This window comes from Rana temporaria, chromosome 9, assembly GCF_905171775.1.
Source record: "Rana temporaria chromosome 9, aRanTem1.1, whole genome shotgun sequence".
Taxonomy (NCBI): domain Eukaryota; kingdom Metazoa; phylum Chordata; class Amphibia; order Anura; family Ranidae; genus Rana; species Rana temporaria.
Genome location: NC_053497.1, coordinates 60,869,712 through 60,941,800, shown reverse-complemented (window position 1 = coordinate 60,941,800; position 72,089 = coordinate 60,869,712). Strand labels below are relative to the sequence as shown.

General features: G+C 44.1%; 1 protein-coding gene across 4 annotated transcripts; it reads left to right on the top strand.

The window, feature by feature from the left end:
* Window positions 1-17,977: 17,977 nt before the first annotated feature.
* Window positions 17,978-68,662, top strand: LPAR4 (lysophosphatidic acid receptor 4). 4 transcript variants are annotated; one of them, XM_040323655.1, is made up of 3 exons: window positions 17,978-18,239; window positions 55,335-55,434; window positions 66,467-68,662. In XM_040323655.1, the coding sequence occupies exon 3, from the start codon at window positions 66,560-66,562 to the stop codon at window positions 67,661-67,663; it is 1,104 nt and encodes a 367-aa protein (XP_040179589.1). In that variant the 5' UTR covers window positions 17,978-18,239; window positions 55,335-55,434; window positions 66,467-66,559; the 3' UTR covers window positions 67,664-68,662. The 4 variants fall into 4 exon arrangements, with proteins under 4 accessions (XP_040179589.1, XP_040179591.1, XP_040179588.1 ...); XM_040323654.1 differs by lacking the exon at window positions 17,978-18,239 and adding an exon at window positions 29,657-29,919; XM_040323657.1 differs by lacking the exon at window positions 55,335-55,434.
* The last annotated feature ends 3,427 nt before the right edge of the window (window positions 68,663-72,089 follow it).

The following is a 72,089-nucleotide window of genomic DNA, read 5'->3' as shown; positions in this document are numbered from 1 at the left end:
ATGATGTTGGGGGGGGTCAGGGCCCCCTCTGCCCCCCCCCTAGGGACGCCTCTGTACAGGAGGGTGTAAAGGGGTGAGCAAGGGTAAGGGTTTACCCTTGCATGCTGTGGCGGTTGTTGGTCTTTGGAGGATGTAAAATTCAGAGCTAATAGAATGGTTTGGACCCATTAGTGGTGTGGTTTTCTCTGGAACATTTCTGTTAACGGTGGGTTCATTTGGAATATGGAAATTGTTGGTTGCTGTGGTTTGTTAGGATTGTCTCTGAGCCAGTGTGTTGCAGCTGAGTGCCTATTATAATTAAGTGTTTCTGCAGAAGATAATAGGAAGTGTTGGCTGCCTTCAAAAATCTGCAAGCTTTGTCTGTTTCTGATTTAGGCTAGGTTTACACTGATGTGAATCTGATACGATCCAAAAGGCATAGATTTGCATGTAATCTGAAAATACTTTGGGCCAGATTCACAAAGAGATACGACGGTGTATCTCCTGATACACCGTCGTATCTCTGACTTACACTGATCGTATCTATGCGCCTGATTCATAGAATCAGTTACGCATAGATATGGCTAAGATCCGACAGTGTTACACTGTGTTACACCGTCGGATCTTATTTTCAATTTGAAAATGCCCCGGGGGGCTTTCCCGCTGATTTACGCTGAATAATATGTAAATCAGCGAGATACGCAAATTCACAAACGTACGCGGACGCGACGCAGTGTTGTTACAACGTTTCTGTAGGGGTTTTCCCGGCGTATACTTACCCCTGCTTCTATGAGGCGCAGCCAATGTTAAGTATAGCCGTCGTTCCCGCGTCGAGTTTGAATTTTTTTACGTTGTTTGCGTACGCCGATTCAGAAACCCGCGCGTCGCAAGTTACGCTCACGTCGAAACCACTGACGTCCTAGTGACGTCAGTGGGAGCAATGCACGCCGGGAAATTTTGCGGACGGCGCATGCTCATTTAAATCGGCGCGGGAACGCGCCTGATTTAAATAGTACACTCCCCCTAGCCGCGGAATTTGAATTCCGCCGGGGGTTTTACGATCCGCCGCCGCAAGTTTGGAGGTAAGTGGTTTGTGAATTACCCACTTGCCTCTCAAACTTGCTGCATCGTATCTTAAAACAGATAGATCGAGCGGATCTAAAGATCCGCTGATCTATGTGAATCTAGCCCATTGTTTTCTATGAAGGCGGTTCACATCAAAGCAGTGCGATTTTGATCTGGTCTGTGCGAGTTTAGTGTCGATGTGGTGCAAATTTTATCTCCAGCTGTCATGAGATTCCGATATTTTAGTTCAAGTGAATGTTCTGAGAACTTTTATACAAATTTTCCTAAGATTTTCAGTTTGAAATACTATCCATCTATGACCAGCTAAACTGTAGCATTCAAAGTGTGCCATGTCACATTGATTGACAGACATGAGGAATGGTGGGTGTTCCTTAGCAATGATTTATTGCAACTTGCCAACACTCACAATTTGTGATACCAAATTGGACAAATAAACATGCAATAAGTGTAGCGCTATACCCTGACAATAAACGCCGAAATCAATATGAATTAATATTATAACATTAAAAATTAATATTTCAATTTTTAAGAAACCATTCAATTGTCCATAAAAAGGCCATATACACAATCAAAAAAAAAAAGTCAAGCTCCCGTGGATTAAGGTACCTATAAATTATCACAGTGAAAATTATAATAAGCAAAAGTGGACTGTGATCAAATGAAGAAAAGAAGCAGCTTAAAGACTACTAGCCAGATTCACAAATAGTTACACCGGCGTATCAGTAGATACACCGACGTAACTCGGAATCTGCGCCGTCGTAAGTTTAAGTGTATTCTCAAACTGAGATACACTTAAACCTAGCTAAGATACGACAGCCTGCGCCGTCGTATCTTAGGGTGCAATATTTAGGCTGGCCGCTAGGTGGCGCTTCCGTTGAGTTTGGCGTAGAATATGTAAATGCCTAGATAAGCCGATTCACGAACGTACGTGCGCCCGTCGCAGTAAAGATACGCCGTTTACGTAAGGCGTTTTCCGGCGTAAAGTTATTCCATCAAATAGCTGGCCTAGTCAATGTTAAGTATGGCCGTCGTTTCCGCGTCGAAATTTGAAAATTTTACGCTGTTTGCGTAAGTCGTCCGTGAATAGGGCTGGACGTAATTTACGTTCACGTCGAAACCAATACGTCCTTGCGGCGTACACGTAAATACGATACGCTACGCCGCCTTAAAGATACGCGCCCCTACCTGAATCTGGCTACTCATCTGTGCGAGCACGCTGACTAACCCCCAAGCAGAACGGCTCAGATGATGGGGACAAGCTTACTGAGGAGAAACAGGAAGTGAGAAATTCAGACAAAGAAAAAAAACATTTTGAAGGAAAATCGAAGGAAAAGGTAAGTGGACCAACAATGTACTAGCCTAAAGGAGCCTATTTAGAAAATAAAAAACAAACCTTTAAAATCCCTTTAATATGATATTTTCTCGGAAATGAGTGTAAAATTGCCACTTTCATGTGTGTTCCTCCAATGTGCACTCCAACACCTCCACACACATGCAATAAAGCTATGAAAGCCTCTTACCAGAATGTTTTGACCATTAAATGGTCAATGTCACTTTAAATAAGCTGTATATCCACTGGCATCCACACCACAACTACACTCTCCATTAACGGATATTACTAGTAAACCAAAAGGGAATGAAGAAGGTTCAAACCACAGTGAAGTATATAAAAAAAATGATTTTATTAAAAAATATAGTATGCACTCACAAAATAAGACCAGATAATTGCTTTGTATTGTCTCACAAACAAACAGAACAGGCAGCTCTTCCAATTCATCAGTGTTGTGTGTGATGACGTCACGTTGTTGCGTGGGACCATACACACAGCTACATCTACAAACAACAACATGTAGTCATGTACTAGGTTCAGTGGCACAGAAAAAGTAGGACGAAACTGCATCCAGAGCTGTATACTGTATTTTTACAGATTGTATGCAAGTAAATGCATGTAAGCGCATGTGCATAGAGTCATTAGAAGAATTGTACAGGCCCAAATGCTGCATGCCTTTAAACGCAAATATTTTAGGCGTGTATATTACGCTTCTGCTAGCTCTACCACCAAGAACCTGCATTCTGTGCAGAAAATATGTATATGTCCATGTGACTGAACCTTTAAAAACACATAGTGGTATGCATTTTATGCATTTAGTAGAAAAGTCAATACACTTTTAAATAAGAAGCCAAGTCAGTGAAGTGCGATATACAATACTACAACATTAAAACAAATTATATATTCCTCCTTTCAAGTCTCTACATTTGTTAATAAATTATGGACTACCAAGAGACATGTAATCAATATAACAACACAGTGTCCAGTAATCTCCTTTTATGTATGCTGAAAGCCACTGTGACCTTACGTTGACAAATTCAACACATTTACCAGTCAGTAGTTCATATGGCTTGCACCATCATTCTTCAAATTCAATCATACTTCTTAGGCCGCGTACACACGGTCGGTCCATCCGATGAGAACTGTCCCATAGGTTAAATAACCGATCGGGTCAGAACGCGGTGACGTAAAACACAACGACGTGCTGAAAAAAAAACGAAGTTCAATGCTTCCAAGCATGCGTCGACTTGATTCTGAGCATGCGTGGATTTTTAACCGATGCTTTTGCATACTAACCGTCAGTTTTGACCTATCGGTTAGGCGTCCATCGGTTCAATTTTAAAGCAAGTTCTAAATTTTTTGACCGAAGGATAACTGACCGATGGGGCCCACACACGGTCGGTTTGGTCCAATGAAAAGGTCCTTTAGTCCGTTTTCATCGGTTTTGACCGGCCGTGTGTACGCGGCCTTAGCGATATTACATTTCTTTCAAAGGGAAACAAGAATAAAGATACACCAGAACTCCAGGAGTAAGGTTGGGTTCACACTGGTATGATATGACGGTCGTATGACTGTGGATCTGGCTTTGCCTTGTGACTTGAAGTCCGACATCCATCCGACTTCAATGACCCGACTTTGATCCCAACAATACCAGGCACTTTGTGTCTGGTATGAAATTCCCCCTCCTTGACCATACAAGGCCCTTCAGGCTGGTATGGATTTTAACCACTTGCCGACCAGCGCACGCTGATACTGTATACGTCAACAAAATGGCATGGACAGGCAAAAGGGCGTACAGGTACGTCCACTTTAAATTGCCACCGTAAGCTCCGTGACCGCGCCCGTGGGACTTGATTGCCGCCCGTGTCCCGCGATCGGGTCACAGAGCTCAAGAACGGGGAGATGCTGTGTGTAAACATGAGGGGGCAGATTCACAGAGACGGGTGCATCTTTAGTTAGGCGTAGCGCATCTCATATGCGCTATGCCAACATAACATTGAGAGGCAAGTACTGTATTCACAAAGCACTTGCTCCCATATGTACGCCGGCGTAACGTAAATGGGCCGGCGTAAGCCCGCGTAATTCAAAGTAGCAAGGCAGTGGGCGTGTTGTATTCAAATGAATCGTGACCCCATGTGAATACATGGCCGAACGAACGGCGCATTCGTGCGCATGCTCAGAATCACGTCGCAAATACTCCCTACGATACAACGTCACAATGCGTATGACGTAAAACCTCACTTACGCCCAGCCCCATTCGCGTACGACTTACGTAAACGACATAAAAGCCGACTGCAGTTCCAACATCCATACCTTGCATGGGCTGCGCCACCTATAGAGGTGTTTTATCTTTACGCCGGCGTATGTCTTATGTAAACGGCGTAGCTTACTGCGACGGGCGTACGTACGTACGTACGTACGTACGTACGTACGTACGTACGTACGTTCGTGAATCGGCGTATCTAGCTCATTTACATATTCAACGCGTAAATCAACGGAAGCGCCCCTTGCGGCCAGCGTAAATATGCACCCAAGATACGACGGCGTAGGAGACTAAATGCTAAATGCAGCCCACCAAATGCAGCCCACCAGTGCAATGAGACAGAGAGATTATTATACAGATTACAATTTGCAGGGGCAGCAAGCAAAGGTGACAGAGGGGGGGGGGCACCATCCATGCAATGGTGAGAGAGATTATTATTATACAGATTACAATTAAATTGCAGGGGCAGTAAAGGTGACAGAGAGAGGAGGGGGGGGGGGTGCACCGTGCAATGGTGAGATAGAGAGATTCATTATACAGCTTGCAATATGTTCACCTTAATTTTTCTGCTCCAAGGGCGGCTGACGCCGTTCAATCCTCCTATGTTCTCACTCGTTATTCTGCAGACTGAGACTAGTAGGCAGTGCTGGCGCCACACAGGCCGATGGAAGGGGAAATAAAAAAAAGCAGGTGCCGGATCAGATTAGAAGGCAAGGCATTGCATAGCTGGAAAGTGCAGCGGCAATGACAGCCGCGGCTGCAGCCCCCCGCTGCTCTTTTAACTGACAGCTAGGCAAAGGCGACCCCAGGGCACTGAGTGCAGACGGCCTACCGGGAATTTTCCGGGTATCCCGGTAGGCCAGTCCAGCCCTGATCAGTGCATTTTTATAGCACTGATCGCTGTAAAAATGACAATGGTGTCAAAAGTGTCCGATGTGTTCGCCATAATGTCACAGTCACGATACAAATCGCTGATCGCCGCCATTACTAGTAAAAAAAATATATATATTAATAAAAATGCCATAAAACTATGCCCTATTTTGTAGACGCTATAACTTTTGCGCAAAACGATTAATGAATGCTTATTGCTATTTTTTTACCAAAAATATGTAGCAGAATACATATCGACCTAAACTGAGGAAAACAAATGTTTTTTTTTATATATATATATATATTTTGGGGATATTTATTATAGCAAAAAGTATTGCTTTTTTTTCAAAATTGATGCTTTATTTTTGTTTATAGCGCAAAAAATAAAAACCGCAGAGGTGATCAAATACCACCAAAAGAAAGCTCTATTTGTGGGAAAAAAAGGACGTAAATTTTGTTTGGAAGCCACGTCGTACGATTAGGCAATTGTCAGTTAAAGCCATGCAGTGCCGAATCGCAAAAAGTGGCCTGGCTGAAGTAGAACCCCTATGCCAAAACAGTGTGGGGTCCCCCCCCCCCCCCAAAAATCCATACCAGACCCTTATCCAAGCCTAAATGTGAAATTCACCAAACATTCTCTACAGTTTAATCCCTGAAATTTAAAACACATGCACCAGGAAGGTACAACAGCAGCAAATGTTTGGTAAATGTCACATATACAGCTTTATAATAGGTGTACAAACTTAGGAGAAAATAGGCAAAACATTGATCTTGCCTAAAAAAAATAACTTTAAATAGCATTATTCATTGGTAAAGTGAATGTGACTACCTTCACACCAAGGCTCCAAAAATTGTGCTGGTGCTACACTGAGTGACCTGTAGGGGGCAGGTGTTGATACAGGCTTGGATAGACCTTGGCATGCTTCATTTTTTCGGCTCCATTCACACTTGTATGACTCCAAAGTTGCGCTGACTTTGGAGTGCAACTTTGGATGGGTGCAACTTGAATACGACTTTGGCTTTGACCAGGGATAATGGACAACTGTTGCACACAAGTTGCATTGTATAATATTCAGGTACAACTTTCATGCAACTTCTGAGGGTTAACATTGAAATCTATGGCCCTCAAATTGCATGAAAGTCAGACCAAAGTAGTGCATGAACTTCTTTGAAGTTGTTGCAACTTTAAGTCTCGCCTATATGAATGGTTATCATTGGAAAACGTGGGGAACAACTTGTCATGCAGCTTTGATGTCCAAAGTTGCATTTCAAGTCACATAAGTGTGAATGGAGCCTAATCTCCTGTGAGCCACTAACACGCAAACATCAGAGATAAAGGAGTGCTTTTCATTTCAGTAACAGAAAGGAGAAATACCCAGTCTGAGTTTAGAAATAGAACATGTTTTATTTTTTTTTCAATGGAAATTCCAATCGTCTGTGTGGAGCTCCGGCGGAGAAAAAAACATGCATGCTCACAATCAAGTCGACGCATGATTGGAAACATTGAACTCGGCTCATCGTAGTGTTTTACGTCACTGCGTTTTGGACGGTCGGAATTTGGTCTGACAGTGTGTATGCAAGACAGCTTGAACGGAATTTCGACGGAAAATTCCATCGGATTTTATCCCATTGAAAATTCCGATAGTGTGTACAGGGCATAAAACCCCTTTCACACTGGAGGTGTTTTTCGGGCATTTTAGCACTTAGAAATAGCGCCTGTAAAGCGCCTGAAAAACGCCTCTCATGCCACCCCAATGTGAAAGCCTGAGTGCTTTCATACTGGGCTGGTGCGCTTGCAGGACGTTAGAAAAAGTCCTGCAAGCAGCGTCTTTGGGGTGGTGGAGGAGCGATACCGCTCCTCCACCGCCCCTTTCCATTGAAATTAATGGGCAGCGGCACTTTTCGGGCACTTTTAACCCTTTCTTCGGACGCTAGCGGTAACGTTGCCACCTTTTCTTCAAACCAAACCCGGACACTTTAGCAGCACAGGGCATATTTTTTTCATAGTATACACCATAGGATTATAAAAGACCTGGGACATCTTTGGGTGCCCCAAGGAGAGTGGTAATGCAGCGCGCTGCGGCAAACAGTGGATGTGGCCAAACTGCTCTTGCTGATATCATCGCCCCCCCCCCCAGTGCCCCATTGATGCCAAACCTGCCCCCAGACAGCAGCCCATAGCTCTCGGATGGCAACAGATTTTTGTGCAACTATCTCAGTTACTTGGGGAGCCACAGCCCAGTCTGAATAATGTGTCAGGGTTTCAGGCAGACTGAAACCCGGACACATAATTCCAAACCCAGACTGCCCAGGTGCATCCTGGACAGGTGGCAACCCTAGCTAGCGGGGGTTAAAAGTGCCCCGCTAGCGGCCAAAAAGCACTGCTAAAATGACAGTAAAGTGCTGCTAAAACTAGCGTTACTTTACCGCTGACGCGGCCTGCTATCTGTGTGAAAGGGCTCACTGATTGGTTGCTAGAGGTTACAGCACATCATCTCTTCACTGCAGAGGGGCATGATATACATATCAATTTACATATGAATGCTGCCGGCCTTGGCTATTTACATATCAATGCTGCTGCTATTTACATATGAATGATCCTGTTATTTACATATGAATGACGATTATTTACATATAAACACAGGGTCTGCAGGTGAGTCATCTGTACATAACAATAGGGCAGAGCTGGGCAGCATTAGTAGCAGCACTTCACACTGAGATATCAGGACACAGCAAAGGACTAAAGCTTCAAGGGACAAGGGAATAGTTGGCAAGTATGAGGCAGCTCCTTTGGGCCCCACAACAATTACAGGGCCCAGGGCAGCTTCCCCTTTTGCCCTGCCTTAAAGACGGCCCTGGCCTGCCACACTATCACAGTCCCACTATAAGTCACTGAACAAAAAGAAGTAGCCACTCCAGGTAAGAAGCCTTGATGATGATCCACCTTACAGAAACCACAGGTGCCTGCGATGCTTTCAGCAAGACAGGAATACATTTTTTTTTATTTCTGGACATCCGTACTCTGAACAAACGTTGCCTTTATTCAAATAGGATAAATATATATATACACACACACTATAGTTTAGTAGGCGCTAAACTTTCACGCAAACCAAATAATATACCGTATTTATCGGGGTATTGCGCGCTCCAGCGTATATCGCACACCCCTAAAGTGAACCCGCATTACTGTAAAAAAAAAACATTTTAGTACTTACAGTTTTGGTGTCTTGTGCGGCGGCCTCGTCGGGTCCGGCGTCCGTCTGCGGCTTCGGTGGTGTCCTCCTCGTCGGGTCCGGCGTCCTGCTGCGGTGTCCTCCCCGCTCGATCCCCGCTTCCCGCACTGAGTTTGAACTACTGCGCCGGCATATACCGAGCGCAGTACACTTGTGTATAGTCAGGCAGGCTCGTCTCCTCTCGCGGTCACGTCCTGTGCGTCCTGTACGTCCAGGACGTGACTGCGAGAGGAGCTGAGCCTGCCCGTCTATACATGAGTGTACTGCGCTCGGTATATGCCGGCGCAGTAGTTCAAACTCGGCGCGGGAAGCGGGTATCAGCGTATATCGCACACCCACGATTTTGCCCTGAATTTCAGGGCAAAAAAGTGCGCGGTATACGCCGATAAATACGGTACATGTATTGGTATTTTTTATTACCAAAGACATGTAGTAGAATAAATGTTGGCCTAAATTCATGAAGATTTTTTTTTTTTTTTCCTTGGATATGTTTTAAAGCAGAAAGTAAAAAATATTGTTTTTGGGTGCAGTGCTGCATGGCCACGCAATTACCAGTTAAAGTAGCACTGTGCTGAATAGCAAAAAATTGCCTGATCATGAATGGGGCAAAATCTTCCAGAGCCAAGTGGTTAAAGAGTCATATCTCATTACAGAGCTGCCCCCTAATATCTTGTCGTAGAGGCACAACAAGAACTAAAAACAACAACAACAACAACAAAAACTCTCTAAAGTGAAGTGGGAGGAATCCCCTGAAAAGGTCTCCCCATTGAAATTCCCTGCTATTCCTGTTCTGGTGACAACTGTAAAATGTTCTCTTTTCCATCAGTTGCTATCCTAGATAATGGTCACAATGACAAATAAGGAGAGTAATCTTATCAGAGGGGTCATAGGCAGCAATATAAAATAAATAAAAACTTGGAAGGGATTCTAACTGTTCTGTAGGCTCCAAAACTACAAAAGAATATTTTGGCTAGTGGTACACTTTAAACCATTTTAAAGATTTGAGCAAATCTTTTAGGAAAATACTTATGAAATGTTTTTCACTTTGTGACTTCTGTTCTGTAAGTCTATCTATTAGCAAGCGTTAATTGCCAAGTCTGGGTAATTTGTAACTGTCATGCAGTAGTTACTCCGTCATTAAGGGTTAGGTTTAAATTGGCAACCAAACTGACTTTGGCTTTGATCAGTTTGATGCATGTCAGGCAAAAACCCAATTCCCAACATGTGAGATTTCCATTAGCCGTAGTTAAAATAGCACGTTACAGCAGAGTACATCAACCTCAGGCCATGCCTTGGCTATGTGCAATCCATATGCTACAGTCTGTGTGTCTTTTACAGGAACTCTGCAGAAAGAGCCAATTATAATCTACTAGGTGCAGTACCTTATAATCAATTTGTCTTTACCTTTCAAACTTTAACTAGTTAAAGCGGAGTTCCGGCCACAATTTCACTTTTTAAATATAAATACCCCTGTAATACACAAGCTTAATGTATTCTAGTAAAGTTAGTCTGTAAACTAAGGTCCGTTTTGTTAGGTTGTTACAGCATTTAGACACTTTATAAAATAGAAATAGACTGGGGCCATCTTAAGTGTGGGCATCATGAAGCCAGACTGTATGACTTCCTGGATTTCAGCCTTGCAAATCTCGCACATGCTCAGTGCTGCACAAGCAGTGTCAGATCAGGTTTCAGCACCTGTGCTGTCCAAGTCACATGATTCTGTGAGACTGGGGAGTGCACATACTCCTGGAAAGTTACACCCACTACATTCCCAGGAGTCTGTGCGGTGTAGGTTAGGAAGCATTAAGCACCTAGGTGCAGGAAGTGGGAAGATTAACTATTCTGCCTAGCAACAACACTTTGAAGGCATCTAAAAAAAAAAAAAAAAATCGTAAAGGACTAATGACATTTTTTTAAAACTACTGATGTAATGTTATATTTAAGGACCAAAAGGATTTGACCCCTTAATAATCAGGCCATTTTTTTTTCGATACGGCACTGCACCACTTTAACTGACAATTGCGCAGTTGTGCGACGCTGTACCGAAAAAAATATATATCCTTTTTTCCCCACAAATAGAGCTTTCTTTTGGTGGTATTTGATCACCTCTGTGGTTTTTTTTTCTGCTTCTTTGCCAATGCTGTATCCTGGCCTAGGCCAACAAGGCCCATGCCTAGGGCAGCACTTTGCAGGGGGGCAGCACAAAATGAGTCCCTGCGCTACACTGTTGGTATAACGCAAGCTGATTCTATTTTTGACTGTCCCATCATCCTGGACCACAAACCTTCCTCACTGTGATATATGTTTTCTGCTGCACCATTGGCATGGTTATATCTTCTTAGTCCTCTCCATAAAATTATGAGAAATTTGTGCTTAAAGTAGAACTATAGGCAACACTTTCTTTTTTTTTCATTTTGGATAGAGTTAGGGAGGGTTATAGCCCCGGTCAGTTTATTTTTTACCATCCCTGTCCCATTGCAGAGATTTCACTTCACTTCCTGCCCCATAGCCAAACGTGAAGTGAGAGAAAATATGTGCAAATTAAGGGAATCCATTGCCCCCCCAGGCCCTAAGAACTAGTGTCCCCACTCAAAAAATAAACTGAAAGGGGTGTGGCATTTACATGAAGGGGTGGGTCATATTTAAATTAGGGGGTGCACAAGTTTAGTCAGGCCTAGGACAGCACAAAACCTAAATACACTACTTTTCTTTGCGCTATAAACAAAAAAAGACTGTCAATTTAAAAAAAATATATATATGCTATATATATTTGCTATAGTAAATATCCCCCAAAAAATGTAAAAAAAAAAAAGAATTTCTTCATCAGTTTAGGCAAGTTTTGGTAATAAAACCCATAGGGTACATCAGCATCCAGACTCCAAACACTGGGTTTAAACTGCTACCAAATATCTATGGAATAGGAATCAAGGAGAAAAAAGCCCCCTATAGTGTAATAAGTTCAAATAAAGGGGTATTTATTACAAATAAGTAGGCTCTTACATCAAAATCAGCTTTAAAAATCACATAAGGATAAAAACATGGCGTTTGAGTGCCTTCTCACTTCACTTCCGGTCTGCATCTGCGTCTGTCTACCAGTTACGTCACAGCTCAGGACTTTATGAATATATCTTTTTAAGTTAACAAGCAGGTAATAATTGGCTGCTAGGATACAGGGTGGTGTGATATGAAGGGGGGCTGGGGACACTACTGTGAGAGGGGAGCACTGGCGTGAAGGGGGCTGTGATATAAAGGGAGGTAGGCGACTGTGATGTAAAGGGGGAGTGTAATGTAAAGGGGATTTTGATGTGAAGGGGGCGGACTGTGATGTAATGGGAGGTCTGTGATGTAAATGGAGGGGGACTGTGATGTAAAGAGGGCAGATGTGATTCGAGGGAGGATCTTGATGTAAAAGGAGGACTTTGATGTGAAGGGGGCTGTGATGCAAAGTGGGGGGATCTTGATGTGAAAGGGAGGTTTTGATGTGCAGGGAGGACTGTGATGTGAAGGGGAGCTCTGATGTGAAGGGAGGCTGTCATGTGAAGGGAGGCTGTGATGTGAAGGGAGGCTGTGATGTGAAGGGAGGCTGTGATGTGAAGGGCAGGAAACTGTGATATGAATGGGAGGCTCTAATGTGAAGGGGAGGTTGTGATGTGAAGGGCAGGGATGTAAAGGTCATGGAACTGTGATGTAAAGGACGGGGGGCTCTGATGTGAAGGGCAGGTAACTGTGAATTAAAGGGCAGGGAACTGTGATGTGAAGGAGGGGAGGCTCAGATGTGAAGGGGGGCTGTGATGCGAATGGCATGGAACTGTAATGTTGAAGGAGGGGCTCTGGTGTGAAGGGGGGTTGTGAGGTGAAGGGCAGGGAACTCTGATGTGCAGGGAGGCTCTGATGTGAAGGGGGCTCTAATGTGAAGGGGGGTTGTGATGTGAAGGGGGGTTGTGATGTGAATGGCAGGGAACTCTGATGTGCAGGGAGGACTGTGATGTGAAGGGGGCTCTGATGTGAAGGGGGCTGTGATGTGAAGGGCAGGGAACTGTTATGTGAAGGGGGGCCCTGATGTAAGCGGGAGGCTGTGATATGAAGTGCAGGGAACTGTGATGTGAAGGGGGTGGGCTCTGATGTGCAGGGGGGCTGTGATGTGAAGAGGCGCTGTGATGTGAAGGGGTGGGTGCTGTGATGTGAAGGGTAGGCTCTGATGTGCAGTGGGGGCTGTAATGTGGAGGGGGGGCTTTGATGTGAAGAAGGGCTGTGATGCTAAGGGGGGGGCTGTAATGTGGAGGGGGGCTGTGATGTGAAGGGGTGCTGTGATGTGAAGGGGTGGGGTGCTGTCATGTGGAGGGGGGCTCTGGTGTGAAGGGGGGTTGTGATGTGAAGGGCAGGGAACTGTAATGCGAAGGGTAGGCTCTGATGTGCAGGGGGGCTGTAATGTGGAGGGGGGCTTTAATGTGAAGAAGGGCTGTGATGCTAAGGGGGGGCTGTAATGTGGAGGGGTGCTGTAATGTGGAGGGGGGACTGTAATATGTAGTAAATAGGCTGCCCTTTGTGCGACAGTGAACTTGCGTGCAAATCGCTCAGCCAAAATCACAAGCCGGAATTTTTTTTTCTGCTACATGAAAGTGTGAATGCAACCGAAGATAAACACTGCATATAAAATATGTGTTCACCAAAAAGACGCTTTACTTTCTCTTCATGTAAATATTTATTGAAAATCTGTGATTAGTGGGGGAAACTGTTTTTAAAAATAAATGTTCTGGAAATGATGTAGTGAATGTAGAGGCCAGGGGTGTGTGATAATCATCAGCTCAGCAATGGGCCTGATTTACTAAAGTGGTGAGGTGAACGTGAATGTGTACAGAGAACTCTCCCTCCTTATTGGCTGAGGCACAAAGCGCCATTGGCTCCCGCTGCTGTCAATGAAATTTAATAGCGCAACTACATTTTTTCTATTGACTGTTTGGTGTGTATATCACTTTTTAGTTGCAGCTTCATATTAGTGTTTCACTTAGCGCGGTAATTTCTTTTCTATAAATGAAATTTAATAAGCCAATGAGGAGAGAGAGGGGGCTGAACCGCAGCTTCGCATTTGAATGGACACACAGAGCAGCGGCTCTGCTGCACTGCTTTCAATCAACCAATGAATGAGCCGAGAACCCCGGCCGAGAAGCCAGCGCATTCACGGCGCGGGACTTTCGGGGGGTCAGGTAAGTAAACTAACGGCGCTAATCATCGGATGTCTTTTCACCTTAATGCATTAAGGTGAAAAAAAGTGTACCTTTCCAACCCCTTTAAAGTGGAGTTCCACCCATTTAATAGTCAGCAGCTACAAAAAGTGTAGCTGCTGACTTTTAATAAACAGACACTTACCTGTTCCACGGTCCAGCGATGTGGGCGCACAAAGCCTCGCTCCTCTCCCCCTCCTTTCCTCCGGCATTGTAACTGTGGGCGCCTGGCTGTGGCTTCACAGCCGGGCGTGCATTGCGAATGACCGGGCAATCTTCTGGGATCTGTGACGTGTCCCAGAAGATTGCAAGGAGGGAGTGGTGAACTTCCTTCCGGTGCCCTGGTGCCAGGGAAGAAAGTGAGAGCTGGGTGCCTGTCAAAACTGGGTATCCGCTCCCCTCCCCCCAAAAAAATTCATGCCAAATGTAAGAGGGTCACCAGTACCAGCAGAAGTTCCATTTTTGGGTGGAACTCCGCTTTAAAGTGATTCTAATAAAAAAAAACTCCCCACTACCTATCCTACCCACTCCCATCCATAAACACTTACCTGACTCTTGTCACACAGCTTCAGTGTGGGGGGCATATGGAAGGTTTTCTTTACCTTCATGCATAGAATTCATGAGGTTGGGTTTACACTATAACAGCAGGAGTCGTGTTATAGTGTGAAGGAGTGTCTCCATTCACAGTTTCAGGTCTGATTTCAGCCCACATTTTTGGCTGAATTCGGACCTGAAATGGACCAAAAGACGCACAGGGCTCCTGAGCAAATCGCACTGGATCCGCTGCGGAGAAATGTGAATCGGCTCCATAGAAAGCCGGTCACAATCTCCTCCTATGCGAATTGGATGCATTTTTGGGACAATTGTCATTTTCACAGCAAAAAATGCATTTAAATTGCATTCTTTATTGTGAAAATGACAGTTGCAGTTTGGGAGTTAACCACAGGGGGCACTGTAGGATTTAGTGTTCACCTAGTGTGTGTTTACAACTGTAGGGGGGTGTGGCTGTCGGAATGACGTCATTGATCGAGTCTCCCTATATAAGGGATCACTCGATCGATGCAGCGCCATAGTGAAGCACGGGGAAGCCGTGTTTACATACGGCTCTCCCCGTTCTTCAGCTCCGGGGAGCGATCGCGACGGAGCGGCTATAAACAAATAGCCGCGCGTCGTCCCGGATCGCTCCCCGCGGGAACCCGACCGCCGCATGTAGCGGGGGGGGTCTCGATCGGACCCCCCACCCGCTAGAAGGTTCGCCAATGTGCCTGTACGTGCCATTCTGCCGACGTATATATACATGCGGCGGTCGGGAAGTGGTTAAGTAAAGATAAAAAAAAATCTTGTGCCAATGTTATGTTACATTACTCAATATTAGCATAACGATTGCTATGCCAAAAACATACGTGTTATAGCTGAGTGAATTGTGGCAATTGGCTGTTACTGGTTTTTAGACATGTGTATTCATTTTCGTCCGAATGCATTTTCGTCCGAATTTCGTGTATTTTCGTTATCGTTTTAACAAACGAAAATGAACGCGCAAAATCCGAAATCTGAAAGATCGGACATAAAAAAATGCTTTATTTTCGTTGCTACAACAGTTCGATTGAGATAGGAGATTCGACATGACGCTGACAATAGCAATCTGTGTCTATCAAATCTGCGGTAGAATGTGCCTAACCTAACTCTATTAGTCCAAGATTATTCTACATAGAGAGGAAAGATTCAACATAGAGAGAAAAGATTAGACATTATAGAGACAGTGTTGGGGTAGACCATTCGACATGAACGACGAAGATTCGACGAAGCAGCGAAAAACATACAAACGTCGAATCAGTCATTGAAGGCTTATGGTGTCTGTCCAAAGTTCTAAGAAGATCGACAAGCAGCTAAACTCTACGACGCCGCAATTGTACATTTCCAGTAAAATGCTCGGTCCATAGGCTATAGAAGAATTTGAATGTTGGTTGACTAGTAGTAATAATTTATAAATATAATTATTACCAGTGTCAAAAACATTAGAATTCTTCTATAGCGGAACATTCGACCGGAAATGTACGATTGCTGCGTCATACAGAATCTTCTTAGAAATTTCGACAGACACCATAAGCCTTCAATGACTAATTCGCCCTTAACCACTTCCCGCCGGTCAATAGGCAATTGACGTGGTTGTGAAATCCTGACTGGACGTCTATTGACGTCCTGCAGGATTTCATGCCGGCACGCGCCCGTGGGGGCGCGCAGTGCGGCGATCGGTGATGCGGGGTGTCAGTGATGCAGGGTGTCATCTCCGATGTCGGTAAAGAGTCTCCGGCGGAGGCTCTTTACCACGTGATCAGCCGTGTCCAACCACGGCTGATCACGATGTAAACAGGAAGGCCGGGTACTAACGAGCAAACATGTACGATGAAACCGGTCCGTCGGACCGTTTTCACCGTACATGCCTGCCAGAGGGCTTCTGTACGATGGCTGTACTAACCATCGTACAGAAGTCTGCGCGTAAACAATACGCGGGGCGTGTCCGCGTCGTCGCCGCGACGATGACGCGGCGACGTGGGCGGGCCTGCCATTTAAAGGCTTCCACGCATGCGAGGGACGGCGGGCGCTCGGACATGTACGGTAGGTCTGTACTGACGACCGTACATGTCCGAGCGGGCAGGATTCCAGCGGACGGTTTTAAAACACGTCCAGGAATATTTGTCTGCTGGGAAAAGGCCCGGCGGGCAAATGTTTGCTGAAATTCTGCCCGCTCGCGCCTACACACGACCGAACATGTATGCTGAAACTGGTCCGCGGACCAGTTTCAGCATACATGTTTGGTCGTGTGTACGGGGCCGAAGAGCCGTTGATCGGATCTTTCTCACTCGTGTCTGACAGACGCAAGTAGAGGAGAGACGATCGGCGGCTCTCCTGACAGGGGGGGTTCGCGCTGATTGTTTATCAGCGCAGCCCCCCTCGGATGCCAACACTTGACCACCAGGGAGTGCCCCCCCAGTGCTCAATAGAGCAAAAAACTAAGGAAAAAAAACGCCAATAAAAAAAAATAATTAACACAATCAATGCCAATCAGTGCCCACAAATGGGCACTGACTGGCAAAATGGGCATTGGCTAAAATGATGCACAGCAATGCCATCAGTGCCACCCCTCAGTGTCCATCAGTGGCACCCAGTGTTCATCAGTGCCACCTCTTAGTGCCCATCTATGCCCAGTGCCCACCTATCAGTGCCACCCATAAGTACCCATCAGTGCCACCCATAAGTGCCACCCATGAGTGCCCATCAGTGCCGCCTATGAGTGCCCATCAGTGCCGCCTATGAATGCCCATCAGTGCAGCATACCAGCGCCGCCTATCAATGCCCATCAGTGCCGCCTATCGGCGCCCATCAGTGCCGCATATCGGTGCCCATCAGTGCCACCTCATCGGTGCCCATCAGTGCCGCCATATCAGTGCCCATAATTGAAGAAGAAAACTTACTTATTTACAAAAAAATTTACAGAAAAAAATAAAAACTTAATTTTTTTTTAAAAATGTCGTTTTGTTTAGTTGTTGCGCAAAAAATCAAATGCCACCAAAAGAAAGCTCTATTTGTGGGAACAAAATGATAAAAATTTCATTTGGGTACAGTGTAGCATGACCGCACAATTGTCATTCAAATTGTGACAGTGCGGAAAACTGAAAATCGGCTTGGGCAGGAAGGTGCGTAAGTGCCTGGTATGGAAGCGGTTAATTAAGTCGGATTTTCGGACGAATGCATTTTTTTACGAAACAAAATAAATAAAAAACGAATTTCGGGAGTAACTAAATAAATGTATTTTTCGGACGAAAAAAAATTCCGAAACAAAATATTTCAGTGTGCACGTGTCTACTGGTTATTTGACTTGCTTTCTTGAATAATGCTGTATTTCTATCTTCGTCCATGATCTATAGCCGCAGAGACTCTTGTGTCTCCCTGGCACAAGTAAGGTTAATGGAAAGTCTTGAAGTTCTCCACACATGATGTGGATGAAGAGGCGGGTCTGTGTTTGCCTTCGTCCCACAGTCTATGACCATGAGTTAGGAAACTATCCTATGTTTTTTCTATGGCTGTGTATTCTTCTGAGAAGAGAAAATAAGCAGAAAGAAGAATCACATTGTTCCTCTGCCTCCACTCCTGAAGGATTTTCTGCCCTACATTCAGCCTTTCAGTGGTTTGGGCTAGCACTGAAAGAGAGCAGCTGGCCAAAGCCCACATGCATTGATATTCTAGTCAAGAGCAAGGTAAGCTAGACAATTAACCAGGCTTGCTTTTTCAAGGGATGAGCTTTTCAACAATGCATCTCAGCTAGAGCTGCTGCCATTGAATTTGATGGGAAAGTCACGGGAACAGAAGCGGAGTGTTTAGTTTATGAAAAGTGACCGGCAGAGCTGCTGTTGTGCATAGCAACCGCTCAGATTACATTTTATCCTCTCAAACTAAAATCTTAGATCGGTTATTCTGGGCGATCAAGTCTGGTGTTGTGGCAGGCAATAAAGTACACAATGAAGATTTCCTAAACCAAAATGATTACTAACTAGTGAGTCTGACCTTACTGTAACTCTTTGTACTGCTTTGATGGTCACCTTAGTATGACAGTCAATGATGATCGTGGAGCTACATATCCCATCATGCCAGCTAGAACAAAACGTTGTAAATGTTGAAGACGTTTCATCCTAATAATCATTTTTGTGGTCCGTGTGACCAGTGCCGTGGCAGAGACGTGTCCTTTGCCTTCATACTGTGTGCTAAAAAGGTGTTCCTCTATCACTTTAGAACGTTGGGAGGTATGGCAGTACAATCCAAAATTCCGATCGTTATCTTCTAGGTGTTGTCATGAATTTCCGTTTTCATATCTACTGCTATGACCTGGATATAGGGTTGCCACCTCACCCTCTGTGGCTGATTAAGGTGGTAATTAAACTCACTTGTTGCCTTATCTGCAATAAATTTGCCTCAGAACCTGTGTAATTCATATGTGTTCAGGTTTAAAGGGATGAGGTGGCAACCCTACCTGGTTAATAATTGAGAACCTTTTATAGATTGCTGATGCTAACAGTTACTAAGGTGCATAAAATGCATACGTGAACTTATTGGTACTTTTGAAACAGGAGACTCTAATAAATTACCGTATTTATCGGCGTATACCGCGCACTTTTTTGCCCTGAAAATCGGGGCAAAATCGTGGGTGCGCGATATACGCGATACCCGCTTCCTGCGCCGAGTTTGAACCACTGCGCCGGCATATACCGAGCGCAGTACACTCGGGTATAGTCGGGCAGGCTCGGCTCCTCTCGCAGGACGTGAACGCGAGAGGAGCCGAGCCTGCCCGACTATACCCGAGTGTACTGCGCTCGGTATATGCCGGTGCAGTGGTTCAAACTCGAAGCGGGGATCGAGCGGGGAGGACACCGCAGAAGGACGCCGGACCCGACGAGGAGGACACCACCGAAGCCGCAGACGGACGCCGGACCCGACGAGCAAGACACCAAAACTGTAATGCCTAGTACACAGGAGGTCCGTTTCCACGGATAAATCCTCTGGCGGTTGTACCAACCATGAGATCAAAATCCCCGCGGAATTCCCTCCGCGGTGACGTGTAGCGCCATCGCCGCGATGATGCCGCGGCGACGTGCGCGACGCTGTAATATAAGGACTTCCACGCATGCGTCGAATCATTATGACGCATGCGGGGGATGGATTCGGACGGATTGATCCGGTGAGTCTGTACAGACCATCGGATCAATCCGCTGGACTGGATTCCAGCGGATCAATTTCTTAGCATGTTAAGAAATTTTTGATCCGCTGGAAATCCATCGCCCGGAAAAATATCCGCGGATAAATATCCGCTGGATTGTACACACCAGCGGATCTATCCGCTGAAACCGGTCCGCAGAAAAATTTCAGCGGATCGATCCTCTCGTGTGTACGGGGCCTTAGTACTAAAATGTTTTTTTACAGGAATGCGGGTCCACTTTAAGGGTGCGCGCTATACTCCGGAGCGCGCAATACCCCGATAACTACGGTAGATACAGATATGAAAACGGAAATTCATGACAACACCTAGAAGATAACGCTCAGAATTTTGGATTGTATTCCCATACCTCCCGATGTTCCAAAGTGATAGACTTAGAGGATCACCTTTTTTAGCACACAGTATGAAGGCAAAGGACACGTCTCTGCCACGGCACTGGTCACACGGACCACAAAAATATGTACAAAATGATTGGCTAAACCCCACAAGTGTTTTTTGACCTCTGTTTTTTCCTTTATGTGCAGTAATATAAAGGTTGGATGAAAAGTTTAGTTCAGCGTAATACTTTTGGTAGTAAAATAGAAAATATTTGTATAGAGATGTACACATCAGACTAAAAAGAGGGACAACTGAGGCAGTGTGATGGACAGAGGGATTTGGTCACAAAAGGGAGCTATTTATTCCTGCCGCATTTCTGCTTTGATTCTTTACCACTGAAAGCTTCAGAGAATATATTGCAGTGGCGATGCGCCCATAAGGGGCGCAGGAGCGCCGCACGCCCTCTTCTACACCGCTCTACCATCATAGATAGATTCATGCATTGCATGAATCTGTCTATGGTCACCGCTGACACCCCCTATTCAGGTGCCCGGCCCTTTTTCGGGCACCTGAATTACAGTGGCGGGGGTGTTTTTTTTTTTTTTTTTGGAAGAACCCGATTATAGGCTCTAATAGGCACCCAAAAGAGGAAAAGTGGGCGCCATGCTAGGTGTTCGCTGTTCACTCAGCTGTGTGTTAGCAAAACAAAGGAATTTGGCGTTTGCTAACACTGAACTGCCTCTCAGCCAATCAGGTGCTCGGGTCTGTTACCTGTCACCTGATTGGCTGAAGCGTCAGGCACTGTGATTGGACGCCTGAGAGAGGACAGAAGAAGACACAGAGGATGTGCAGGACACCGCCGCTGACCCATTGCAAGACAGGTAAGTGCCGGGAGGCAATTGATGGGCACACTGGCAGCATTTGATGGGGCAAAGAAGTGACAAATGATGGGCACAGTAGTGACAATTGAGGGGCACACTGGCAGAATTTGATGGGGCACAGTAGCAGCAATTGATGAGCACACTGGCAGCATTTGATGGGGCGCAGTAGCGGCAATTGATGAGCACACTGGCGACAATTGATGGGAACAGTAGCTGCGTTTGATGGCACAGTGGCGGCAATTTATGGGCACAGTGGCTGCGTTTGGCACAGTGGCTGCGTTTGATTTCTTTATTTTTTCAGTTTGTTTGCGCCCCCCCCAAAAATTTTGAGTGCCAGCCGCCACTGATGTATAGAGTACAATTTATAGTGTAGCTGTATGAGTGAAACTGTGAAGATGGAGCAATCTATGTTTGCACAAACATAAGTAGTGTTGGGGTGCCAGCACAGAGTATAAGAAAGCACGTTCGGCCAATACATGTTTGTGCCCGAATATTCTGACTGCTGTCTCATGTCTATAGATATCTTAAAGGGTATCTCTCTTGTTCCAGTGACAGCTGTCTAAAGCTCCATACACATAGGCTGAATGTCAGGTGGCATCGACCGGTTCAATAGAAACCAGCCAATATTCGGCCCGTGTGTACATTCGGCCAACTTCTGTCGAAGGGGCATGACCGAAAAAGGTCTGCCGACCAGCTCCTGATTAGCATTCACAGTGAACTATGGTGTTAATGCTACAGAATACAAATACTTTTTACACATTTGGGGGCTTTGGCATTAGTTTGGGGAAGGCACTTTTCTGTTCCAGAGGAACTGTGCTTGTGGAGCCATTTTATTCTACTGCCGTGGGGAGCCATCCCTGCCGGGAGAACAAAGTGATTATTGCTAGTGGCTATAGTCGCTGGCAATACCCGCATCCTAAAAATCTGGCATGCTGGTTGTACCCAAGTGGATCAACTTGGGTATAATGAGCCTGCCTATACATGGTTCAAATCTTGGCCAGACCCTACTAAACCAGATGAGAGTTGAACTGTTTATGGCTGGTTTAAGTGCTCTTCCATACATATATTGACTGCATTAATTGCCCATCTCAGAAAACATGCCAGGGTTGTGAGTTCAGCTTCTGTCATGAATTAATTTACTTCTTCGTTCTACCAAGCATAACTAACTGCACAAAAATGCCCTGCATGCTGGAAGAAATGTCAGCTTTCGTCGTATTGTTGTATCCTTTCTTGCTCATTCAGAAAAATGCACAATTATCCTAAAGCCAGTGGCGGCTGGTGCTCAAAAACATCCAATGCAGCTACTGTAACCATCAATTGCTGCCAGTGTGTGCCCCATCAATTGCTGCCAGTGTGTGCCCCATCAATTGCTGCCAGTGTGTGCCCCATCAATTGCTGCCAGTGTGTGCCCCATCAATTGCTGCCAGTGTGTGCCCCATCAATTGCTGCCAGTGTGTGCCCCATCAATTGCTGCCAGTGTGTGCCCCATCAATTGCTGCCAGTGTGTGTGCCCCATCAATTGCCGCCAGTGTGTGTGCCCCATCAATTGCCGCCAGTGTGTGTGCCCCATCAATTGCCGCCAGTGTGTGTGCCCCATCAATTGCCGCCAGTGTGTGTGCCCCATCAATTGCCGCCAGTGTGTGTGCCCCATCAATTGCCGCCAGTGTGTGTGCCCCATCAATTGCCGCCAGTGTGTGTGCCCCATCAATTGCCGCCAGTGTGTGTGCCCCATCAATTGCCACCAGTGTGCTGCCAGATTTGCACCATCAAATGCTGCCAGTGTGCTGCCAGATTTGCCCAATCAAATGCCGCCAGTGTGCCCCCCTGCCTGGCACTTGCCTGTCTCGAGCTATCCTTTCGAGTCTTCGTTGTCTTCTCCCTTCTCCCGTCCTCTTCTGCTGTGACACAGTAATGCTGTGTCACAGCACCTGTCGCTTCAGCCAATCAGGTGACCGGGAACCAGACCCGGACCACCTGATTGGCTGAGAGGCCGGTCAGTGTTAGGGTAGCAATTCCCTAACGCAGCACTACGTAAGCAGTGATCGCCCGCTGCTTAACAATTTGGAAGCCTATTAGAGCCCACAGGCTCTAATCAGGAAGCCTATTGCTCTAATCAGGCACTTCCAAAACACCCCCACCGCTGTAATTCAGATGGCAGGTGCTCGACAAGAGGCCGGGCACCTGAATAGTGTGCGGCAGCGGCGACAATATAGAGATTCTTGCAATGCATGAATCTATTGTTGATTGATGGGTGCAGGAGAGAGGGGGCGGCGCTCCTGCGCCCACTATGAACGCTCCGCCACTGCCTTAAGCTGAAGTGTAGGTATGCCAATTTTTTCATAGTTGCGTTGGGTTAGATCAGTGTTTCTCAACTCCAGTCCTCAAGGCGCACCAACAGGTCATGTTTTCATGCTTGCCATTATTTTGAACAGGTCATTTTATCAGTTTCAGTGCCTTAGTAATTACCACAGCAGTTTCATCTGACGGAAATCCTGAAAACATGACCCGTTGGTGCGCCCTGAGGGCTGGAGTTGAGAAACACTGCGTTAGATTTACTAAAACAGATGCACTCCCAATATGGTGCAGCTGTGCATGGTAGCCAATTGGCTTCTAACTTCAGCTTGTGTAAGCTTTGCCAATAAAATCTGGAAGCTGATTGGTTTCTAGGCAGAAGCAGGCCTGATTTTGCACTCTTCAGCTTTAGTAAGTAACCCATTGGTCTAGCTTGGAGCAATGCAAGTACGTATATGCCATACCTGTGGGATCCCTATGGAAGCTGTAAATCACTCTAGTAGGCATTGCCACTACAGTTGCCACTAGCTACCGGATCCTATGCATCTGCCTTGCTACTTACTGGCATGAGCACCATTCTTGGCATTTTTTTCAATGAGTGCAACATGCTCTCTGATGAGACGATGTCACCGTTCCGCATCTTTGCCTCATCCAATCACAGAATGCTTTGACTTCATTAAGAAAATGCAGTGTTCCCTGAATGGTGACTGTGCTGAGCAATCGACCCCCTGTGCTCTGTTTGGTGTAGAACCCAAAAGCTAGTGGAGATCACTGGATTGGCTGGGTCTACTACAGGGATCTCCAGCTTCTATGGGAATCCCAGAGGTATGGCACATACATCAGCACTGTATTTAGGTTTTGTGCTGCCCTAGGCCTGAATAAACTCGTGCAACCCCTAATTTTAAATATGACCAACCCCTTTTGGTCAAGGCCCTTGCTGTTTAAGACCCGCCCTGAGATTTTCAAATGGGGACACTAGTTCTGAATTCCTGGGGGGGGGGGAGACAACGAATTCGCTTAATTTGCATTGATTTCCTCTCACTTCCTGTTTGGCTATCAGGCAGGAAGTGAAGGTAAATCTCTGCAATGGGACAGGGATGGTAAAAAACAAACTGACAGGGGCTATAACCCTCCCTTACTTTATCCAAAATTAAAGAAAGTGTTGCCTATAGTTCTACTTTAAGCACAAATTTCTGGTAATTTTATGGAGAGGACTAAGAATATATAACCATGGCAATGGTGCAGCAGAAACATTTAGCACCGTGAGGAACGACCCCCCCCCTGCCGAAGGAGGAAAACCCTATTTTTCCATCCGTCTGCAGAGCGGATCGGGTGAACACAGAACACAGATCGGTCAGTGTTCATTCGATCCCCCATAGGGGAGAGCGGAGATCTGACAGGGCGGTCCCTGCACAGTGTGCGGGGACCGCCCTGTCATCCGCCGGCTCAGTGGGGATCAGCAGAGCGAACCCCGCTGAGCAAGCGGAGGTTCACGAGGCGGATCATCACAGATCCGTCCCGTGTGAAAGGGCCCTTATTAATACAGGTCATGATGTAGCAGTTGGTTTAACCACTTCCCGCCCACACTGCAGGTTTTTACGGCCTCAATGCAGCTCTCAATTGCCGGGAGGCCGTCTTTATACGGCCTCCAGGCCACTGGGGGGCGCGCAAGCACACGCCCGCCGCGTCAGTCAGTTGCCGATGCGCGTGCCTGGCAGCCGCGATGTCCGCCAGGCACCCGCGATCGGCGGTCTCGACGACAGGGACGTGGAGCTCTGTGTGTAAACAAAGAGCTCCACGTCCTGTCAGGGAGAGGAGACTGATGGTGTGTCCCTTGTACACAGAGACAACCATCGGTCACCTCCCCCAGTCACCCCCCTCCCCCCACAGTAAGAATCACTAATTAGGGAATACATTAACCCCTTCCTCGCCCCCTAGTGTTAACCCCTTCCCTGCCAGTCACATTTATACAGTAATCAGTGCATATTTATATCATTGTTCGCTATATAAATGTGAATGGTCCCAAAAATGTGTCAAAACTGTCCGATGTGTCCGCCGCAATATCGCAGTCCTGACAAAAATCGCAGATCGCGGCCATTACTAGTAAAAAAATAAATACAAAAAAAAAAATGTCATAATTCTATCCCCTATTTTGTAGACGCTATAACGTTTGCGCAAACCAATCACTATTCGCTTATTGCGATTTTTATTTTTACCAAAAATATGTAGAAGAATACGTATCGGACTAAACTGAGAAAAAATTTTTTTTTTTTTTTTTTTTATTGGATATTTATTATAGCAAAAAGTAAAAAAATGTAGTTTTTTTTTTTCAAAATTGTCGCTCTATTTTTTGTTTATAGCGCAAAAAATAAAAACGGCAGAGGTGTTCAAATACCACCAAAAGAAAGCTCTATTTGTGGGAAAAAAAGGACGTCAATTTTGTTTGGGAGCCATGTCGCACGACCGCGCAATTGTCATTCAAAGCGTGACAGTGCTGAAACCTGAAATTTCATCTGGGCAGGAAGGGGGTATATGTGCCCAGTAAGCAAGTGGTTAATTTAACTAAACTTGTTTTGTTGAGACTTTTTAAGCCCCTTTCACACTCTGTTGCATCTCCACAGGGGATCCTAGACTGATAAGCCAGATCATAACTGATGCCCCATATGTAACATCCGTGTCCATTCTGATTTTTCCTACATCTTGTACTTAGGAAAAAACACTCATGCTATCTCTATAGGTGGCTGGATGGAAGCAGACATGCGTTTGCCTATATCCGCCCAACTCATTAAGCCCCCGTTCACACCGGTGCGACTTGTCATGTCATGCGACAATTTCATTACTAGTCGCACCCTATTGTCGGCAATGAAACTGTTCAAATCGGTGCATTGTCGCACCTATTGGAAAAAGACGTTCCTGCACTATTTTTGGCAAATTCAGGTGCAACTTGCATAGACATCTGTGCATGAAGTCTCCCAGATGTCAGCCAAGTTGCACCTGAAGTCGCTCTAACATGCAGCTTTAAAATGGTGCGACTTCAAGTGAAGTCGCACGATTTCAAAGTCTGATTTCAGTGTGAAACGGGACGCAAACGTTATAAGTGCTTTCCGATGAACCTGAACAGACTTGGATGTGGGCACATACAGGCAGACACACATAAGATTACATTTGGTTACGCATAGGGAGAGATTACAGTCTGTCTTTGATCCATGCGACCAGGAGTCCTAAAACGAACTGATGGAACTCCTGTGTTGAAACATTACAGAAAAAGTCAATTTCGACGCAACTGATTACTTGTAAAACTAAGAAGTTCTTTAAAAGTCCTAACTGCAAATCATACATTGCCAATTTGAGAAATTTGCAATCAACAATCTGTTATTTTCTTTAAAAATAATAAGATTAATTGTATTATAAAATTAGCAGAAGCATTCGCAGATTACAGAAATGCAGCCTTGGCGTTAAGGCATCACACCAGTACCGTTTTTTTGAGCGGGCCGTCGGCTCTTTAGGGATAACAACCGATGCGGCTAAAAGTCGCTTGGTTGTTATCCTGAAAGAGGCGGGAGAGGACATCCCCCCCCCCCCCCCACGCCTTCCGCCGCTCTTCCCGGACCTCTTGTCCTGGAGACCCGATCCACGATCCGGCACTTCCGCCGGCTAGAGTGAGATTGAAGCAAAGCCGGAAACGCCTTTGTTCCAATTTGGGGTCTTTTAGACTCCCCGATCCCTCCATAAAGAGTACCTGTCACCACCTATTACTGTCACAAGGGATGTTTACATTCCTTGTGAAGGCAATAAAAGTGATCAGAATTTTTTAATTTTAAAGTAATAATGTAAAACATTTTAATAAAATTTAAAGCACCCCATTTCTGCGAGCTTGCGCTGCAAAGAAACCGCATACGTTAGTCGTACCCTCATGTGTAAACTGTTTAAATCACACGTGAGGTATCGCCACAATCATTAGAGCGAGAGCAATACCGTATTTATCTTCCTATAACGCGCCCCGGCGTATAGCACGCACCGCCAACCTAGAAGAAAAATTCCTGGAAAAAAAAGAAATACTTAGTTTGGATGCCCCTCGTCGGTGCCTTGCCCGGCGTCCATCGGCGGCCTTGTCCGGTCCGGCGTTCTTCTGCGGCCATCGTGGTGTCCTCCCCGCTGTGTTCTTCAGCCGCTTCCCGTGCTGTGTTTGAAGCACTCCGCCGACATATACCGAGCGCAGTACACTCGGGTATACTCGGGCAGGCTCACCTCCTCTCGCGTAAAGGACGCACAGGACGTGACCGCGAGAGGAGCCGAGCCTGCCCGAGTATACCCGAGTGTACTGCGCTCGGTATATGTCGGCGCAGTGGTTCAAACACGGTGCGGGTATCGGCGTATATTGCGCACCCACGATTTTGTCCTGATTTTAAGGGCAAAAAAGTGCGCGGTATACGCCGATAAATACGGTAATTTTGGCAAAAGACCTCCTCTGTGACGCTAACCTGGTAACCATTATTTTTTTTTTTTTAAACCATCGCCTATGGAGATTTGTAGGTAACGTAGTTTGTCGCCATTCCACGAGTATGCATAATTTCAAAGTATGACATGTTGGGTATGTATTTACTCGGTGTAACATCATCTTTCACATTACACAAAAAAAATGGGCTAACTTTATTGTTTTTTTTTTATTTTTATATATTCATAAAAGTGACTTTTTTCCCAAAAAAAGTGCGTTTAAAAGACTGCTGCACAAATACCGTGTGACATAAAATATTACAACGATCACCATTTTTCTAGCAAAAAATACAGATTTTACCTTTTAAACAACACATGTCAGAAAAAGGCTTATGCCGCGTACACACGGACGTTTTTTGTGATGAAAAAAACATTTTTAAAAACGTCATTTAAAATGACCATGTGTGGGGAAAACGTTTTATGTTTTCTGAAAAACGGAAAAAAAAAACTCGAACATGCTTCAATTTTTTTATGTCGTTTTTCAAAACGTTGTTTTTTGTGTCTCAAAAAATGACAGTGTGTGGGCTAAAGCGACGTTTAAAACAACGGCCCGGATTCAGAAAGCAATTGCGCCTGCGTAACCATAGTTGCGCCGGTGTAACGAATGCTCCTGATTCAGGAACCTCGTTACGCCGACTGCAGCCTAAGATATGCGTGGCATAAGGCTCTTATGCCCGCATATCTTAGGCTGCATTCTTGCGATGGCCGCTAGGTGGTGTTCCCGTTGTGCTCAGCGTATAGTATGCAAATTGCATACTAACGCCGATTCACAACGTAATGCGAGCCCTGCGTACGCAGTTTACGTCGTTTGCGTACGACGGTTTTCGCGTAAGGCTGCCCCTGCTATTAGCAGGGGCAGCCAATGTTACGTATACCCGTCGTTCCCGCGTCGCGAAATTTGAACTTTACGTAGTTTGCGTAAGTGAATCGTAAATGGCGCTGGACGCCATTTACGTTCACTTTAAAACAAATGACGTCCTTGCGACGTCATTTGCCGCAATGCACGTCGGGAAAGTTTCCCAACGGAGCATGCGCTCTACGATCGGCGCGGGAACGCGCCTAATTTAAATGATTCCCGCCCCCTACGGGATCATTTAAATTGCGCGCGCTTACGCCGGGCATTTTGCCGGAGCGCCCACGCAATTTACGGAGCTACTGCAAAAACGTTGCCCTGCGCCTCTGTAAAAAATGCGCAAAGGTACCTGAATCTACCCCAACATTTTTAAACCTGCGCATGCTCAGAAGCAAGTTATGACGCGAGCTTGAATGGAACAGAGTGCCGCCGTACGTGCTGAACGTAACCGCGCTTTGCTAGAGCATTTTGAAAAAATGATGGTGGGTAGGCAGCGTCGTTTTTTAAAATGAAGTTTGAAAAACTTTGTTTTTTTTCATGAGAAAAAATGAAGTTTTTTTTTTTCATCACAAAAAACGACCGTGTGTACGCGGCATTAGGCATGAAAGGGTTAAGCCTTTGCCGTATTTCTTCATTGGGTAATCGGGGGGGAACACTTTTTAGCCACCAATGTTTTCCCCTTGTTTTGATTTTATTTATTTTTTAATTCAGGAGCTATACAAAAATAGCTCATGTGTATGCTATGAAACCACACCATTATATTTGGGCTGAGACCCTTTTTAGCCTTCGCACCCCTCCTGCAAACTAATTGAGCAGGAAATGGGTATTCTTCATTAAAAGCAGAGCTTAAAATGTTAATTCTTTTGTGGGGGAGCTGTGTTCTCTGGCAGTTCTCTTTATAAACTCTAGAAAGCTTGTGATTGGTTTTCAAAGAATGGGAAAACACAGGGGACTGGGAGGGATTTCACAGTCTAAGAATACCCTCATCCAATGAAATGCATTTCCTATTGAGACCCCCAAGGGTCCCCTTGCTCTCATGTCCAACCCAGACATAAGGCCTATTCTTCTCTCCTAGCTTTTTTTTTTTTTTCCTCCCTCTCTGCAAGGCATGTAATGCTCAGCTTGGGTTTTGCCTAACAAAAGAGTGGGGATAACAGCTGCTACGTTCAGATTGGGAGGATTAGCTGAATTGTGGACTATAAGAAAGTGGACAACTGTCCTCTATGGGCCCTAAATATTATTCCCTGCAAGGATGGATATGCATATGGGGGTTTAATCATTGTCATATGTGACTCAGCTACAGGAAACACTGGATCTGGTTTCGTACCGGGGTGAGTAAGCATTACAGTTACTACTCAAGTTTTGCAACTGCATTCATTGTAAAGACCCTAAATGTGAATAATACATTGCTCACAGCATTTTATGTTGCATGGCTTTCTTATGCAACAATTTTAAAATAATTTCCAGGGGCCGCTGAGCCAATCAAATCTCAGAATCGCAAGCGATTTCTGTTTTATGCAATGTTAATTATTTAAAATCATTTCCATGGAGACTTTACTGCTGAGCCACTACATTTCAGATAATCGTAAGTGATACTGTTTTGTGCAAAGTTATTTTAAAATCATTTAAGCGTGTTTTAAGTACAAGTGATTGCATGCTTCGTTAACAATTTTAAAATTTAAACTTTGGTATTGAGCCATTGATTTTTTAGCTAATTGCAAGTGATCTTGTGTCTCCTTCAATGTTAATTTAAACATTTCCAGGGACATAAAGCTGGATACGCTATATGACTATTGTTGTTTAGATTTCCTTTTAGATTTACCTTCAGCCATATAGTGCAAGGGCCTGCCTGATTGCATACAAATTGAACGTGTTTTTAGGTTTGACCTCCATATTATATGGTTTTGGTAAAAAAAAATCTTAAGAAAGTGGTATAGTGTGTATCCAGTTTAAGACACTGAATTATAGCTAATACTTGACGTGATTGTAGCCGTAAATAAAAATATAAAAAAAATAAAAAATTGTGAATCGGTACTGCTTGGACCTTGAGGAAGGGGACGTACCTCAAAGCTTGTCCTGAAAAATTGTATGTTGGTGCAAATAAAATAAAAAAGTATAACGGACAGTACTCGGCTAGATACAAATGATAGGCATGTCTGTTGTAATGACTTTCCATGTCTGTTGTAATGCTTGTTTGATTTTTCTAATGGTTAGTGGGATAAAATTGATGATGCGTTTTTGACCATAGTGATGAGAAAATTCAAAAGGGACAGGATGGAAAATTTTAATGTAGCTTTCGTTGGGAAGAAATTGTAATGAAACCAGTTTATGGCATCAGTGATTCAATTGAAAAAGCAGAATCTGCACTTTTTTTTGTTTGTTTTTTTGTTTTGTTTTTGCTTTTGAATGAAATGAGTTGACTCCATGACAAAAGAGTGATTTTTCTACTAACATTCGAATGAAAAACCTAACCATGTATGGTCCGCTTTAGTTCATGCCATTGTGTACGGTGACTAGGCACAATGTATTTTTCATTGGCATTGGCTTGCTAGTACTAGTTAAGGCAGTAAGGAGTTAATTTGCAGTTTGTATACATTTATTTATTTTGCATTGTAGCTGTTTGCCTCTCCTGCTTACTTTTTGTTATGCATATTTGGATTACATCCTGTGTTTGTTGCAGTTTGTAGATAAATAGCCTTCTAGTTATAAGCCTATCAAGATTGATAGTGTGTTGATAAGCTGCCAGTTCCCTTGGGATCCAGACAAAGGTTCGCACAAGCCATGCTGCATATGTTTCTAGAAGGCTGCAAACCTGATTATCTTAGTCTGGATGTGCTGTATGTGTTTCATTTAAATGCGCTCCCCCAGTGCTGCGTCTGGAGCAATGTTTACTGAGGGTTCAGGTTACAATGGGGAGGTGTAAAGTAGATGTCAATGCATTGGGTACAGAAGGATGAGTAGGGAGAGAACCAGAATCTCTAACCCTATTCTGTCAGAGATGCAATGTATTATACGACAAACCCAAGCCTTCTGATTTGGACAGAGAGGCATGAGGTTGAAGCTGGAGGGCTGGGCCCCTGGCCTTTGGCCTGGATTTGGTGGTGCCGGTGTATTGTCACAGTTTGCTGCCTATCCTAGAATGCTCCGGAAGTCACGTGGCGGCCAACTGCACATGCGCAATGCGTTCCAAGCGCAAATGCGATGCGTTCCAATGCATTCACGACAGTGCACACCAGTGAAACCTCGGTCGGCATCCAGGCTCTTTCCTTCACATCCCCGTGGATTGGAGGATGTTAAAAAAAGAGCCAGGAGGCCGAGCGAGCGGAGCGAGCCGTCCGAGCGAAGACGTGAGGCCGACTGGCCACTTTCCTCTAAATTCACGTCGCCCTGAATGCCGGGTTCGCTGGTGTGTACTGTCGAAAATCCATTGGAACGCATCGCACTTGCGTTTGGAACGCATCGCGCATGCGCAGTTGGCCGCCACGTGACTTCCGCAGCATTCTAGGATAGGCAGCAAACTGTGACACTACACCTGCCCCAGTCAGTTGTTCGGGAGAGAACCCTTGCTCCTCCTTTCGTAGGGAGGAGCGGGTAGTATTTCCCGAATGTGATTTAGGTGGGAGGGATGGGGGTTGTGGGCAGTAGCCTGCTTAGGTGGGCTCTCCCTGACCTCTTCTCCTACGTTCCTGGCTGGGAAGGGTGCTGTTTGTCCAGACCGGGGGTCAGGGACCGTTGAAAAGCCTGTGGAGATGGTGCCCCTGGAGTGGCAGTCCAGGGGTGCCATACATTGCACGAGTGTTTGAAAGAGGAACTCATCGTGTGGCATCTTGGGTCACTGATCTCCACATACACCTTTTTGACACCTGCCTCTAGGGCCGAGCCTTTTGGCTAGGACCAGGGAAATTTTTGTTTCCTGGCCGGAGGGCCGGCCAACGTATTGCACGTTGGTCACTTTCCACTCACCTCTCCCACCTTCCTTCTCCCCCACTTTCTTTTATTATTTTACCCCTTTTGTTTGTCACGTTTTTGTCTTTTTTTGTTGGTGCACAGCACTTTTAGTGTGATGAGTAGGGTGCAGGTCCTCGGGCTGGCTCTGAAAGTCTTGGGAGTGGGTGGACATGGCCTTCTGGTTTAGTTTGCCTGCTCTCATGGGGTCTCCATTCAGGGGGAGCCCCACCGAGGAGGGTTCTGTTTCGGCAGTCCCTCCAAGGATGTTGGGTCCATGTGGCTTTGGCTGCATGGACCACTGTTTACTCTTTTCCCTGCCAGGAGCCTAACGCCCCGGGGCATCAGAGCTGGGTCCTTTTCGAAGGACCAATTGACGCAGCACCCGTCAGTTTTTTGTTGCACCTCTTTATGTGTGTGCACATTTTTCTTGCCCTGGGTGGAGTTTTTGGGTTGTGTTATGCACACCACAGGCTTTTCAATATATAAAAAAAAAACACTTGTTCTTCAAATTGGTACTCTGGACTGGAGGTCTGAGCTCACCGGTGGTGCCGATAAGGAAGACCAGCAAGAGAACAATAAGCCTCAGCAACAATGCTAATAGAAGTAGAAATTCACGCTTATTTATTGTGGTGGGCCTTCTCTGAGGGGTGCTAACGCTGAATCTTTTTGCAGGAAAATGCAACTACCTTTTACATTGGCGCAGTGCTTTTTAGTGCTGGATTTATGCCTAAGTGCCCACGTTGACGTGCATTGAAGGCATGCGTTGCTCACGTGTCTTGTGGATGGTCATTGCTAATGAGCCACAACATGTGTCCATGCAATAAACCATGTATGAGACATGCATGGTGCCTGGGGCATGTGCCCCCCCCCCCCTCCTTAGTTTCAGCCCTGCTCCCAATAGTCCCTCTTTTGGAACCAAATCCCTCTGCCCTACTTTTCTCTGCAGTGTCCCTCTTCTGTAAAAAAAAATTACCAAAATGATTTTGTTTTTATTTTAAAGCAGAGTTGAACCAAAAACCCCAACATTTTTATATTGTAGCTTACCAATCTGTGTGATTGCAAAGGATTATTATTTTTTTATTTTTAACAAACCTCTCTATACTTGCCTGCTCTGTGCAACCTCCTCTTCTCAGGGCCCCTCTCTTGGGCGCTTCTGGCTCCACTTCTCTGTCCAGTGCCCCCATGGGGGGCACTCTTTTGTGCTCACTTCAGAGCCCCGCTGCTGTGACTATTGATGTTGACAGCGGGACTGTGCTTTGCCCCCCACCACTCCCTCATCATGGCTTTAATTGACAGTACTGGGAGCCAATGGCTCCCGATGCCCTAGCACAGTCGGGGAGACGCCAAAATGAGGGGGGAGAAGAGTGCACAGCGCTGGATCGTATAAAGGGGGTTGAGGAATCGGAATCTATGCCTAAATGTTTTTCATCCAAATGCAAGCAATGGATTAAGGTAAAAAATGTTTTAGGTTTTAAAACCACTTTAAAGAGGAGGCCCAAACTCCCCCCAACTAAAAATGTAAAGTCAGAATCTACAAATACTGTAGCTGCTGACTTTTTTAATATATGGACACTTGCCTGTCCAGTGAGCCCGCAATGTCGGCACCCCAGCCGATCTTTGGATCGGCTGTCGGGTGCAGCCGACACCATTCCTGGTAAGGGACCCCAGCAGTGAAGCCTTTTGGCTTCACAGCCGGTTCCCTACTGTGCATGCACGAAGCGCGCTGCACTTTCTAATTGGTCCGGCGGCTGAGGAAGGAGGGGAGGGGGGTTGAACTTCTGGAAGATCGCGCCGCGTCCCTGTCTCCTGGAAGTGGGGGAACAATACCTGTCAAACAGGTCCCACTGTGGCACTGGAGGGGGGAGGAGAGAGACGGAGAAGCGGAAGTTCCACTTTTTTTGTCATTGTTCACTTAGCTATGAGTAAGCATCTCACGATGTGAAATGCGCTGGCCACCCTTTTTTCCTGTTGTTCACTTTTTATTCTTGACTGTACAGTTTGGATTGTTTTTATTTTATTCAATAGACGTCATTCAACGGAATGCGGCAGTCCAGGATATTTTCTTATCTTATGCACCTGTGCAGAGCCAGCATCTGTCGGTTTCAGTAGGGCAGGAGCAATCCGAGGGATCGGCAGCTTTCAGAGCGGTATCATTTCTTCACTGTGGCACTGGAGGGGGGAGGAGACGGAGAAGCGGAAGTTCCACTTTTGGGTGGAACTCTACTTTAAGGTCATTCAGGTGGTAAATTGCATTTCATGACTCGCTCAAATGTGAAGTCGGAAGCAGTGAAACTCCATGGTTTTATCACTCCCCTCAATTGATACCCCTTTAGCTGCAGAGGTAGTGGCCAGGGGTGTACACATGCTGCGTCCGCGATGCTTTACTTCATGGCTGCGGCAACGAAAATGACGCTTTTGGTGAATGCGATCCATTCAAGTGAATGGGGCTGCACCGGAAGTGCCATAGAACCGCATGCAATTGAAGCACGCTAGTGTGGGGATCTAGTGGTTAAAGCAGGTGGTGAGGAGGCCTCAACACCACCTGTCAAATGCTCTCTAAAGAGCGATCTGAATGTGGTTTGCTCTTCAGGGAGTACCATTCATGTGAACGAGCCCACAAGAGGCAGTTAACAGGCAGCTGTGAAGGAAAAGGCCTCCTCATTTTCTGTTTTAAAAAGCTGAAACCTTGTGAAATGCGGCCCTATTTACTTGAATGGGTCATGTTTTGCAGGGGTACTGCTTGCCAAATGCGACAGAGGTGTGGAATTTTGCCATGGACATGAAGCAAAGCATCTTGGCCACAGCATCTGTACAGCCTTGAGTGGCTGAATGTCCTTGTCACACATCCTGTCTAGGGTGTCTCCACTCTGGATGGAGGAGCATTGGAGTCACCCTTTGGACAGCAGCATTGTCCATTTGGGGAGAGGGTAGTGTTTAGATACGCTAGCAAATTTAGATGGATGACTAACAAGATGAAGCTGAACACATTTTAAGCAGTTGCAGCATAAATGAATAAATGGTTTGTCTAAAACCTCTAAAAGATGCCTTTGCTGAACAGCTTGGTCTGTTAAAGCGGTAGTTCACCCTGACCCACATGATGTTACCATCGAGACAGGCATTGTAGCGCGAGCTACAGTATGCCTGTCCCGATTTTTTTAACCCCGTACTCACCTCGTAGTCGTCCATCGTAGATTTCGGCTCCCGCGGGGAATGGGCGTGCCTATGGAGAGGGAGGATGATTGACGGCCGGCCCTGGCACGTCACTCTCCCCGAAGACAGCCGGAGTAGGTCTCGGCTCTTCACGGCGCGTGCGCACAGGCTATGCGCACGCGTCGTGAAGACCAAGCCTATTTCGGCTATTTCCGGAGAAGCGTGACGCGCCAGAGCCGGCCGTCAATCATCCTCCGTCTCCAGAGGCACGCCCATTCCCCGGTATCTTCGATGGACGACTACAAGGTGAGTATGGGGGGAAAAAATTCGGGACAGGCATACTGTAGCTCGCGCTACAGTGCCTGATTTAAAGGTAAAAGAAAAAAAAAATTTTTTTTTCCTGTCGATAGGGTGAACCCCCGCTTTAAAGTGTGTTGAAAAATAAAACTAATGCACACTTGTCAAAAATTGGTAAGCTGCAATATAATACATTTTTGTGTTTGGGTTTATTTCCTCTTTAAAAAGCCAGTGTAAAGGTAAGTTAGTGTAGTGTTGAAAAAGTGCTTATGGGTTTGACCAACCATTTTTAGGCGTTAAAGCGGTATTAAGCCCCAAACCAAACATTTTGGACAGCAGCATTGTCAATCCAGGGGGATGAGAGAGTTAGATTAGAGCGGAAGTAAAGCCATCATTAAGTTTAAAAAAAAAAAACCTTGCAAGAGAAGGTCATAATGAGCTAGTATGCATAGCATACTAGCTCATTATGATCGACTTACCTGAGATCGAAGCCCCTGAAGTTCTCCTGCGTGCCCTCCGCCATGTCTCCGACGATCTTCTTTCTGTTATCGCTGCTCTGGCGCTGTGATTGGCCAGAGCGGCGATTAAATCACTCCCGCGCATGCGAGCTGGACTGGCCGATCCCCGCGCATGCGCGAAAATTTGGCATTAACCCCGAATTTTCCATTCACAAACACGGCACTCTCAGTGCGCCTGCGCCGTTGTAAACATTTTCTAAACCACGTAGGTTAAGGAGATATTACTTGCACCTCTACAGGTAAGCCTAAGGCCCCTTTCACATTGAGGAGTTTTTCAGGCGGTAAAGCGCTAAAAATAGCGCTGCTATCCCGCCTGAAAAACTCCTGCACTGCAGACTCAATGTGAAAGCCCGAGGGCTTTCACACTGAGGCGATGCGCTGGCGGGAGACAAAAAAAATCTCCTGTCAGCAGCATCTTTGGAGCGGTGAGAGGAGCGGCATGTATACCGCTCCTTCACCGCTCCTTCCCATTGAAAACAATGGGAACCGCGGCAATACCGCCCGCAATGCGCCTATAGAGGCGCATTGCGGGCGGTATTTATCGGCCGCTAGCGGGGGTTAATACTGCACCGCTAGCGGCTGATACCCGCGGCAATTCCGGCGGTATAGCGCCGCTATTTTTAGCGGCGTTATACCGCCACCGCAGCTCCCGCCCCAGTCTGAAAGGGGCCTTAAAGTGGAGGTTCCATCAAAAAAACAATTTTGCTTTAAACTGTAGCTTACGACTAAAAAAGAAAAAGAAAAAAGAAAAATGTTTTTTTTACTCATCTGGAAATGCCTGTTGCTATGCGGTCCCACGAAATTTGTCTTTGAAACCACCTAGGATTCTGACATCATCTCCCTCTAATGCTCCTGGGAAATGTGTCATCATTTCCCAGGATGCAGTGCGCTGTCCAATTATCACTCCCCATCCAAGACTTCCAGGAAGTAAGTGCCTGTAGGCTTCACAATGCCCACAAGCAAAATGACAATGGTGTAGATATAGTTTTATAAACTATCTATGCGGATCGGCGGCGGATTGTAAAATAGTAAGTGACCAGATTTATATTATAAAAACGCAGGATGAAAGGACATACATTTAAAAAATGCTAATTGTGGTTGTACCTCCGCTTTAATCTAGGCTTACCTGTAGGTGCAAGTTGTGTGGTTGGCTTTACAACCACCTAAACTAGCAGATTAAGTGTTTTTTTATTTATTTTTTGTGATTTAATTTATTTGTGTAGCAAAGCAGCATTTCCACAATTCCCGCCTAGTTGAAAATTTCTACCCACTGCCTATTCGTATGCACAGATGTGTCGCAGGAATTGGGGCCCGAGAGAGCCCCGCGGCATATCTGCAGATGCTCTGTTTTCCCGGTCATCAGCGACGCCTTCCCTGTCTTTTGTGCATGCATAGCAAATCAACTTCACACACGCAGATCTGCTGCAAGGACTCAAAATCCCCGTACACATGGGCCGAGCATCGGGCGGTTCTATAGAAACTGGCGTGTATGGCAGCTGGTATGAGAGAAACCAGCCAAATGTCTGGCTTCTGTCGAAGGGGCATGACCAAAAAAAGGTTTGCCCATCGCCATTGGCTGCGAGCGCTGGCCAATGTGTTTTGGCAAAGGGGTTGTCCCCTGTCAGAACACAATAGCTCAGTGGAGGAGATCGCTGTATTAATATTGGATACTTAGTACAGTGGCTCCTCCTTAGCGCTTTTTTTTTTCCTGTTGAACCCAGCCTAGTGTGTACCAGGCTAAAGGCTGGGCAGAGCCTGTGGGTACCTCTGCCATGTACCATAATGGCTGGAAAACGTGTTTGTTTTCATTTCATTCTGTATTTTATTTTTGGGTTATTCGTTATAATCGCAATTCGTAAATTAGAAAATCCACAAATCTTTATTCTTTCAAATTTTCTGACTTATAACAACTAACTAATAATAACTTAACTATTACTAACTATTAAATTATAGGTATTGGAATTGGTGAACGTAATGAATATGAATTTATCCGAGGTTACGAATTATCGGAAATAACGAATGCTGCATCTGAACCAATGGAAATAATAATACGTTTTTATTATTGTTGTGTTGTTTATTATTTTGTTATTTTCTATTTGTTTAGATGCAGCATTCGTTATTCCAGGTAATTCGTAACTTCAGATACATTCGTTACGTTCACTAACAGCCAAATTTGAAAGGAAATTCCAATACTTATTTATAATTGTTAATCAGGTTTTCATTCGGATATTTCCGAATTTGTCGAAATTCATTTAAACTAATTTGGAACTAAACAAATTGCACATGTCTAATGATAGCGCCTGAGGGAGGCACACAAATACAGTATATTCTACATTTGCACCCTGGGGAATCTCTTGTCTTGTTTACATACAGCATGAACACCAAACACATATTGATTCACATTTAAAATGCACAAATCTGCATGATAATGGCAAATGCTTTTGTGTTTAAGCGCAAGTGTAAACTGTATGTTTCTGCAATTAAAAATAAGACCCCCCCCCTCCCCTCTATGATCACTTTACATCACAGCGTAAAAGGCGTGCCTGCTAACAAACTATATATGCTGCCATTGCAAAAAGTACCATTTTGAAAATGCCAGTTTCCTGGGAGAACAGCTAATACAAAAGTTTCAATACTTGTGCTAGTGACCGGAATCCCATATACAGGTCAGGAAGTTCTGACGTCAGTCTGAGTTTGCTATCTGCAAGCTTGTTCCGAGTCACAGGCTCTGAATGTATTGAGGCCAAGGGCAACCGGCAACTGCTGGTTTTTAAAGTGGTTGTAAACCCAACCACACAACTTGCACCTACAGGTAAGCCTAGATTAAGGCTTACCTGTAGGTGCAAGGAATATCTCCTTAAAGTGGAGTTCCACCCATAAATAAAACATTACATCAGTAGTTTTAAAAAAATGTCATTAGTCCTTTAAGAAAATTTTTTATTTTTAGATGCCTTCAAAGTGTTGTTGCTAGGCAGAATAGTTAATCTTCCCTCTTCCTGCACCTAGGTGCTTAAGCTTCCTAACCCACACCGCACAGACTCCTGGGAATGTAGTGGGTGTAACTTTCCAGGAGTCTGTGCACTCCCCAGTCTCGAAGAATCATGTGACTTGGACAGTACAGGTGCTGAAACCTGATCTGAAACCTATTACACCGCTTGTGCAGCACTGAGCATGTGCGAGATATGCAAGGCTGAAATCCAGGAAGTCATACAGTCTGGCTTCATGATGCCCACACTTAAGATGGCCCCAGTCAATTTCTATTTTATAAAGTGTCTAAACGGACCTTAGTTTACAGACTAACTTTACTAGAATACATTAAGCTTGTGTATTACAGGGGTATTTATATTTAAAAAGTGAAATTGTGGCCGGAACTCCGCTTTAACCCACACGGTTAAGGAGACATTTCCCGATCCGTGGCTGCAGAGATTGGGAAATGTTTCGCTGCCTGTGATTAGTGCAGTGCCGAATTCCTGGCAGGCTCTACACGTGCGGTTGCGAACACGCCTGAGCCCATCATTAGTGGGGAGCCTTCCCTGCCAGAAGAACACGATTAGTGTTGCTGGCAATAGCTGGTGGCACTAATTCAGGAAAAAAACAATAGACTGGTTGTATACAAGTCGATTGATGGACCAACTTGTGTACAGCCAGGGTGCCCATACATGGATTGAAATTCAGCTGGTTCCTTCTGAGCTGGCCAAATTTCGGTCTATGAATGGGCAGCTTTAACTATAACTCAAGGCAAAACTTTTTTTTTAAGTTTTGGATGGAGTGGAGGGAGATTCACCCCCTCCCTTTTTTTTTTTTTTTTCTTTTTTCGCTATCGTTGAAAGTGAAAGATATATATAAAAAAAATCCCAAAATGTTATTTATCAATTTTGTTTGGTTCCATTTGTTTAGCATTTGTTATTTTGGATAATTCATAACTTCGGATTCATTATGTTCACGAACAAACAAATTTGAAAGGAAATTCCAATACCTATAATTTTAATAGCTAGTTGTTAGTTCTCATTTTAGAATTTTCAGATTGTCTTTCGAATTTTCGAGTTGCGATCATAGCAAATGACCCAAAAAACAAAAAACTAAAATGAACAAATTTTTCAGCAGTGCGCATGTCTAGTATGTATGTATGTTGGTCTGTCCAAAAGAAGACGGCTGTTCGTGCATGCTGGAAAACCAGCAGCCGACCAACTCCGGATCAGCGCTCTCAGCTAATAGCAGAAAACGCTGATCAGCTTGTTCTGGCAAGGGAGCACGCCCCCCCCCCCCCCATCAGAACTCAACAGCTTAGCAGGGAAGATCATTGGACTAACCTTGCATGGTTAGTACAGCGCCGTGGCGGTGCGTCCATAGTGGGCACAGGAGCGTCGCCCCCTCTCTCCTGCACCCGTCAATCAACAATAGATTCATGCAATGCATGAATCTATCTATTGTCGCCGATGCCGCCCACTATTCAGGTGTCCAGCCTCTTGTCGAGTGCCGGCCATCTAAATGACAGCAGTAGGTTTTGGAAGTGCCTGATTAGAGCCATGGGCTCTAATAGGCTTCCAAATTGGTAAGGAGCACTGCTGTGCGTTCGCTGCTTACGTAGTGCTGTGTTAGGGAATCTCTTCCATAACACTGACCCGCCTTTCAGCCAATCGGGTGCACCGGGTCTGGCTACCGGTTACCTGATTGGCTGAAACGACAGGCGCTGTGATTGGACACCTATCAGGTGTCCAATCATAGCAGAGATGAGGACGGGAGAAGACATCGAGGACTCGGAGGGAACGTGGAGGATGGCACTGACCCGAGAAAGGTAAATGCCTCTCCAGCAAACTGGTGGTGTTTGGGCAAACTCTTGTGTTTGGGCACAGTGGCTGCAAGTGATGTGTTTTTTTTTTTGTTTGTTTGCGCCCCCCCAAAAAAATTGTGCACCAGCAGCCACTGGTACAGCGAACATTTTTCTTTTTTTTTTCTTGTGCAACCCAAAAGAATTGTAGTATGTGTCGATCGAAATGGAAGTTATAGCTATTTAGTTTGCGGATTTGATCTGATAACAGATTGATCAATTTAATAAAATTTGGAGTATTTGGCCACCACAAGGCCACATTTGCTTTGATGTGCTGTTTTTGGCCTGTTTTGTATTATTTCAGTGGGACCCTCCAGGTCCTTCACATGATGCCATCATACATCCTCTCCATTTGTAGCTGTGTTTGAGCTGGGTGTGACCTTGAGCTTTTACTGAACTGTGAACTTTGATGCAGATGCTGGGAGGATGGAGTGGAGGGCTTTCAATCGGGAGAAATGCTGGGGGAGGGGGACGGAGCACAGAGGGAGGAAGCTGGGAGTTGACACATTGTTAATGAATGCAAATATGGCTGACTCGCAGGATCTGAAGGTCCAAACGTTTTTTCTTTTAACACGCAATCCCATCAAAGCCCAAATCGATGGAGCAGGTTTGTGCTTGCCTACAGGAACAGAAGGCGAAGTAAAGTTGGAGAAAAAAAATCTGTGTTTTTGTTTAATAAAATATCTACCATTTATCCCAAGGGGCTGGGTGCCCCTGCTCAGTCGATGCCCATAGACTTCACGTGTATGCAATTTAAAGGGTTTTAAAGGTTTTTTTTTTTTCTTCTAAATAGGTTCCTTTAAGCTAGTGCATTGTTGGTTCGCTTACCCTTTCCTTCGATTTCCATTCTAAATGTTTTTTTTTGTCTGAATTTCTCACTTCCTGTTCCTCAGTAGGGATGAGCCCAACCCCCCCCCCCCCCCCCGTTCGGTTCACACCAGAACCTTCGAACGGACCAAACGTTCGCGCAAACATTTAGAACCCCATTGACGTCTATGGGACTCGAACGTTCGAATTCAAATATAATAAAAATATTCTCACAAAATGCTTCCTAACTCGACTGCCTATAAACGACCCTGTGTACATGCACTGATAACATAACAGAGGCGAGTTCAGGGGCAGCTGAAAAAAAAACCGCAAACCTTCTCCTAAGGCCTCGTGTACACTGCTGCTGGAAAACGGACGTTCAGAGGCAGTTGGATGCTTTTTTCAGCTGCCCCTGAACTCATCCAATGTTGGCTTATGTGCACATGTACACAGGGTCGTTTAACCACTTAAAGCGAACGGTTGTATACCCTGTAAATTTTCTATTTATTTTTTACACCTGTAAAGGAAAAGCCATAATGAGCTAGTATGCACCGCATACTAGCTCATTATGAAATACTTACCTTAAAACAAGGCACGTGAAGAGAAATTACCTGGTCCACGCCGAGCGATATGTCATCTTGCTTTGGCGTGTCTTCCGGGTATCGCCGCTCCAGCGCTGTGATTGGCTGGAGCGGCGAGAGACTTCAATTCGACAAGGTCCGGCGGCTGCCGGTCCTTTAGTTGAGGATCCCCCCCACGTCACATTGCGGGGGGAATATCTCCTAAACCGTACAGGTTTAGGAGATATTCTTTATACCTACAGGTAAGCCTTATTATAGGCTTACCTGTAGGTAAAAGTCAGAAAGTGGGGTTTACAACCACTTTAAGGACTGCCTCCTGCACATATACGTTGGCAGAATGGCACAGCTGGGCACAAGCAATGTAAACATCCCTTGTAATAGAAATATGGCATCATAGGTCCTCTTTATGGAGAGATCTGAAGTCTATAAGTCCCCCACATCTCTTCTCTATGCTGGAAAGCCTGAGATAAAAAATAAATCGATCTCAGGCTTTCCAGCAAAAGTAGTGTCTACATCTGCCAGAGCTGGAAGTGTCGTCATGAAGCGCTTCTGACCTCTGAGGATCATAGAGATGGTTGGAGAACATCCCGCCATCTGAATATTTATTCAATAGACCCACCCCTGGAACAACTACAATAACACTTACCTTGGTAAATTATAGTAAAAAGCTGACCTCCCTTTTAGCCCTATGGTGGATTAATTGTACCGTGAACCCCAGGCTGTTTTTAATGTCATCCGCCTCCCTCTAGTTTAGAGGGATGATGCATAACCCTCATAACCCGCAGACATCAGTGATTTGGTGCTGACATATGTTGCAGAACATGTCTGCAGAATTTGCACGTGATGTTTGGATTTTGGATTGAACCATTCTAATCTTGGCTGGATCAGCAGGTACCAGTCTATTTTCAAACCATGTATGGGCAGGCTGAATGTACCCAAGTTGATCGATTAACTAGTATTTAGTGGCTCCACAGGGGGGGGTTCCCCTTTTAACACTGTGTTAATAAAGGAATCAAGCTAATTTCTTTCCTGCAACTCTGGTTGCAGTAAAGAATTTTGCTCAATCTATGGTCGGCCTTACTCATATGGTGGTTGATACCTTCCAGGTACTAGAAGCATGCATAGTATATTGTGTATGATCATTTGATAATCTTAAAGGGAATATTAAGGATGTCAATGCTGATCACTTCTGAAGAAAAAGTCTGAAGACTTTAAAGCTAAAAAACAGGAGCGTATACTTGTGAGAGAGCTGTGTTTTCCCACACGGGATGCACAGGCGTTCCATTAATCAGCATGCAGTCGGTCCCATTCATGTCTATTGGGATACAGCAGTTGCACAGACCCTAGATGACATCCATGCAGGTTCACGACATGGAACACGCATGGTTTTTGCATCACACGCAGGCAGCCCTCGCAGAGGTGTAAGCCTAAATATGCCTGTATAAACTGGGCCTAAAGAACACTGTAGATATTCTGACTCCGATTGTTGAAGCAATATCCCTTGTGAGACCTCTATGCCTGGCCTGTATAAGCAGATATAATCACTGAGCACAATCCTCATCAGATAGCTTGAACTCACCAATACCGATTCTGTTCGCAGAGGTGCTTTTATTCCAAACATCGGTTACAGCAGATGTGGTACTTATGCGGTCAAAAGATATTGTCTGTAGCTTACTATGAAGAATACATGTGCCCTGTTACATGTGGCCTGTTAGCTGCCTCCATTACACAGGAAGTACCAAACACAAGAAGAGGAGGTGGAGCATTACATACAAAGGAAGTGTGTCATACACCAGAGAAAAGACATGGGATAAATAGGTGAATTACCACAAAAGGTCACTAGATGGCAGCATGTGAACTAAACATAACGTCCATAGAAAAATGGTTCAGAGAAACATATATATATATATATATATTCTATGCCCCATTGGGGCGGCACAGTAGAGCAGAACTTTCTTGGCAACCCCATGGGCCCTCCTGGAGTCTGGGGTCATCCACCTGTTCTGTACTTGTTAAAAATCACCCCTGGCTTATGCCTTTTACCATTACTTTTCCATTTTATATTGGCCTTCTAAACAATGCAATAATGTGAACGATCGATGAAAGGTTTAATGCAATGTATATACTTTAGCAGTTAGAGGTTGTAAAGTCACATAACACAATTGTGTTTTATTTGTTTTTAGCTAGATATAAAGTGCAGTGTGTGTGTGTGTGTGTGTGTGTGTGTGTGTGTGTTTTCTTTTCAATTATAATCCTAAATACCTTTTTTACACAGCTCCTCTGTGCAGTCACGTGATCACCCTGTGCTCTCCTTCCTCAAGAAGAGCAGTGGGAGGGGAATAGATTCCCCAGTGATGTCAACCAGCAGAGGGAGATCATGTGACCACACAGAGGCGCTGTGCAAAAAGGTGTTTAGGATTATAATAAAAAAAAAAAAAAAACGGACATACTCTACCGCAGCCCTCAAAATTTCCACTCGCCTACTAGCATTTGGCGAGTGGATTTAAGCTGGGGGCGAGTGATGACAGGGCTGCATGACCAATCTCCCTCCAATCTGTGCCTACACTTAGAGTCCCGATGAGATTGGCGGCCGAAGAGAAAACGTGCATGCTCGGGAAAAGTAGTCTGGTGAGCCGCGCACAGGCAGAGCAGTACACAGGTGCTCTCCTTACAATTTTCATTAAGCCATGGGACCTAACAGTATGACCTCTCTGAGCCTGCCCCCCTCCCCCGGGCCCCGACCAATGTAGCTGGAGAGCAGAAAGTAATGAGTGAGGTGGAGGATTGCAAAAATTACCACTCCGGTGCAGCGCTCACTGAAAGTTGCCCTGACATGAGAGCCGCAGCCTTCTAGTTTGTGCAGTTTTCTTCTCCTTGTGCTCTATGTAAGTTTAGCCTGAGCACTGTGAACAGACTGGTCTCAATGTGTGCTGTGCGCTGTCAGTGTGCGCTGTGCTATGGTGTCAATGGCTGTGCAGTTGTGTGGATCTCAGCGCTGGATTGTACTCCCTCCCGCTGTGCTGCAGCTCCTCTCTGCCAGCCTGAATAAAAGGTCTGGTCTGCCCCCAGTGCCCTGTCCCTCTGATCTGCCCCCAGTGCCCTGTCCCTCTGGTCTGCCCCCAGTGCCCTGTCCCATTTTGTTGAAGTTGTTTTTGTTGTTGGTAATATTTAATTTTGTAACTTGATTCTGCATAAAACATTGTCATTCCATGAGATAATCTACGAGGGCGTGTTTACGGGTGCAATTAGGCGCAGGGCAGTGTATGAATTAGGTGGGGCAACTGGTGGCGAGTAACTCTTGAGGCCTGGCTAGTAGCTCAGGACTTGAAATTTTGAGCCCTGCTCTACCGAATATCTTGCTAAAACGGAGACAATACAAGTAATTTTGTTATGTATTACATCGTGATAGAGGCAGGAGGAGATTGTCTCTTACACTCAGACTAGGAAATGACAGGCAGGAAAGAAGGGGGAGAGAGGAGAGGCTGTGTACACACAGCGGGATCACAGAGGCATGTAAACTGACAACAGTATCATGGATCAGCAGCCACGATTGCTGTTGTCAGGACACACAGGGGAACACAGGAACAGAGGATCAACCAGGTATTTTAGATCAAAGAAAGAGACAAATTACGCTACAACAGCACTATGCTAATGATCATGCTTTAAAGCAGGGTGGATTTGTTTTAAATCAAGCCTTTTTACTAGCGATTTATAGCTTGATTTAAATCAATTCGATTTAAATCATTTTTAAAGAGCAACTGTTATCTCTGTCCCGCAGCAGCTCCTCCTCTGACCCACTGTTGATTCACCGACAGTCCTATTCACTTTAATGAGACGGCTGGTGATGCGGCAGTGACACAACAAGGTGAGGGATGAGGCGGCAGCAGATGAGTGGATGCCATGATAAATCTGAAATAACAGGTGCTCTTTAATGTAAGAAATCATTCTTACCGGTAGTTAGAATCTTTAATACTTGCAAACAAAACAAAGGTTTCCTATTTAGCATAATAAGCTGTCAGGTTAGTAAAACGGCGATATAAGAACCCATTCAATTATACAGTTTGTAGTGTAGTGACTTGCAAAGTGGGATAAAGGAATATTCCTGAACTTCATTGCAGAATATACAGCCTCATGCTACATAACTAAGCTCTATTTCATGCTGAATAAACTAATTAATGTATCTTAACTATATCTTTTTAGATCGATTTTTACTCCAAGAGCATTTTATTAAAATATATTTGAATAAAAATCCCCAAAATCTTCTTTTTTTTTTTTTTTTTTTTTGAGGTTACAACCATAGGATATTTATTGAAACGGATTCCTACAACAGAGCAAAGCATTTGAGGATGCACGAGACACTTCCTAGGCAGTGACCGTCCCTCTTAATTGTATGTCCCTCTTGGATGTCTCTCCTGATCAGCAGGCTAACATGCATGATCGGCTTTATTTTAGGCATGTAAGCATTGCTCTGCTTATTGTTTCTTCCCTATAATCTTTCTCTCACAAATCAAAACTGATAGCGGTTGTAGCCCTATTGTTGGAAATCCTAAGCTCCAGCATGTTCTTGATATATGGGGGTCTGTAGCTTTGGACAGATTGTTCTTAGTTATTCAGGCTGTTTAATTACTCTCTGTGGAGCTGAGGTCTTTGCTCAGCATCTGTATTCTCTCTGCTATTAACACTCTGCTGACATGTAGACTTGTGCCAGAAATGTCAAGGTGCTTTTGTTCATGTTTCTCTCTAATCTGTTTAGCTTTCATAATACCATAATGTTGCAATGATAAATTTATTGCGCTGAATAATAAAATACAGATATAAAGCCTAAAGTTACAAAGAAGTGGAAAAGCTAGATTTTCTTTCTTACAGTATTTTCTGTAGATGCAAAAAAAAAATGTTGAGCAAAGGGAAAAAAAATACTTTCTGTATGTCTAGACAGCATCTTCAGTGCTTTGGGACCCCAAAAAACTTAGAGCACACATATACTGTATGAAAATCTTAAATTTGTTGGAAAAAGCAAGGATGGCTGGCACACTCCTTACTGCAACTCCCTATTGGTTGGAAAAATTGATATGTGGACTGAATGTCCTGTTGGGAGTTTTGGGCGGGATCAGTTAATTTACTCATTAACGCACCATGTAGTCAGACTACTACTGTATAGTGTTAATACTACTTTGCTAACCTGTCTTAAGTCGGGTTCACACTGGTATGACACGACTGTCGATCCGACTTTACCCTGCTACATCGGTCCTACTTCCATCCGACTTGAATGAACAGGATACGATTTTGCTCCAACTGGGAGATAGTCCAACTTGTCCTTTTAACCAATCAAAACAATCCCTGTGTGACATACTGTAAATGTCTTTTTCTGCTGCTGTAATCACCATGTCGGGTGTCGCAAGTCGTATGGTTAGGACAGGGATCCAAATTCAATGATGGTCAATGGGCTGAAAATGGACCAAAGTAGTGCAGGAACCTTTTTTCAAAGTTGTACCGACTTGTGTCGGACCAGTTGAGACGGCTCTCATAGGGAACCATTGATTTATACACGTCATGCTACATTGTGCCCCCAAAGTTGGAGCATATGTCGTACCAGTGTGAACTAGGCATTATACTGTATGTGTGTTTTATATTTATATTGTACATTTTAATATAAAGAGGCAAAACAATACACAATACCCTGTACACGGGGTCGTTTATAGTCGTTTCTAGGCAGTTGAGTTTAAAAGCATTTTTTGGAACGCAAAAAAAAACGCTCAGGAGGGAGGCATTTGAAACGCCAAATTCCTGTAACGGCTTGTAAACGCATTTTTAGCCACATTCGTTTACAGGCTTTTTAAATTTTTTACTATTTGGGCGAATAAATAAATATATAAATACTCCTTGAACGTGGAAAAACGAACATCTAACCACTTCCCGCCAGTCGATAGCTTATTGACGTCCGGGAAGTGGTCATGTTAGCCTGACTGGAAGTCATATGACGTCTAGCAGGATAACATGCCGGCTCGCGGCGAACGTCTGACACCCCTCTGTCAGAGGCGTCTTACCACGTGATCAGCTGTGACCAATCACAGCTGATCATCGCGTGAACCAGGAAGTGCCGGTGATCTGCCGTGCTGGTTCCAGCTATCGTGGAAGTGCTGAGATGGTTCCAGCTATCGGAAAAGTTCCTTCAAGGACTGCGCAGGCGCAAACTTGCTGACGGAAATCTCTGAACCGCGGCCGGCATCCAGGGCGACGTGGATTTCGAGGTAAGTGGCCAGTCGGCCTCACGTCCTCGCTGCGCTTGGACGGCTCGCTTTCCGCTCGCTTGGCCTCCTGGCTCTTTTTTTTTTTAACATCCTCCAATCCACGGGGATGTTAAAGAATGAGCCTGGATGCCGGGCTAGGTTCAGAGATTTCCGTCGGCAAGTTTGCGCCTGCGCAGTCATTGAAGGAACTTCCCCGTTAGGGGAAAATTAAGGACAGGTCATTGGTAAACATCATTCCTTGGTTTGCGCTGGCAGGGAGAGACGTTGGGCGGCTCTCCCTGTCGGGGGGGGTCTGTGCTGATAATCAGCACATTTGTACTTTGAGGGGGCTGTGCTGATAATCACCTGCCAACCAGTGCAGTGGCCCAATAGTAAACTCTGCAATTGCCCACCACATTGCTAATCACTGCCCAGCAGTAACACCTGTCAGTACCTCATCAGTGCCGCCTATTGGTGCCCATCAATGCTACATATCAGTGCCCATAAATTTTACAGATCAGTGCCTCCTTATCAGTGCCACTGTATCAGTGCTAACTCATCAGTGCCAGTCAGTGAACGGGAAAACAAAAAAAGTTTCCAAAAATGTGGTCTTTTTATAGTTTGTTTAGCAAAAAAAAAAAATTGCAGAGGTGATCAAATGCCACCAAAAGAAAGCTCTACTTGTTTGGGTACAGTGTTGCATGATCGCGCAATTGTTATTCAAAGTGTGACAGCGCTGAAAGCTGAAAATCGTCCTGGGCAGGAAGGGGTGTAAGTGCCTGGTATTGAAGTGGTTAAACATTGGTTAATATCTGTCAAGTTAAATCATTGAAGAGAGGTTGTAAAAATGTCTCATGTACATGAAGCCTAACACACTGAGAAAAAACATCCCCAGTAAACTGTTAACATTCTTACTCCAGCACTTGCCTTTTACAACTTGCGTTTTTACAGCTGCTGTTTTTGGCTTCAGACTTTATTTTCTACCGTCAAACTTTCCATCATGTTATCCTATGTGTCCATGCACACATAGGCTGTTATCAACTGTTTTTGGCTGTCAATAATGCCCAAATCTAGTACGTTTCAAAAGGAGTTAATCAGCTGTAAAAAAAATCCATGCAAAGTTTGCACAAAAAAAATTAACAGTGGTCAGTGCAGTCGCATTAGAAGGTAAGAATGGTGAGGGAGAAAGAAGGAGCAGATGCATGTCTTGCCATCCTAGGCTACAACACTGTTTTATATTGGTTTGGTCAACACAACCCTAGTCCCTGCATACATGAGTGGCTCCATAGGATTCTGCAAGAGAAAGGAGCCATCCTGAAACAAGAATCCTGGGGCAGCAGTCATGGCATCAGGCAAGGATTAAAAGATAAAGAAGCTGTATACTCCATGAGATATTAAATCGGCTGCTAAAACTGTTTAAAAAACTGAGGGTTTCATGTCACTTTAAGCCAAAGAAATCAATCCAGGTATTCCAGATTTCTAAAGCGATACTGTAATGTTTCCCATTCCAATGCAAAATAACACCCCACCCTTGTCAAGCAAAATATACTCGGTAATCCGTGCTTCTTCACCTCTTTCCCGCTGCATAGGTCCAGTGATGCAGTGTTGGTGTCAAAGCTGTAACCTTATACACACGAGCAGGCTGAACGGGAAAAAAATTGGTGTTAGTACAGCGATCTTCCCTGCTGTTCTATTGCGCTCTGACGGGAGTCTGTCGGCAGACCTGTTTCGGTCATGCCCCTTTGACAGAAGCCAGCCAAATGGTCAGCTTCTGTCAGACTGGCTGCAGTACACACAGGCTGAATGTTGGCCAGTCTCTATTAAACTGGCTGATACCGCCCGAAATTTGGCCCATGTGTACTTTTCCTTTTTGGTAAATTATGTCACTGCCCCTTCCCAACTGACAGTTCAAACCTTGTGATTACCCACACAGGCTAGACCATGTAAGATGGGGGAGGTCACATATCCTGGAAGCCCCACTTAACGAATAATTAAGAGGGATGGGCGTGAAGGAGCATGGATGGGCGAGAAAAAATTTCCCTGGGGTGCTGAAGGGTGTTTTGGCATTTAGAAGACACTGTCACTTTACCTTGAGCTTTTATTACTGACAGCGACTGCTTTTGTTACTCCCTGTCACATCACCAGGCTTGTAAACTTTTAGCGGGCTCAGCTGCTGGGAGGCCATTGTCTATCGACATAGGCACCTCCCTCAAAACTATATTTCCCAACACCTCCATTGCATGGACAGGCTCTTGGGGGTCAAGGCAGCAGCATTGCTTGTTGGGAAAGAAATTATGTATGCACATGGAGTGGGACAGATAGGGCTATTTTGTCAGTCCATAATGGGTGCAGGGGCCCCCCTAATCAATGCGCCCGGCCACTAATCTACATGCCTAGAGTATGGGAAGAATTATGCCGCGTACACACGATCATTTTTCAGCATAGAAAAAAAAACTTCATTTTCAGCATGTCGAAAAACGACGTTTTCCCAACTTCATCATTAAAACGATGTTGCCCACACACCATCGTTTTAAAAAAATGATCTAGCAAAGCGCGGTGACGTACAACACGTACAACGGCACTATAAAGGGGAAGTTCCATTTGCCTTTGGGCTGCTTTAGCTGATTCCTTGTTAGTAAAAGACGATTTTCCTTTTTTTTTCTGTTCAAGCGTGATGAATGTGCTTCATTATGAACGGTAGTTTTACCAGAACAAGCGCTCCCGTCTCATAACTTGCTTCTGAGCATGCGCAGGTTTTTTACGTCGTTTAAGCCCACACACGAAAAACATTGTTTAAAACGACGTTAAAAAATGCAGCATGTTCGAATTTTTTTTTTTTTTTTTCGTTTTTCAGAACCTGAAAAATTATGTGAAGCCCACACACGATCATTTTAAATTGCGTTTTTGAAAAATGTTTTTTTCATGCCAAAAAATTATCGTGTGTACGCAGCATTAGACATTCCATTGTACATTGTGAAAGTGGGAACACGCTAGTGTTTAATACTCTGGTTTTACAGTAAAATTCCAATGTACTGACTAAAGTACAACAAAACAGATATCCATGTGCTATAAGTCAGGCGAGTGTGCAGAACATATGGCTGGCCGATTGTCTTGAGTGTTTTGCATGCATGCATGATGGTGGGCTGGCTGACATTATCTGTACTGAAGGGAACATGTGCCCCCCTTCCCCCCAGGCCAAAGATCTGGTCAAGACATCACTGTGAAGATAATTAACTGAATCCAAAACAGATCCTTCACGGCAGTGTACACTAGGCCAGGAAATGCCTTAAAGTCCTCCAGGATATCGATGGCAAAAGACCATTGAATCAGCATTTGTGAAGTCATACATTTGGAAACATCACAGAGAGTTTGTTATTTTATTGTTTTTTCTTGTATTGCAATGTACCATGTTTTCACAGCCTGTTTGCTGTAAGACATCTACATAAATGATGTTCTGGCCTACACCTTTTCTTTATGGCAACATTTCAAGTCCAATAATAAAAGGGTGTATTTAAACTGATTTAAGATTGGTTCAAGATTGATAACAGGCTGTATCCTATCATAAAAAAATAAATAAAAAAAATTGGTTGTTTCCATTACAAAGTACTGGCACCAAGAGGTGCCAGCAGCCTCCCAAACCCTCCAGTGACAGCCAAACATTCCAACAGACAAAACTTTGGCACATCCTGAAGGAGTCAGAGCTTGCCCACCTCTTTTTTTCCAACAAGTGAAGGCAGTCAATCAATGTGATGGGCCAGTAGGAATGTGGGGGCAGGATTTGGTGACACGCTCTGACACAACCCAGACATGTTGAGAGTTTGTGTGTCGCAGGCACCTCTGGGTCTCTTTATTTTATAGCTGCATACCACCAGCTATCCCAGATTTTAGGCTGCATTCACACGTAGGCGATTTGCGGCCTTTTTTACCGTGATTTGCCGCGACAAATGGCAGCGTTTTTTACCGCGGTTTGCCGCGACAAAACGCGGCGTTTTCAACCGTGGTTTTGTATAGGTCATTGTCTGGTATGGAGAACGCCGAAGCCGCCCGATATGCCGTGACAAAAAAGGGTCCGGGACTTGTTTGAGCTTCAGGCGTTCGGTGTTTCGGCGTTCGGCGTGGAGATGTGAATCATCTCCATAGAGAATCATGTTATTTCTCCCCTCCAGCGTATTGTAGCATCGCGCTTCAGGCGTTTTGTCGCCTAGGTGTGAATGCAGCCTTATACCCAACTGGCCTAGATTGTGCAGAATCCCAGCATCCCAGGATATATTCTGCTGCCAGGTGCAGGAACACCATTTCCACCACCCAGCAATGGCAAGATGTCAGCAATGTAACATGGAGTAATCTTCAGCCAGACCGTGTCTGCATAGTTTCTGTGTTTTTATTGTCAGCCAGGAAAGGCTCACTCACTCAGTGCTCCCAGTGACTGAGCAGTCATTGATGTCTCCCAGTCACTTTTTCAGAGCGGCAGTCAGGGATGGGCTCTTGACCGTGTGATCACTGTGAAAGCCAATCAAAGTAATCGCATGCTTGAGAAGCCCACTTCTAGCTCCCTCCAGTGTTAAAGGGGTTGTTTTTTTTTTTTCGAAATGGGTTCCTTTAAGCTAGTGCATTGTTGGTTCACTAACCTTTTCCTTTTATTTCCCTTCTAAATGTTTTTTTTCTTTGTCTGAATTTCTCACATCCTGATCCTCCTCAGTAAAGCTTTTCTGGCTGACTAACCCCCAGCCAGAATGGCTCGGATGATGGGGGCAAGCTTACTGAGGAGAAACACTAAGTGAGAAATTCAGACAAAGGAAAAAAAACATTTAGAAGGGAAATCGAAGGAAAAGGTAAGTGAACCAACAATGCACTAGCCTAAAGTAAGATAAAAAACTAACCCCTTAAAGGGCCAGTGGCAAGGGGTTAAAGAAAGTTTAGATAAAGTGCTAGCTTGGTGAGAGTTGTGTGGGTGCAAAAAAGCATAGGTAGTGTAAGAATTTTCCTTTTTTTTTTTTTATTACCATATGTGCTGAGGTTTGTGTGTCTGTGAGACTTCACTTGTGACTCAGTAACCGGGGAGCATTTTGGGACTAAAATTTAACCATGTCCCATTTAAAGCAGAACTTCAGCTGAAAAGGGAAGTTGTACTCATCCTTCTCCCTATTCCCTCTCTCATTGTGAACTTTTTTTTCTGGGAATGGGTACCTATTTCTGACAGTTGCCCACTCCTATTCTGCTCACCTAGACGAGCAGGGCGAAAGTTTTGCCTCTAGCCCCCTCAACCTCCTGGGGCATGTTACACATTGCAGGAGACTGCGGGACCATTGCGAGAGTGCAGTGCATCTTGCACATGAGCCATGGGAAGTCCGCTGTTGAACCCCATGATCTCGGAGCCGACTTTCCACAAGCTTGATGGTAATGGTAGAGCCGCGAAGATTGGCTAAGAACCGGCTGGGGTAATGACAGCGTTGGATCCCTGGGCTGGTAAGTGTTTGTATATTAAAAGTCGGCAGCTACAGTATTTGTAGCTGCTGATGTTTTAATTTGTTTTTATAATTGACTAGCCCCCACATAGTGGGTGAAATTTACTAAAGCTAGTGCACACAGAATCTGGAGCAGCCATGCATATCGATCAGCTTCTTGGTTATAGCGCTCGTTCACACAAAACATGGCTTTAAAATCTTGCAAGTTCATCTGAACTCGCACAATTTCAAAGCCGCATTTGAGTCCAACTTTGGGGAGCGACTTGAAAGACATCTGTGTGGGTTCATGCACAGATGTCTATTGAAATCTGCCTCCGACGCCAAAAGTAGTGCAGGATCTACTTTTGGAAATAAGTGCTGCACCGCAAAGTCAGCGTCCCACCAATTGGGATGGTTATATTACCGGCAATAGGCTCCGATTTGACCACCGATGTGAGTGTCAAAGCTTTATTGAACAAGCTGATGTTTTAAGTTAGAAGCTGTTTGGTTACTATGCACAGATTATGTGTGAACCAGTATTGGTAAATCTCCCCTAGTGTGTGCTAAATGTATTGTTCTGCAAAATGTCCACTATTATAATATACAAGTATGAGTGGCAGAATTGTGCAACCTCCAAAAGAGTCCATTGCACTTGATCTTTGGGCTTTATGAAAGCCCATGCACCCTCATTCCCATTAGGGGTCGTGTCACAGGCAGTTCGATGGACTGGTGCTAATGGGGCATGATGCGCGTCACACAAAGTACAGGCACTCCTCACTTAACGACCAGTTTCTGTTCAAAAGATCAGATCGTTTAACGAGTTGGTTGTTGAAAGAGGAGTCCCAAGAAATCAATATTTTAAGCATTCTTAACTGCTGTAGTGTATTGTGAAAAAAGTCTAAACACAAAACTTCAGCTCAATAAAGTTGTTCTCAATTTGCAATAGGAAAGAACATGAAATCTATTTTGTACTCTACAACACAATGATGTACATCGCGTCGTAAGGTGGGGAGAGCTGGTCGTAAGTCCGAGCAGTCGTTGAACAGGTAAGTCGTTAAACGAAGAGTATCTGTATATATTTGCATGGAATGAGTGCTGGGGATACAGATGGTAGAGGAAGAATCTGGATGGCTGCGCATGCACTTTGAAAACATTACTTGGCCACGGTGGTATTTCCAAAAAGTTCCAGGTAGAAAGTGAAAAACCAGTTTAATTTTTAATGCTATTTAGCCAACACGGCAACTATGGAAAATTAGTTTTTGTAATCCACTGTAGCTACAGAGTACACTCTCTGGGCCAGATTCACGTAGAATCGCGGCGGCGTAGCGTATCGTATATACGTTACACCGCCGCAGGTTTTCATCGCAAGTGCCTGATTCACCAAGCACTTGCGTGAAAACTTACGTCGGCGGCCTCCGGCGTAAGCCCGTGTAATTCAAAGGGGCGTGTGCCATTGAAATTAGGCGTGCTCCCGCGCCGGACCTACTGTGCATGCTCCGTTTTGAAATTCCTGCCATGCTTTGCGCGAAGTGACGTCATTTTTTCGAACGGCGACGTGCGTAGCGTACTTTCGTATTCCTGGACGTCTTAGGCAAGAAAAAAAAAATTAAAATTCGACGCGGGAACGACGGCCATACTTTAACATGGGCTGTGTAAAGTTAGGGCAGGTAAAACGACGACTAACTTTGCGACGGGAAACTAGACAAGCAACGACGTAACGAACGTGAAAAACCGTCGTGGATCGCCGTAAAACCTCATTTGCATACCCGACGCTGGAATACGACGCAAACTCAACCCAGCGGCGGCCGAGGTACTGCATCCTAAGATCCGACGGTGTAAGACAATTACACCTGTCGGATCTAAGGGCTATCTATGCGGAACTGATTCTATGAATCAGTCGCATAGATACTCTGAGAGATACGACGGTGTTTCTCTCGTATCTCTTCTGTGAATCTGGCCCTCTGTTCGCATGTTTATTGGACGGTGCTTCCTAAACCATGAATTGTATAATTTTTTTTTTTTTCTACCCTTGTAACAGAATATAAATTCAATCACAGGCATGTTTGAATTGGATTGGTGGCTGCGAGTTACCGCAACACACAGATGTTGGGTCAGCCTTAGGGTTTTTTATGTAAATACAATTTTTATGACAAGAAGCAAATGTTACAGGAGTATAAAAGAACTAGCTGTGCAGGTCCATACACCTTTATATCAAGTATAACTTCCTTCAACTTTTTTCCTCCTGTATTTGTTCTTGTATTCTTTGCTCAAAATAAATATCTAAAGAGAGTACAAGTACATAGCAAGTCTAATTTCGCGCACACACGATCGGATTTTCCGTCCGAAAAACCTTGGATGTTTTTTCCGACGGAATTCTGCTCAAGCTTGGCTTGCATACACACGGTCACGCAAAAGTTCTCTAAACTTTCGTCCGTCAAGAATGCAGTGACGTACAACACTACGACGAGCTGAAAAAATGAAGTTCAATGCTTCTGAGCATGCGCTGAATTGTTTCCGAGCATGCGTCAGAATTTTGCAGATCTGAATTGCTACAGATGATCGGATTTTCCGATAGGAATTTTTTCCATCGGAAAATTTGAGACCCTGCTCTCAATCTTTTGTTGGCGGAAATTCCGACAGCAAAAGTCCGATGGAGCATACACACGGTCGGAATTTCGGTTCAAAAGCTTACATTTGCTGTCAGAATTTCCGATCGTGTGTACGGGGCATAACAAAGTGTAACTTTGTTTGCAGAAATACTGATTGCTTGTTTCCTCCTTGTAGTCTTACCATAAAGTAAAAACTGTATAAAAGGATGATCAAACAAGGGAAAGCTTGGTAGCCCCAAAATCTTGTTCCCCATAGCTACTATACATCATTCCCATAAGTCCAGACTTGAATGTAATTTTTTTTTTTTTGTAATAAACTTTGTTAGTAGTAAATATTAAAATAAAAACTGGAATATAGGTCCTGTTGGGAGGCGAAAAACATTACTTATTAAAAAGCAATTTAGACCCTCGTCACCCGAGAGAGTAACGGAATAATAAAGACAAACCAGTACACTAGAGACACAGCTGGTTTAATTTTCAGTTGACACATAATCCATCAGCCTTTCATCCTTGTCGCTTTTTGTCTTCCTGGGGAAGCAGGGATAGACACAAAGGAATTAAAACACAGGACCCAAAATCTGATCTTCAAAATATAGAACCTCTTGCATTAGAGCCATATGTTTGTGTGTGATAAAAATATGTTTTATCTATAAAAATGGTGTACCATCTGGGTTCTGATTCAATACCTACCAAGGACCCTGCTGCCTACTTTATTTTTCCTTCATACAGTTTGATTTCTTCCTTCCTACAGTCCAAAAAAAAAGATAGCTTTTACATGTCTTTTCCCCAGAACTGGCCGGTGTGATTGTGTGCACAGGCATGCAGGGATAGGCCCTCAATGTGTGCAGACTGTAAAATGGAGAAATGTATTGGGTCCATTTAATACAATATGGGTTGGGAGAGTGCTGGGACCTCTCCTTGTTCCCACGTAGACACCTTTTTGGGCAGGTGAGGATTGGAAGACAATTGTCATGGTGCCTATACTGTTCTCCCTAATTGAATGGGCAGCTAATAAAGATTATTTTACTGGGAATAAAGATACCCAAAGACATTTAGATAATTGTCCAAACTGGCTTTTTTCCTTGACTGTGTGACAATCCAATGGTCAAAATCACCAAGTGCTTAGAACAGTTTGTCTCAACCAGGGTTCGTTTGGGTTCCCCTGGGATGCTGTGAGCCATTTGTCCTGGTTCAGCATCATGAGTTGCCTTAGTGTGGGAGGGCTGGTCTCAAGCAATATAACAACCAATGACTCTCTTGGGCAGTGCACTGTTTGGTGCTGGCGGACCGGCCTCCTGTACCATGACAATGCATGACGCTGATCCAGGACAGGTGGCATGCAGGTCAACCCCCAGAATTCAGGAGATGATGAAAGTCTGGCTCCATCAGACCACCTCACCCGCCGTCCTCTGCCGCTATGCTGGAGCCAAAGGGTAGGGCTCTGGTATTGATAGGGGGGGGCCTCTGAAGGGAGTCTTTTGACGTGAAGTTAATTTCCACCCAGGCTCAGGTTTTTCCATTGATAAGTAACATTTACATTATTGCATTGCAGTAATGAGTGGTAAAAAGTAGAGCTTTACCTGACATTCATTAAACGCATGCATGGAAGGAACTGCAGTGTGCCACTAATTTGGCTTCCAGAGTGCCTATTCTTGCTTTCAGGGTTTCTTCACATTGGATGGGTTCCCATACATTTTAACTATATTTTCAAATGCAGCTAAATGCCATATCTCACTCTTCATTTTATCTAGGCCCATTGTGACCTAGGTTTTCCTGCCCAAGAACAAGCTAAATCCCTTTGTCGTTGGAAAGACAGCCAATCAATATGAGCTGGTGGATCTGACTGAAGACAGTTTTTCCAGCTGGCATACATGACCTGCCATGGGGAACAGCACATCTTCTCTTTTTTTTTTTTTTTTTTTTGTGACTGGCATGTGTTGTCTTCCCTCTTTGGAAAGTCTCTATAAATGTATCATTTAGCCCAGTGATAAATGTAATTCATCTGAAAAGCCAAGCTCCAACAGTCATGCAGGTCAATGCAAAAATCTGTGTTTGATGGAGTTGCATTTTTCCATGATTCCATGGAGTTTATAAGCAATCGACAGATAATGGAGCTCAATACTATGTTCTGTTTAATTTTTGTCCTTTTGCCCTTCCTTGTTGACAAATCAGATTTTTACAAGGAGTGTAATCCAATAAAAGCTATAGGCAACTCTGACATTTTAATCCTATTGGAATGTTAAGTGAAATATCTTGTCTCGTGGGATTTTTAATCAACCTTCATGTTTGAACTTCTGGTTTAAATGTAAAAATGATACCCGTAAACAGCTGGCTTCCTATAATCCATCATATACAGTAGATAGATGCAATTTTTATGGATAGAGCCTATGTCTACTTTATGTTTAGCATTTGTTGCTAGCCTAGCAAATGTTCAGCTACATTATGACCTAAAGGCTCTAATGTAAACAGCTACATAATTGTCTGAAGGCCCCCCTTATAGATGGAGTATCGGAAATGTTGGTAGTTAATGGCTTAATTCAGTTTTATAAGCAATTTTAATCTGTAAATGTATAACCCTGGAGCCGCTGCCTATTTAATATGCAGTTTACATTGAATTGTAGGTTGACAAAATATAACGTACATTTGATAATGATTTAAAAAACATGGTTTCGGTTACGAAGGCTCGTAGTCCAAGTTCTTAATGGCCATTACCACTGTGCATGTGGTTTATTTTATGGTATTATACAAAAACAATTAAGTGGCGCTAGAAAATTATGATAATGAAAAATATTATACCAAAGTGAATCGTACAACAATGTGAACAAATAAAAAGTCCATATATAATCAAAAAACAGTGAGTCACTGGAAAGGTGCACCGCCAGTAAATGATCTCCAATGATGGACGATTGTAAACACCACGGTGAAATGGAAATGGATAATTGTGTGAAAGAGTAACCACCACCGAGAAGGGAGGCTTACCAGAAGTATTGAACCCTAATAAGCATACGCTTAAAGGGTCAATATAGACTGTATGTAAGTTGGTGGAACCACATCAATCGCATCTGGATACATAAAGGAAACGATGGCTTGAAAGCATCACTATAAACCAGAGCAGGGGGAGTGACAACGTCTTGATGGTAACTCCCAAGGGATCAGACCGTATCCAAGGTACATGAAAGAAAACGAGGTCGCATAGTGTGATACCGTAATATTAATGAAAATGTATTAACGGTTAAAAACACTTACAGTTCTGATGAAAACAAAGGGCATCAATAAAAGGTTGCGCATGGCAGCAGCAGAGTCGGGTGTCGGGACTCCTTTTACTTTTTAGACACAGAATTGCTTCATATTGAACACACATTTACCACTGAACCTCTTACAAATGTGCAAAACCATTATTTAATCCAGATAGCAATTCCTTTTAAAAACATTACATTTATGTTTGGATACAGAAAGTATGTGAGTGCCCAGATCCATGTTTCTATTGGCTTTCTGTAATCCACTGCACAGTGGAATTCAAACTGTGGGAGGTAGGTGCGTCATTGTGAACCATTCGGCTCTACAGCATTGTTAATAGATTGAAATTGCATAGTGGTAACATCAGAATGGAGCTGCTCCTTCATTGCCCATACAGAAGACTGGATGTGGTGCAAACTGGTTTTGTGCTGACTGTCCACTTGTTGGGGAAAACAAGTTCACCATAGCATAGTTAAAATGGACAGGTTATTGATAATGGTCTCTCAAGGTATTAACAGGCATAAGATAATTTTCACCTAGTCATGCTAGCTGTATTTTTCTGCACCAAGCTGAAAGACCTAATTTTATTGGAAAAGTTTGATTTCCCTTTTCCCATACAAACAGTACCCTTTTAAGATTAGTGTAATGATGGTTTACTCTGATATGGACAAAATAAATGATTGTTTAGTGCAGGTTTAAACAAAGGACCAGTTTTATGGTCTTTCAGGTTCTACAGGACCCCCAGCTATGGCCAATGGGAGTAGAAAATACTGTGACATCAGTGGTCGGTGTACGTTTATTTTGCCCCCGTCTTGGTGGTTCTTTTTTGACTAAAAAAAATAAAATAATGCCTTGGGTTCATCAACGGGAGTAAAAAATAACCTACTATCTGTGGCAGGTTGTTATAATGCCCCATCATTGGTATTGGTGGGAGGAATAATGGCCAATCGTTGGGGTGAGCAGAAGGAATTGTGTCACGTGGTTGGCTTCAGTGGTTGGAATAATGCCAGTCATTGACCTCAGTGGAAGAACTAGTGCCACATAAATGGTGTCAGAGAAAGGAATATTCTATTCTTATTCTTTTAACTCTGTTGGATGGTTTGTTTTTTCCCTCATATATTCCCTTTGTTTGACTTGATCTGCAAATATTTGCAGAGTACAAGTACAGTATGAGCATCGGCATAAAGAAAAATTCTGCTAGGGTCAGTTGACCACATAAAATTATCTTAATGTAGATTAAAATTATCCTAATGTAGATTAAAGATGTATGACAAAACTTCACTTTGACCTCACCCCTTGACACAGCCCTCATAAACCAGGTTGTAAAAAAACACTTGGGGGGGGGGGGGGGGGGGGGATAATAGCATAAAATAACTGTATAATCACACAACAGCTTTTCTTATGAATTAAATAATAATTGCATAAGTTTAGGTGTGAGTTTGGATCAGGTTGAAAGATTTCAAATGTATCCCTTCGAAAAGATAGAGATACCGTATTTATCGGGTTATAAAGTGGACCCGACATTCCTGTAAAAAAACATTTTAGTACTTAGTTTTGGTGTCTTGCGCGGCGGCCTCGTCTGGTCCATCTGCAGGTTCGGGTGTCCTCTTCGTCGGGTCCGGCGTCCTCCTCGCTCGATCCCCGCGCGAGTTTGAATACTGCACCGGCATATACCGAGCGCAGTACTATCGTGTATAGTCAGGCAGGCTCGGCTACTCTCGCGCTCACCTCCTGTACGTCCAGGACGTGAGCGCGAGAGGAGCCGAGCCTGCCCGATTATACACGAATGTACTGCACTCGGTATATGCCGTCGCAGTATTCAAACTCAGCGTGGGAAAGCGGGTACCGTCGTATATTGCGCACCCACGATTTTGCCCTGATTTTCAGGGCAAAAAAGTGCGCGGTATACGCCGATAAATACGGTACTTAAGTGGCAAGTGTAATGGAGGGTTTGGCATGTATGCTTCAGCTATTAAATGTTCTATTATGAAGATCCTGTTTTAAAGGGGTTGTAAAGGTACAATTTTTTTTCCCCTAAATGGCTTTCTTTACCTTAGTGCAATCCTCCTTCACTTACCTCATCCTTCGATTTTGCTTTTAAATGTCCTTATTTCTTCTGAGAAATCCTCACTTCCTGTTCTTCTGTCTGTAACTCCACACAGTAATGCAAGGCTCTCTCCCTGGTGTGGAGTGTCGTGCTCGCCCCCTCCTTTGGACTAAAGGAGAGTCAGGACATCCACTAACACACAGCTCCTTTCTCTATCTGCAACATAGAGAGCGTCCTGACTCTCCTGTAGTCCAAGGGAGGGGGCGAGCACGACACTCCACACCAGGGAGAAAGCCTTGCATTACTGTGTGGATTTACAGACAGAAGAACAGGAAATGAGGATTTCTCAGAAGAAATAAGGACATTTAAAAGCAAAATGGAAGCATGAGGTAGGTGAAGGAGGACTGCACTAAGGTAAAGGAAGGTATTTGGGGGGAAAAAAATTACCTTTACAACCCCTTTTAAGCTTATATGTACGAATGGATGACTTGGGTATGGGCATGTATCAGGCTGTAACACAGAATTATTATTTCTTGGACTGTAGCTGTGTTTGCTGACTGGTGACCAATCTTAAATTTTTTTGGTCTGCTGTTGCACAATGAGTGAATGAAGAATGCACTGACAAAAGTAAACCTTTTTAGATCCACAAACGAATTACGCCAGCGTATCTATGGATACGCCGCGTAATTTTTAAAATGCCCTGTCGTATCTTTGTTTTGTATCCACAAAACAAGATATGACTGAATCTGGGCTCGATCCGACTGGCGTACGTCTTAGTACGCCGTTGGATCGCAGATGCATATTTACAGTGCCGCTAGGTGGCGTTTCCGTCGAATTCCGCGTTGAGTATGCAAATTAGCTAGATACGGCGATCCACGAACGTACGTCTGGCCGGCGCATTTATTTACGTTGTTTCCATAAGGCTTTTTTCGGCGTATAGTTACCCCTGCTATATGAGGCGTATCCTATGTTACGTATGGCCGTCGTTCCCGCATCGAATTTTGAAAATGTTACGTCGTTTGCGCAAGTCGTTCGCGAATCGGGCTTTGCGTAGAATGACGTCAACGTCGTAAGCATTGGCTTGTTGCGGGTTAATTTCGAGCATGCGCACTGGGATACCCCCACGGACGGCGCATGCGCAGTTAAAAAAAAAGTCATTTACGTCAGGTCAAGACGTATTAACATAAAACACGCCCCCATCACATACATTTGAATTGCGCGCCCTTACGTCGCCTAAGTTACACTACGCCGCCGTAAGTTACGGCGGAAATTCTTTCAGGATACAAAAAAAACCTGTAAGTTACGGCGGCGTAGCGTATCAGAGATGCGCTACGCCGGACGGAAGAATGTGCCGCGCTACGTGGATCTGCCCCAAAGTCTCCGCTATTTTGTCTTCAGGTTAATAGAGCAGTCTGGGTACCTATTGACATGTTTGGAACATGTTCAGACCACCTTTTAGTGCTGTAATACTGTATGCAAATATTGGTCCCATATTTCATAACTTCACTTTGCCTAGCTTCCTTCCACCCACTTCTGCTTCCTATTGATTCACATTTGGTGGTCGCTGATAAGATGCTGGGAATGGGAGGTGATGGACTAGAAGTAAATCATGGAAATTTTTGTCTATATTTACATATTAGAGTGCTGGGAATTTGGGGTTTCTGAGATGCTCTCAAGATCATCTAATAATGTGATCAGGAACCTGGAGGAGCCATCTGCTCTGTAAACTTTGGTGCCATTTTAGAAGGTGAGATGAGTACACCAGTTCAATTTAAGTAGCCCTAGACAAAAGTTAAAAATGAATGTTGGATTACCATACCATACTTGGCACAAAGTTTCAACTTAAGTGCATGTCTGGGAAATGAACCCTTCTGGCCATAAATTATACTGTTTTGTTGTATGTTGATGGACAACTTTCAATTATATAAGGACACTGAGCCAGCCCATATGGTAATTCCAGCGAATAGAGCCTCTTGTGTCTTTTTAATTGCTAAGATCTTTTAAAGCTGTGCCAAAGCTCATGTTCTTCTATCCTGAAATGCCTTCAGGTTTTCATGTTAAACGCCCTACTGATATCACACTTTACCACAAAAACGTAGTTCCCCTATTATTATATTTTGCTGTGGCTTTCTGTCATTTTATTTATATCACCCATCTGGTCATACTGGGTTATAGTTGGACACGTGTATACCTAGTCATTGGCAACTGAGCGATATGGTGAAAAATGTAAAGCAAGTGTATATTGTATTTTCATTAACTGCACAATTTTAGTTGTTGCAATGCATTATTTTTTTTTTAGAACTATCGATTTTTACCTATTCACAGTATTGCAGTGCTGTAATGCGCACAATGTGCTGCAATGCAAATTTGTGTTTGCGAGAGCAACACTGCGCAAAGAGTGACGCACTAATGTGTTATGCTGCGCTGTTGGTAATGCTTTATGTGGCTTTGTTGGATGGTTCTGTTGGGTTAGGCAGCCTATTTAAATGAAATGTCTGCCTTAAAGGGGCTGTAAAGGTAAATGTTTTTTCACCTTAATGCATCCTATGCATTAAGGTGAAAAAACATCCGACGGTACCTGCCCCCCCCCCCAAACCCCCGTTTTACTTACCTGACCCCTCGAAAGTCCTGCGCGCGTCCACGTGATCCTCTTCGGTTTCCAGCCTGGCCGTTGATTGGCTAGGCTGGACGGATTGATAGCAGCGCAGCCAATGGCTGGCGTGCCGGGGGGGGTGGGGCCGAGTGATAGTCGGCGGCTATGCCCGCCGCTGCATCACGGGAGCGCGCTCGCAAAAGCTTTCCACCATGCGAGCTCGCTTGCATGAAGGTGGAAAGCTTTTGCGAGGAGGAGCCAAAACAGCCGCCGAGGGACCCCAGAAGACCGGATTCGGGGACACTCTGTGCATAACGAGCTGCACAGTGGAGGTAAGTATAACATGTTTGTTATTTAAAAAAAAAAATCTGCCTTTTAATGTTCCTTTAAAGAATAAGTTCACCTTTAGTAAACATGGGTGTAACATGTAACATGCTCCTATACACCAACATCCTGCAGCCAGCCACACAGTTGCACCGTTCATTCACAGTGAGTGAATGAACTACAAGTACTGTCAGCTGCTGCAGCAGAGTCTTTTAGTTCTCAATGAACTGCAGGGGTGCTGATGAGCATTCTCGTAGTTCATTCATTCTACCAGCAGTTCAGTAACTGTCTGCCCATATGGCCAGACACCTGACTGAGAACCTGCAGGATCCTGGCATTGCGCCGGCTATAGTGTGAAAATAAATAAATGCACCTTTTTGTAGTTAAAAAAATTAAATATAAATGTAATTCTTTTTTTTTTTAGGTGGGTTTCTTTACTTCAACATGCATTAATGCACAGCGCGTCACATGTTAACACACATGCAATAATGTACCGCAGTGGTATCAATGGGCCCTAAATGTAGAGATTTGTAGATTTAAGGGTAGCCTCAAGTGGCTTAGTACACCTAACACAGTGAGGTTTATTCACTAACACTGGAGCGTGCAAAATCAGGCTCGCTTCTGCATAGTAACCAATCGGCTTCCAGATTTTATTGCCAAAACTAATTGAACAAGCTGAAGTTAGGAGCTGATTGGCTACCATGTAGAGCTGCACCAGATTCTGAGTGCTCCGGTTTTAGTAAATCTCCCGAGTCATCTAAACTAATCAGAGTGAATTCTCACTTTGTGTCACCTTATTTAATAAGAAAAAAAAAACATTTTCATATTGCCATTAGCAGCTCTGAGGCTAATTCTCCTCTGGGGTAACTGGCTTTCTTTGTCTGCAGCTATAAACGCACTACTTTTCAAAGAGGCCATATTTTAGGACAACCTGCACTTAGTTACCAATGTGTTTTTTTTTTTTTTTTTTTTTTTTTCTCTGACCATGGAAAATATCATTAGGCCTTCGGGAAATCTTGCATAAAGCATACAATTGTTTAGTAGTGTACTTGATGTCTTTATATATTTGAAATTTCTGCCTGTGTGTCTTTAATTGCCCATTAAATTTAGCATCCTGCTTTCCAAAATCACATTTTGCACAATTAAGGTTAAGCCATTTCCTTGCTTAATACTTTTAGTTTGGTAACAATGTGTTCTCATTAGTATTGAATTGTTGACTGTCAGAAAATACCGTACCTAATTGTCAGTTTTGGTTTGTTTCTGTTTAGGATAATGACATGCACAATGGAAATGAAGATACTAACAACGGACTTCAGCACAAAGGAAAGAATCGGCATTATCGCTCCTAAAGTTTTCTATGGATGCTGTCAAAACCCATACAGGATTTAGTGGAACCTTCCAGACCTGGGATGGAAAATTACAGCTATTACAATAGTAACTGCTCCATTGATGACTCCTTTAAATACAACCTCTATGGATCCGTTTACAGTGTGGTATTTATCTTGGGGTTAATTACAAACTGCGCTTCCCTTTTCGTCTTTTGCTTCAAAATGAAGATGCAAAATGAAACTGCTATTTACATGACCAATCTTGCTGTGTCTGACCTACTGTTTGTATTCACCCTTCCTTTTAAAATATTTTATAACTTTAACCGCCACTGGCCCTTTGGGGACACTTTATGTAAGATATCAGGCACAGCATTTTTGACCAACATTTACGGAAGCATGCTTTTCCTGACTTTTATCAGCGTAGATCGGTTCTTGGCCATTGTCTACCCATTCCGGTCTCGAACCATTAGAACACGAAGGAATTCTGCTATAGTATGTGCAGGCGTTTGGATTCTAGTCCTCAGTGGAGGCATCTCTGCTTCGCTTTTCTCCACCACCAATAAGTCCACAAAAAGCACCACATGTTTTGAAGGCTTCTCCAAAAACATATGGAAGACCTATTTGTCGAAGATTACCATTTTTATAGAGGTGGTTGGGTTTCTTATTCCCTTACTGCTGAACCTGACTTGCTCCTCGCTAGTTCTGAGGACATTAAGAAAGCCTGCGACTTTGTGCCAGATTGGAACCAACAAAGAAAAAGTTCTGAAGATGATTGTTGTCCATATTGCCATTTTTGTTGTGTGTTTTGTCCCATATAATTCCATCCTTTTTCTTTATGCTTTGGTTCGGTCACAGGCAATAGCAAACTGTTCAGTTGAGAGATTTGCCAGGACAATGTACCCTATAACCCTTTGCATTGCAACAACAAACTGTTGTTTTGACCCCTTTATCTACTACTTCACTTCCAAATCCTTTCAAAAATCATTTAACATGAACCCTCTCATAAAAATGGATACCCTGTTTAAGGTAGATTCTTCGGCAAAGATTGCTTTTCCAGCAATGCAAGAGGATCTAACTGAACAGATGAACATTAACAATGGAGGAGCGCTCATTCCAGAATCAAACTTTAAGGACTAGAAATCTGTGCTTTAGTATAAAATACAAAAGTCTCTAGTGACTGGAACTTTAATTTATAAAGACAGCTTTTGAGCTTCATGGTCAGTATTATAGATGGTATAAATGTGTATAAAGATAGTTTTAATTTAATTAGAAAATACCCTGTATACTGTAAAAAGCTTCAAGTGTGGTTTGTTCACAAAAAGATGTGTTAATGTTTTTTTGGGGTTTTGTTTGTGTGTAAATATTCAACGAAAAGTATTGTAGATGTATGTGTTCCCCTGACATTGTTATACTGTTTGGCATTTTGAATGTGAAAAAAATGGTCATATACTATGTTCTGGGTATTTTGATTTATTTATTTGATTCTCTAAATTGGAAAGGACGGGCAAGAAAATATGCTTTTATTTTAGCAAATCTATGGCATTTTGTTCTCATGTCAGGTTTTTCAATGCAGAAGATACTTATATTTGCAGACCTTTACTTATAAAGTAGAAGTCTATTTTATTTATTTTTTTAATTGAGCAATAAGGAGTGATCAAAATCTTAACCGCTCACCTTTGGGTGTCATCATTGGAGGAATTATTGATCTACTTTGTGGAACATTTCTGGTTTACATACAAATTGGCCCTAGTGCACAGCTAAGCTTGCACAGTGGTTGTATTGCAGATTGCCCAACATGGCACGTGAGCATGTAAGTTTTGGTGGCACTCAGCTCTTTAATGGAAGGACTTTTTCTCAACAACTAACTCCTGTCTGTTTGTTTTTTAATAGAGTTCAAAAATGTATCTGTGGACATCCACTTTCCAGTGGTGAACTCTGAGGAGTTCTGGTCACATGAGAGAGATGCTATAAGTTTCTGACTCTTCTCAACCAAGGAACTACGAACATGATTTTTGGTCCCATGCCTCAGGTAGAGGATCATATATAGAACAAAGTGTATGCTATCTGAAATTGGGACCACTAGTGTAGCCGTGGGCAAAAGTTTTGAGAATGACGCAAATATACATTTTCACAAAGTCTGCAGATTCAGTGTGTGTGTTTTTTTTTGTTTTTTTTCTTACTATGGTATATTGAAGTACAATTACAAGCATTTCATAAGTGTCATATGCTTTTATTGACAATTACATTAAGTTTATGCAGAGTCAATAGTTGCAGTGTTGACCACTCTGTTTCAAGACCTCCTGCAATTTTTGCCGGCATGCTGTCGGTCAACTTCTGGGCCACGTCCTGACAGATGGTAGCCCATTCTTACATAATCAATGCTTGAAGTTTGTTAGAATTTTGTGTTTTTTCTTTTTGTTTGTTTTTTGTACACCGGCCTCTTTAGGATTGACCACAAGTTATCAATGGAATTAAGGCCTGGGGATTTGTGTGGCCATGGACCCCAAATTTTGATGTTTTGTTCCCCAAGTCACTTATCACTTTTTTATCTTTTATGGCAAGGTGCTCCATGCTGAAAAAGGCATTGTTCCTCACAAACTGTTCTTGGATGGTTGGGAGAAGTTGCTCTCGGAGGATGTTTTTGTACCATTCTTTATTCATGGCTGTGTTCTTAGGCAAAATTGTGAGTGAGCCCACTCCCTTGGCTGAGAAGCAACCCCACACATGAATGGTCTCAAGATGCTTTACTGTTGGCATGACACAGGACTGATGGTAGCGCTCACCTTTTCCAGACAAGGTTTTCTCTGGATGCCCCAAACGGAAAGAGAATTTATTAGAGAAAATGACTTTGCCCCAGTACTCAGCAGTCCAATCCCTGTACCTTTTGCAGAATATCAGTGTGTCATTTTTCCTGGAGAAAAGTGGCTTCTTTGCTGCTCTTCTTGACACCAAGCCATCCTCTAAAAGTCTTTGCCTCACTGTGCGTGCAGATGCACTCACACCTGCTTGCTCCCATTTCTGAGCAGGCTCTGCACTGGCGGTGCCCCGATCCCACAGCTGCATCAACTATAGGAGATGTTCCTGGTGCTTGCTGGACTTTCTTGAGCGGCCCTGAAGACTTCTTCACAAATGCAGTGGAAATGTTTTTTATGGGATTAAGTTAATTTTCATGGCAAAGAGGGACTTTGCAATTCCTCTTCATAACATTGTGGAGTGTGTGCAAATTGCCATCATAAAAACTGAGGCAGCAGACTTTGTGAAAATGTAATATTTGTGTCATTCTAAAAAAAATTGGCCACAGCTGTAATTTGGATCCATTCTTCCTCAAGTAAAAAGTGCTTTGCTTTGGTGATATCCCTACAGGTGTCTGTTTTAAACCTAGTGTCTCAACTGTCTATAGACTACCAGTAAGGTAAAGCCCTGTACACATGGCCGACATTTGGACCATGTATATATGCCAGCCGGTCCAAAAGCATGCTGAAAAACCAGCAGCCGACCAACTCCCAATCAGCACTCTCAATGGCAGTTGTATGGCTGAACTCGCATTGGATTCACAGAAAAAAAGGTGCAGGGATCCCCCCCCCCCCCCCCCGCGCACCAGATTATTGGGTGCTCTTCCCTTTTGATCAGATTCCTGTCCGAATCCATTGTTTGCACTCCGATCTGTGAACCGATCTGGGGGTGTCATTAGCATTGTATTGACACATGCAGCGGTTCACAGGGGGCAGTGTGAACTGCCTGTGGGAGAGATGTGATGCAGGAACCGGCGCTGGAATTGCACTGGTTCCCGCATCACTACAGTGAGAAACCAGGCTTAATTAAATTCGCTCAAAAAAAAATTCCCATGCATTACAGGTTTTTCAGTACAATAATATATGAAGTGTTTTGTTAAAGCAGCTTGAATAGAAAACATTGCATTAGATAAAGATTCTCTTCTTTGTCTCGCAGATGACAGGATGCACTGAGCATTGAATGCGTGGCTTCCGCAACAAGCATTTAGGCCTTTTTCCCTATCGATGCATGCGCAGTCCATTTTTTTTTTTTCCCAGTCTCCCTGAGCTGTGAGAGCGCATACTGCACGAGTGGAAAAATGCCAAAGCTGGGTGCTCATTTAGGAGTTGCCAGGCCCACATATCTTAAGCTTTGTATGTCCTGTCCTGCATGATGGAGAGGGGATGGCAATGAAATATGTTGCTTGAAAAGAAAAGCAAGCATTCTTTAACAAAATGGAGGACTCCTTATTAATATACTGACATAGTTTTAGTTGAGAGGGATTTTTTGTTTTTGCCAAATATCATCTAGTTCAACCAACAAAAGGAGAAAAACTACAATCCTATACCCACAGTTAATCCAGAGGAAAGCAAAGCATGATCCAATTTGCTCCAGCAGGGGGAAAAATTGTATTCCTGATCCCTTGAGAGGCAATCGGATATTTCCTGGATCAACTTTAACTATAAATGTTAGTACCCAGTTATATTATGTACATTTAGGAAAGAATTCAGGGCTTTTTTTTTTTTATTTTTTATATAAAGCATCTACTGAGCTGGCCAGAACTAGCTCTAAGTCTATTCCACATTTTCACAGCTCTTAAGGCCCGTACACACGATACTAAAACCGGATGGAAAAATTTGTACTCTGAGCTGTCTGGCGATTTTCGGATCGTTAGTACGGTGCTTTCGACAGCCAATTTCGCTTTTTCGTCAGACAAAAGCTGGATATGTAGACTATAACATTTTTGTCAGATGTGAACTCAACGTCCCCATTTTCATTTAATTCGGTATGGTTGTTGTACAAAAAAAAAATCGTAAGAGCAAGGCTACAAATGCTCAAACTGAAGAATACATGCAAAACTATTCAACACATTAAGTCACTTCTGTCGTACAAATCTTTTTTTTCGTATTGTGAGTAACCTCTACGCTTTCGACATGAGACTAGCATGCCATAAAAAGCGGATGTTAGGGCGTCTGGAAATCGAAACGAGTGTACGAAGGCTTAACTGTGAAAAAGCCCTTCTGTATTTGGAGATAAAATCTTATACTCCAGATGTAAAAAATGTCCCATTGTGTTCCCCTAAAGTGAACTCAACATCAAGTTAACTATATGGACCACTTATGCATATGTTGATCATATTCTCCTCTTCCCGGAGAATAAATTAAGTTCCTCTAATCCTTTCCTCATAGCTGAACTCCTCCATGCCTCTTATCAGTTTGGTTGCTCTTCTCTGCACTTTCCCCAGTTCCCCGATATCCTTTGAGAACTGGAGCCCAAAACTGAACTGCATATTCCAGATGAGGTCTTACTAATGATTTCTACAGGGGCAAAATTATATCTCGCTCTCTGTGGCTCATACTTCTCAATACAGGGAACGACTTGGAAACTGCTGCTTGGCATTAAAGGGGTTTATTCAGTGCCACAACATTGCTTCTGTGACATCATCCTATGAAAGGTAGGTGTTTTATTTGTACACGAATGGGCATTCATCACACTCTCTGGATTAGAATAAAACAGTGTGGTGTCCCTGGAATATGACCTCTCTTAATCTAATTTAGTCTTACAATGCACC

What these genes read in the sequence shown, in the direction of transcription:
- LPAR4 (XM_040323657.1), top strand. Translation starts at nt 66,560, where the DNA reads ATGCTGTCAAAACCCATACAGGATTTAGTGGAACCTTCCAGACCTGGG.